The sequence below is a fragment of the Lissotriton vulgaris genome, chromosome 2_1 (assembly GCF_964263255.1).
Source record: "Lissotriton vulgaris chromosome 2_1, aLisVul1.2, whole genome shotgun sequence".
Lineage (NCBI taxonomy): Eukaryota > Metazoa > Chordata > Amphibia > Caudata > Salamandridae > Lissotriton > Lissotriton vulgaris.
The window spans coordinates 1,845,452,853-1,845,524,941 of NC_141687.1; the positions used below are offsets into that span (position 1 = coordinate 1,845,452,853).

At 44.4% G+C, this 72,089-nt stretch overlaps 1 protein-coding gene across 2 annotated transcripts; it reads left to right on the plus strand.

Moving 5' to 3' along the window:
- The first annotated feature begins 1,686 nt into the window (after positions 1-1,686).
- On the plus strand, positions 1,687-56,711 carry C2_1H15orf61 (chromosome 2_1 C15orf61 homolog). 2 transcript variants are annotated; one of them, XM_086958010.1, is made up of 3 exons: positions 1,687-1,772; positions 13,994-14,329; positions 55,175-56,709. In XM_086958010.1, exons 2-3 carry the CDS (start codon positions 13,996-13,998, stop codon positions 55,300-55,302), a joined length of 462 nt encoding a protein of 153 aa, XP_086814136.1. In that variant the 5' UTR covers positions 1,687-1,772; positions 13,994-13,995; the 3' UTR covers positions 55,303-56,709. The 2 variants fall into 2 exon arrangements, with proteins under 2 accessions (XP_086814136.1, XP_086814137.1); XM_086958011.1 differs by having other exon boundaries at positions 1,769-1,890; positions 55,175-56,711.
- The last annotated feature ends 15,378 nt before the right edge of the window (positions 56,712-72,089 follow it).

The window sequence follows — 72,089 nt, forward strand, 5'->3', positions numbered from 1 at the left end:
AGGGAGGAGCAGCTGGGTGGCGGGAGCGAGGCGGCGAATGGGGATGCAGGGGGGTCCGGGGGCGGGCCGCAGGGAGCAGCGGCGGGAAAAAACGAGCAGCAAGGAGGCAGCGGGCAACCAGGGAGAGCAGGCGGCAGCGGCGTGGGGGCGACCTAACCTGTAGACAGGGTCAGGGTCAGATGTTCTGTCCCCACTCGTCGCCTCAAATAGATTTATTCCTGCCTTTCACTTTCACTCTATCTATCTATCATCCTCACTCTATCTATTGCCCTCACTCTATCTATCTATCGCCCTCACTCTATCTATCTATCGTCCTCACTCTATCGCCCTCACTCTATCTGTCTATCACCCTCACTCTATCGCCCCTCACTCTATCTATCGCCCCTCACTCTATCTATCGCCCTCACTCTATCTATCTATCGCCCTCACTCTATCTATCTATTGACCTCACTCTATCTATCGCCATCACTATATCTATCGCCCTCACTTATCTATCGCCCTCACTCTATCTCTCTATCCATCTATCGCCCTCACTCTATTTCCCTCCCTCACTCTATCTATCGCCCTCACTCTATCTATCGCCCTCACTCTATCTATCGCCCTCACTCTATCTATCGCCCTCACTCTATCTATCTATCGCCCTCACTGTATTTATCGCCCTCGCTCTATCTATTTATCGCCCTCACTCTATCTATCTATCTATCGCCCTCTATCTGTCGCACTCACTCTATCGCATCACCACTGCATCACTCAGCACCACCACAGAATCACTCAGGGGCACCACAACATCACTCAGGGTCACCACAACATCAATATGAGCTACCACAGCATCACTGAACGCCACAGCATCACTCGTCGCCACCACATCACTCAGCGCCACTACAGCATCAATCTGTGCAACCATTCAACAACAACTGGTTCAAATATGTTCTCTCAATGTTTCAAGCTTTATTCCAAATGTCACAAAAAGATGTTAATATTTCACTTCTGTTCTTGAATTTTCCTCACAATAAAATACACTGAACATAATCTTCACACAAGTTATTTACAAAAGTTAAAGCTATTGCCTTCATAAATTACAATAACTTTTATTTAAGTATTCATTATTTAAAAAAAATTAAAATCCATTGTTATTTGTAATATCAATATATCTAAGTCACGTTAATACACCACATACTGCATTACAAATGCCATAGGTGTCACATATGCGAAAGTTAAAACTATTGGCTTTGTAAATGACAAAGCTATTAATTTCGCTATTTTCAAAACCAATGCATAAATAAAATATTTGTCATTTACAATACCAATAGCTCAAACTTCCCTAATGCGACCTATTGCATTGCAAATGCTTGTTTTGTATGTGATTCTCTGTGTATGGATAAGAAAAGCACTTTTAAGTCTGCTGCTTTGTAGGCTGCTCTGCTCTGCCTAACTAAGCCAGGTTAATTTTATAGTTTACAGTCATTGCCAAGCGCTTGCTGTCCTGATTGGACGCTATCCAGCACTCGGCTTCTCACCGCTCCGTGGGTTGGTCTATGCAATTGTCAATTAGGTTGTTTTACCCTGCCGTTTGATTGGCAAATGGAGGATAGTTTGCCCGCCTTTTCGTGCTGTCGGTTACTATATCCTTGCGTTCTGATTGGCTGGCCTGATCCCCATGCTTCTATTAGCTGTCGGATAGTTCCTTCCTGTCTTCCAATTGGTTGTGAGGTGCGGTGCTTCTACCACAGAAGAAATCTGTTTTCGGAGTAAAAGATGCATTTACTCTGAAGGTTAGTGGGGGCTGGTGTGAGGAGATGTAGCTTAACGGCCACTCGGCCAGAGTTGCCGACGTTTATACTGGGTAATCTGACTCGAGACCCTGCTTTAGATCAAAATCCGTTGATGCTGGTAAACACTCTTCCTGTCGTAAAACCTGAATCTGACCTCGTGTTTTGTAATCTGGTGCTGGTGTAAAGCGTTCGAATGTCCTTGGACCAAGTTGGGGGGGGGGGGGGGGGATAATGTCTCTGTGTGTGTATGTAAGTGTCTGTGTGTATATGTATATATATTACCTACTGGCGATAGCCAGTAGGTATATATAGTTAGGATTTTTTTCCTATGAGACTTTTGAAAATTCTATGTCTAATAACTTTGGCGTTTGTGGACGGAATCGGCTGAAATTTTCAGGAAAATGGCACATTTTGTTTCTGAGCAGCTCCTGAAAATTTGGGGGGGGTTCGTCAAGGGGGGGCCGAGAAAAAAGGGGGGTCCCAAAACGCGTTTTTCCCATGTTAATTTCCATAGGGCGGTTGGACTCACTTTTAGCCCGAACGGCTGAATGGATTTCCACGAAACTTGGCAAAATTGTAGGGACTGTTAGCCCGATGTGCCTTTGCTAGGTCGCAATATATGTGCTTCAGTGGATTTTGAGAAATTAACGTTTAAATCAAGATATATATCTGTAACAGCGCTCCGGGCAGCGCTCCGGTTCGCGAACTTTTCGCGTATCGGAACTTTGCAAAGCGAAGCTGATTGGCTCTCCGGTGTCTGTCAACATTCTAAACAGTCCGGTGCGGCCGCCATCTTGTCTCTCGGTAGGATCGAGAGACAAGAGGAGGCCAAAACAAAGGGGGAAATGAAGGAAAGGGGGCAAGGTAGACCCCTCCTGACCCCCTGGGATTGATGAGGGGGATATTATAGAGCCACGCCGGGCCCAAAAAAAAAAAAAAAAACATCCGATTTTTTCGCCGTAGAGACGCGTCTTGGTTCGCGAACCGGGCAGCTAACCGGGCAGCTAACCGGGAAGCTAACCGTCAGTGTAACCAAAAAAAAAAAAAAAATCCGATTTTTTCGCCGTAGAGACGCGTCTTGGTTCGCGAACCGGGCAGCTAACCGGGCAGCTAACCGGGAAGCTAACCGGCAGTGTAACCCAAAAAAAAAATCAGATTTTTTCGCCGTAGAGACGCGTCTTGGTACGCGAACCGGGCAGCTAACCGGGCAGCTAACCGGGAAGCTAACCGGCAGTGTAACGGGAGTCTGAGGAGTAGCTGATTGGCTGTCAATATTGTAAACAGTCCGGAGCGGCCGCCATCTTGTCTCTCGGTAGGATCGAGAGACAAGAGGAGGCCAAAACAAAGGGGGAAATGAAGGAAAGAGGGCAAGGTAGACCCCTTCTGACCCCCTAGGATTTATGAGGGGGATATTATAAAACCACGTGGGGCCAAAAAAAAACAAACAAAAAAATCCGATTTTTTCGCCGTAGAGACGCGTCTTGGTACGCGAACTGGGCAGCTAACCGGGCAGCTACCGGGAAGCTACCGGGAAGCTAATCGGCAGTGTAACGGGAGTCTGAGGAGAAGCTGATTGGCTGTTATCATTGTAAACAGTCTGGAGCGGCCGCCATCTTGTCTCTCTGTGGGATCGAGAGACAAGAGGTGGGAAAAAAAAAGGTGTAAATGAATGAAAGGGGTAAGGCAGACCCCTCCTGAACCCCTAGGATTGATGAGGGGGCTATTAAAGTTCCCTGGGGGGTGAAAAAAAAAAATTTGCGATTTTCGCGGTAAAGGTGCTTCCTGGTACGTTAACCGGGCAGCTAACCGGCAGCGTAACGGGAGTCCGACATATTGTGTTTTTTGAACGTTTGTGATATGTGCACGTGTGGATTTTGTCTAATTAAGGTTAAAAAATATATATATATCTTTAAGCGTGTTCTGGCGCGCTTACGTTTTGGGTTTGGTTTGCGCTGCAGAGACGATACGTCACGGTTATGCGATGCATCATGAGGCGTCTCACGGGCTACGTGATACGTCACTTAATAAAGAATATATTTTACAGCTATAGATATTAGCTTTTAAAAAACCAATGAAATTCACAGAAAAAACCATAGGTTATAGACCATATATAGTTAGGAATTTGCATTTACAAAACCTTGAAAATTCACTGAAAAAACCATAGGTTATAGACCATATATAGTTAGGGATTAGCATTTAAAAAACCTTATTTTATTTGCACAAAACCATTGAAATTCCATATATAGTTAGTTGCACTAACTATATATCGCGGACCCGCAATCCACTGCTAATGATGTCACATATTACATCATTCATGACATGGTCAGTGACATCACTGATGACATCACTGATGACAACACCCAGTGACTGTATGTTTCTGTAAAGTTAAAATATGTCTTACATATTGAAGAATGAGTGGATGTATAAGTGTCTGGATGAAGGATTTAGTAGGTGCATGACTGACTGTATGAGAGAATGATTAAATGTGTCTCACTGAGTGCATGGGTTAGTGATTAAAGTGTCTTAATTTGGCAATCAATATTTATGTTCTTCTGTAAACTGCTGCATGTTTAAATCAGTAGCTATATCAGTAACTATATGGGTTATTGAATGGTTGCCCAAGTATTTGTATGGGAGACTGAGTGTGTGTGTGGGTGGCTGGGAGGTGTATAACTCTGTGCATAGATGTGTGAGCGGTTGATTCCCTAGGTGTATGGGTTCAAAAGTGCATGTAGAAACAGCTGTATGGACAGTTGACTGTGTGCATGAGTATATTGGTGAGTGAATGGATATCTCAGTTCTACATGTCAAAGTAAGTACATATGTAAAGCACACTCCATGTGAGAGTTGACATATATAAATAACTGAACATAAGAGTCAGTGAATGTGAGAGTGGCTGTATGAATCATTGTGAACTTGTATCAAGGATTGTATAAGAGAGTAAATATGTGTTAGTATATGTTTGAATAAGTAAGGTGTGTATAACTGTATAGTTAAGGAAATGGAGATGTGATTGATTCTTTGCATGACTGAATAGGTGTGTGAGTAACTCCATGGATGTGTGACAGTCTGTGAGTGCCTGTTTACACTGAGTGTATCAAAGGTTATATTAGAGTCTGAAGATGTATTATCACATAAATGATATCATCAGTGATGTAATCAGTAATGTCAAATGAGATGTCAGTGATGTCATCAGTGATGTCATTTGAGATGTCATCAGTGATGTCATCAGTGATGTCATTTGAGATGTCATCAGTGATGTCATCAGTGATGTCACTGACCATGTCATGAATGATGTAATATGTGACATCATTAGCAGTGGATTGCGGGTCCGCGATATATAGTTAGTGCAACTAACTATATATGGAATTTCAATGGTTTTGTGCAAATAAAATAAGGTTTTTTAAATGCTAATCCCTAACTATATATGGTCTATAACCTATGGTTTTTTCAGTGAATATATATATATATATATACACACACACACACCACCACGTGTGTATACACTGCAAAAAGAACGAGGCACAACAAACTCGAGGCTTGTGGACTTAATGGGATGTGGTTGCAATGAGGTCAGCTTGGCGATGATGGCCAAACAACATTCTAGTGTTTTATTTTATTGCTATCAGTCAGGCGCGCAACACCCATTGGGCTGAACGGGCTTCAGCCCCCCCCGTCGTCATCTTCAGCCCGGGCTGCCAAGGTTCAGATGACAGCCCGACACACTTTCCTGATTTACAATGATGTAAAATAATGAAAGTATGAAAACCGTTTCTCCACTTTCATTTGTATTGAAGGCTCCACTTTTATTCTCGGATGCTTTAGTATCCGAGATTGTGATTTAATGACCCCTTCTAAGAGGCCCAGAACCAGCCCGAGCCAGCCGCCTCTGAGGTTTCAGTGACCCTCCCTGCCCCCTACCTTTTGTTTTCTTTAAGAGGGGTGCCACGAGGTGATTTCCTTGCCTGAAGCAGGGATTTCACCTAAGCACGTTTGATGTGCGTTGCAGCATGGAGTGTGAAGATGTGCACAGCAGGGAGATATGACGCCAGCAGGAATTCCTTTACAAAGGAAAAGCGTCACCTGCACTGGCCATCCCTTTGCCCCTGCTGTGCACATCTTCGCACTCTCTGCTCCAAGAGTCCTGCTGTGTGAGCTTGTGTTTCATGGCTCACCTCTCAAGTGAGGCCCCGCCTGCCCTGCGCATTTTGGACACAGTTTGTCGAGGGACACCTCAACTGATTTTTTTTCTCAGGAGCTGTCCTCACTTGTATCCAGTCTGTACTTGGAGCGTTGCTCAACCCGCAGATCTGCACGAGGAGAGGAGACACACTGCAATGGTAAATGTTAGAGGGGTGTGTTAAGAGCACCACACTCGCGTCCTGTGGGTCCTGTACGGGCATTCTTCATGTGACCCGCCGCTGTGCGCAAAGTACATCCCAGGTTTACGAGCATTATCAGTTTCCCGACTGAACACAGTGAATAGGGGCGCACGATAGTGCTGCTCATTCATCCTATGGCCCCTTCATTGGTTGGAAGTGATTGTTGGGGTGGAGAGTAGCTGTGAATGTGCAAAAGCACGGATATAGCACCTAGTGGGTTTTGGCACTGGTGACAGTGCTCGTGCTGGCTATGAAAGCGGCACATTGAGGTAGGGTGCATGGAAGCACCTACAGTTGGTACCTGGGGTTGCACTGTCGCCAGATGCTGACAACAGGGGCCAACTTCTAATAGGAAGGCGCTACCAGCTGAGCAGAAAGCAACTCTAATTTAATGCTTGACTGGTCCGTTCTATAATCAATCCGATTTTATTATTTTTAACAAACCTTGCCACTGGAGGGCGTTGCTTGGTTGGAAATAACATGTTGGGCCGTGGTACCCCACAATGTTTGTGCATCGAGGGATGTAGGTGCTTGGATTCGGTTTCTGCACTCCTGGGTGGGCTGTAGGGTCACATGGTGAAGTGAGAGCAGAGTTCCTGCGTTGAGAATGATGGCTGTGAAGTTGTGCGACACCTGGTGTGTCCTCACCTTACACAAAAAGTGTAATGGAGGTGGTGGCCAGGAGCGCGTGCTAGGCCTCAGTTCAGCTGTGTGGGCTTGGGGCAGTGATGCCTCAGATACCTGCCCCCATGTCTGCTGAGTGGGCTGGACAGTGGTACTATGGAAGGGTGGTACTTGCAAGTGATGCAGTTGCAAAGCAGATCGTAGCCTCATTTTCAGCAAGTGGCCTTGAGGCGGTGGTGCCCCTGGCATGTTCTTGCAAGAGATGAGATGCTTATGTGAAGCATTACAAGCCCCCTTATCTGCTGAGTGGCCCGACCAGTGGCGCCACAGGTGTGGGGGGGTGGGGGGGGGGGGGGGTCCCTGGGATGTTGTTTGAAGCATATGGGGCCCATTTCTAATACATCCAGTCAAGGGGTAGGTTGACCTTATTAAAGTAGTCCACAGTACTGTAACAACACATGATGGCCAAATATATCTACCATGTCCTTGGTTTGGATTGGTGGTATGTGTATTGTAATCAGGTTCGTAAGTTTATTTGTGGATTTTTTGTATATTTTCACGTTTTTCTTCGATTTACCCTCTATCTAAATAAAGACCGATAATACCTGCAAATCTTAAACATTCACTGTGCAGTAATTTAATTGTTACATCATCATAATACACAATTTAGGAACATAAAAATAAATAAAACAATTTTTGTTGCACGCACTGCATTGCATTTGGTGATGCAGTGCGCGCAACAAAATTCGTTTTCTTTATTTTTATGTTTACTTACCTGTATTTGGCTGTATTCCATAGTTTACTACCCCCACCCTGCCCCTTTCCACCCAGGTCACCGCTCGGCAGCACTCCCACCACTGACCGCTCCACTGACCGCTACTGGTTCTTTGTAAGAATTTCCTCCATCTGAAGCCAGGCCCAATTTGTTAAGCTGATATATAACACCAGGTTTGTTCGCAGGCCATAAGACTAGACTCATTACTTTTTCTTAGTTTCATTTCATATTTTGTTTACTAGACAATTTGGCTTGGTTGTGGTCTCATTTTGTTATTTTCTTCATTCTTTAGTATTATTTGGCCATTTGTTAAACATGTACGCCTGGAGCCTCTTGGTGCTATAGATATGAAACTGATTACTGGAATTACAGTGTGAAAATACAGGTTTTTTTGCTTTTTCCTTTATTTCAGGCGGGATAGTGGTCTGTAATGGTACGGAATAATCTAACACCTTACACAAACACACAAGTACAACACCATTTGAAAGTCTTAGTTTATTAAATGCAACTTTATTCTACATAGATTCCCTTCCTTATGCATTTAGATACCTTTCATGTACTTACATATCTTTATATTGATTACTTTGCACTACCCTAGATCTCACCATATATCTCTCGCAATATATTCCCTACCTCCACTCGGACTCATCTCAAACCTCTCTCTACTACCCTCTCCAATGCACTGCCCTATTTCTAACCCTACACCTCTATCAGTATATTCTCTACCTACACTCTTTCATTCATCCTAAACCCAATACTCTTCTCTCCTCTACCCCTCCTTCCATCATCTCATACCTCTTTTACTATTCAGATCTCCCAAACAAGCCTTTCAAAACCCTTCCCTCTGACTCTTCCATCTTCATCCCAAACCCCTTCCTACTGCTATGAACTCCCCAAAAAACACATTCTAGACCCTTCCTTTTTCCATCCCTCAACTATTCATTTTCAATACAAATAAAAGACTAAGATTTCCACCACTAAGATTAATTTCATATTTCCCTATATCAGTCCCCACTAATTCTGTTTGGGTTCCAGAGTAGCGTGCTACCCACCAAAAAGCGGTTCAACACCTCATATGGGGTAGTAAGTGCTATATAAATGCAAACCTTTTCCCTCTTCTATCCCTGCGCTATCCTTCTCAATCCAAATAATAGACTAACATGCCCAGTGCTCAAATTACTTTCATATTTCATTATACTAATTCACCACTGATCCTCTATGGGTCCTAGAGTAGCGTGCTACTCACCGAAAAAGCGCTTTATCGCCTCATCAGGGTTAGTGAGCGCTATATAAATGCAATTATAATAGGAGCTGCGCCAGCCGAAGAGGTGAGGGCTGGAACTTTGTGACAGGGATGCAATTACCAAGTTCTGTGTTTTTGCAGTATCAACAGCCTGGCAATTGACCTGTCTTTTGGAGAACAGCAAATGTAATATGATATTATCAAAATGTAAATGCTTTATTATTTCTCATGCACCCTCTGAATTCCAGCATGGTGATGATGGGGATGCTGTTGCACAGCATCCCACCCGCCACTACTTCCACTGCCTCTACATGAAAGCACCATGCTTTAATTGTGAACAGTCTAGGTTTTTCAGGGAGTAGCATGTTGTTCTGGGCTCTTTTGACCCAGTTTCATGGGCATTCCATTAGAAAAAAGGGTGTGATTTTAACCATCTACATAATATTGTTGTAAGAAAAGTTAATGTATTTGAGTGACACTTTATTGCAAGATGAACACATCCCTTGTCTGTTATATAAATGGTTCACATTACCCTCTGTTCTCCAATTGAATTCTCATAAAACTGATTGTTGTCTAGTTTCGAATGCAGAATTTGCCATTTCTTTTTCTTAGCTTGGCCTGAGCATTACCCGATCCTGATTGTCTGCCATTTTAGCCCCGCCCCCATTGATTAACATGTTAACCACGCCCCTTTGTATGTCATGTTAGCCCCCCCCGAACTTAGGACCTAGTTGCGCCCCTGCTATCAGTCATTGCAATCCACTGCTTTCGTCTAGTTGCTTGGGGCGAACGAAAATTGAACACTCACAGGATGATTTGAGTTCGTAATTGAAAGTCCAGGGCCCGAACGTTTTGCACTTGCGTGATAAGGCGTCTTCTGGTGACCTTTAGATGAATGGTGGATAGGGTACTTAACAGGTGGGCGGTGTCGCAGTAGTAAAAGTAGGACTGTCGCCTTAGTTCCTGTCCAGCACCACAGGAAGTTACGGCGAAGAGATGGAGGTAACAAGGCACTCTTGGAACGGCTGGCAGAGAAAAAGCAATGGCTTTTGACTGCGATCTAGCGCTCCACACCACCACACATTACCCCGCACCACACACACATTACCCCGCACCACACACACACATTTATTCTCAGTTGTCACTCATGAGTCTCGCACATTAGACTTTCAAGTGAGCCCTATCGTATGACATTCATCTGGTCCTGGCATTTTAGCAACGTTAAAAAACAACCATTAGAAATGCGAAGGGTCTTGCATTTATTTGAGTTAGAGATATTGGCTCTGTAAATGAGTGTCGTTTACCCTTGTGTTATGGAGTGAATGTATGTGTTTTGGGTGGAACTCTGTTGAGTTGGATTTGAAATGTTAGTTGTGGAATTGTGTGGCGTGGCATGGCATTGTGTGATGTGTAGTGTAAATATGTAGCATGGTATAAAGGGGAATTATGTGTATAGTAATTATGTTATTTAGAGTACAGAGCTGTAAAGTTGTGTAGAGTATAATGGCATAGAGTGGTGCTGCGTATATTGCAGTGAAATGGAGTGCAGTAGAGTGGAGTGGCATAGATTGTGAAAGAGTCGCTTAGAGTACTGTAGTATAGAGTGGCATGGCGTACAGTAGATTGTTTTAGTGTAGAGTGAAGTAGTATAGAGTAGAGTGATAAGAGTAGAGTGGATTGGCATTGAGTGCAGTGCCATATAGTGCAGTTTTGCAGAGTAGTGTAGCATGAAGTGGCATAGAATGGAGTGGTGTAAAGTACAATGGAATTGCTTATACTGGAGTTGTGTAGAGTGTAGTGGTAAAGAGTGAAGTTGTGTATAATAGAGTGGGATGGAGTGCAATAGCATAAAGTAGAGTGGAGTAGAGTAGAGAGGCATAGAGTGGAGTGGTGCATGTTGGAGTGCAGAGGTGTAGAATAGAGTGGTGTAGAGTGCAGTGGTGCACAGTAGATTAGAGTAGCATGATGTGTATTGGCGTAGAGTGTAGTGGCATAGGGTGAATTGGCATAGAGTGCAGTAGAGTGGAATGGTGCAGAGTACAGTGCAGTACAGCATGTCGTGGTGTAGGGTAGAGTGGCATAGAGTTCAGTGGTGTTGAGTAGAGTGGCTTAGAGTGCAGTGACATAGTGTATTGTTTCTGCAGCAGTGACTTAACCATTGGGGTAAGAGCATAGTTTAAAGACAATTCGGAGTAGAATATTAGCGAATTCATAATAGGACATGAGTGTCAGGAGGTAGAACGAGTGACTTATTTGAAGCAACGGACAGATATTACTCCATTATCCTGCCCTGCCCGTCAAGTTGGATGATGTAAAAGGTCCATTACCATGAAGACAGAAGAACAAATGGACATTTCTTTATATTTGTGCACGGCGAGTAAACAATACAGGCAATCAGAAAAACAAAAAACTGAAATTACAAAATGACAATAACATTGTAAAAACGTGGAGTTAAAAGTTTAACCTTTTTGTCACTTGAAAAAGTCAATTAGATTTCACATCTGATTAGACAAATCTAAAATTGCAAGTTAATTGTGCTGTGAACCTGCTGTATTTTCTTTCACGCTGTGCCAAGTGATGGTGAAGGCTTCTCTGCCCAGGAAAAAATGAAAATTTTCCTGAGTTTTACAGAGGGTGAAAATAACCAGAAACAAACTATTTCAAGAGGCCATTAAATAAAGCCGACCTACGTGTAAAGGAAGTCCTGCAATGTTCTTAAACATATGCTTAAAATTACAACTACAACTGTGCTGAAAGCCATGCATTCAACATACTTGACCGTAGTGAGTACCTTAAAGATGATGCATGAAGAGCCAAAAAGAAGCAATACCAACAGGTCTGAAAATCCTTTTATTGATGTATCTGTCTGACTATGCTCCCGCATGTACCTTCCCCACCCCAATTGTTATTTACTCACATGTTGCACCCTTCGTCTGTAAAGCGCTCTGATATCTGCAAAGATCTTGTTCGCGCTATATAAAACTTTCAAAATAAATTACTCCGTAGTAGTTCTGCAGCAACAAAAGGAACTTCATATTGAATAAGTCGCACTAAACACTATGAAGGTTTACACAGACCTTTTTCAAGGATTCGTTAACAGCACAGAGGAGATTCCGTACAGTAAAAAAACACTTTGCGCTTGATAGGCAAGAACTCATCCCAGGCGTCATCTTGTGCTGATATGTAATTTCCCTGTAAACAAGTGCTTTAACATGTCATTGAGCTTTCAGAAGTGTGATATACATGGTAGCCATATTCAAAAGGGGTGAAAGTAGTCTGTCTTCTCTCTTCATTTGCGCTATCATAGTGATGACAAAGAGATAGAGGCCAAACAAAGGAGCCATCTTAGCTTAGTGCATTGACTGAGCTGACCTATTGATTTGCTTCTACGCAGCAAATGTCTCCTGGTCGTTGATTTGTAGCGGGTTAAACAACAATTTTAAATGCCACGATATTGCGTTGCTGTAAATTGTAGAAATCAACATGAATCTAAATGTCTGAATCGACAGAGGAGGACTGATGTAATAAATTGCACTAAACACTGAAGGTTTACGAGTCTCGACATTGGCTCTCCCTGTGCCTAAGGGATTTCCCAAGAGTCACAGAATGTAAAGGCGACACAAAGGGACCTAAAATATAAGCTTCAAAAAAGCACGGATCCCGGAAAAAAAAAGCATGGTATGCCGCGCTTTAACTTTAAATGTTTGAAGATAAAGCGCAGCGTGCCGCGATTGATAAAAAAGTAAATGAATTTAAAACAAATGTGATGGCCACCTGCTTTTTTAAAATCTATTTACTTTTGCACCAATGGTGGCATGCCGGGCTTTAGCTTAAGATGTTTAAAGCTAAAGCGCAGCCTGCCACAATTGTAACAAATGTAAATAAATAGAAAAAAAGGCAGGTGGCAGCTTTTTTTCCTATTTATTTACTTTTGTAGCCATTTCATCATGCCACGCTTTAGCTTGAAATGTTTAAAGCTAAAGCGTGGCGTGCCTCAATTGCCACAAAAATAAATAAATGGAAAACAAATACGACGCCGCCTGCATTTTTTACTATTTATGTACTCTTGAAGCAATCGTGGCACGCCCGCTTTAGCTTTAAATGTGTGAAGTAAAAAAAAGAAATTGTCAATTTAACAGTAAAACACACTTTAAACATATAACCTCGTCTGCGGCATCATGGATTGTAGAAGTGGGATAACATGTTGTGCCTGGTAAAGCAACTACAAACCAGGGCGGGTTACAAAAGCCGGACAGCATTTTGTGCCTGTTTCAGCAAGACATTAATTAACTAAATAGTGCTCACTATCTGTTAATGAAACCTAGAGAGTAAGGACACATGTAAGAGGGGCTGTCCTCATGGAAGGTAACAGAAGAGAGGTAGTAAGGAGGGACTACTAAGCCTTTTCACAAATCAAAAGCCACCATTTACAAAGGACAGTAATAGGAACAATTGCAAAGATGGGTGGAGCTTAAAGTCGATACCTGAATACAGAATGTCTTGTGGAGACAGTGCAAGCACTGCCTAGGCAAGACCTAAACAAAACAACAATTTCCATAACTCGGTATGCCAATGGTGAAAACAACTGACTGAGGATGTCAGGTTTGACATGTCTACTTCTCAGCTATTGTAAGGTTCTCTCTAACTGACATTGCCTCTCTTTTGACTCGGCTAAGAGGAGTGGCTGGTCTTCCCTTTAATGCAACTAAAGGGCCTTCATAATGGGATTTTATAAGTAAACGAAACAAAGTGACACCATGCACTTCCTACAGCGGGACCACAGACGAAATAGGAATCATAGATTCCAGCCAACTGCAAAGAAAAGAAAAACAAAAAATGTAAAAAGTAACAAAGTATCACTAAAAGATGTCTCAGGAGTTCGAGTGTTAGCTATGAGTTTTGTGAGATCTTAGACTGTTGGTCATCACTTGTAATGTCACCAAGTTCCTCAGTACAGTAATTTTAACGGGCAACCATGAGAACATAAGTCTACTTAGGACTGTATGATGTCGGCTCACACAAAGGAGTGTTGCATAATGGCATTTCATAGATTATTAATATTAGCATAGGATATATTTGTAAAATGTGTGTGGTTGAAGTGCACATTCTCCAGAGCGACTCCTTGCTTCTAGTGTGTGATTGTTTTTAGTTCTGCGGATGTCCTGGTCCCTGAAATCAGTCTTTTATTCTTTTCCAGTGATGACGTTCCTGAGAAAGGCCCACAAACTCTGCTTGCAGGTTATCCTCTTCCGAGGCCACGCCATCGGGCCTAGGCCAAAGGCATCAGAAGTGCTTACCCAGCACCTGATTCAGCGGAAACTACCTTACTGGACCTCCTTCTGTGTCAAGTACAGCTCTGTGTGTAACGACCAGTTTGGCCTCTCCTACTTCAACTGGGAAGTGCAGGGGGCCAACTACCACATCCTAAGGACCGGCTGTTTCCCCTTTGTTAAATACCACTGCTCCAAGGCGCCGTGGCAAGATCTGCGACTAGCGAACCAGCTCTTCACTGCTCTTAAACTTCTCAACCTTGGTGAGTAAGAAGCTCACCTGAGATGGATGACAACCCCAGGGCTTCAGGGTTTGCAGGGCCCCAAGGTTTGCAGGGCCCCACAGTCGGCCACAGGGACATTTCACTGCTTTGGGTGTACTGATGCAGGACCACCCCGGGCACAAACTTGTTGCAGGGCAGTGGTGTAACCAAGTGATGCCCCCCTTCCTCCCTGTAAAATGTGAAGAGGTTACAGAGTCTCCCTTATCTCGCTAATACTCATTAGCCATGGGCTGAAGGGTTGCCCCCCACCCCTGCACTCTAGGGGTTTGTTGCACCCCTGGTGCTGCGAGGCCAGACTCAGCAGATTGCCTTGTAGTGGGCTTACCGAGATGAGCATACTACAGTGACCATCCTTATCTTGGAAACATAGAGGCCAGATAAAATCGGAAATTGACGCAGATTTTGCTCTAGGGTAGGCACAGTAAGTTGGGAAGACCCCAGCCACGGAAAGTGCTTTGAGTGCACTGAGGTAGGACAGTAGGCACGCATTGTGGCGTGCATGCAGTGAGGGTTCCTGCTGTCCTACCTGGGATGGCCCCAGAAACACCATGCTTTTTTTTGCTCCAAGGCAGGCAGACCCTTTGGGTGGCAATTGACATGTACACCCAGGACACAACTTTCCTGTCCAGGAATTTACCATCACAAATTATTTTGAGGTTTGTTAAGCCAGTTGGGTCACTTTAGCATGAATTAAAACTTCCCCTTTACGAATGTACTGGTTTGGTAGATGAAAAGACAGACTCAAAACACAGTGTCTAGGTTATATGGAGTCATCTGGTAGTGACACCTGGATAGTCACAGTGTGGTAAGACCTACAAAATGAAGAATTAGCTTTAATAAATGGAGCCCACACACCAGGGTGTAGGCAGCTCAACAAGTACATCGCCACAGATAGAATAAGAACGTGATTTGAACAGCCAAAAGATGGGTTTCAAAATGTAAATCTTCGAATACAGGAAAGAGTTCATTCTTACAAAGCAGTACAAGTTAAAGGTATTACCCGAAGTACTACACGCAGCTCGGCTCATACTGTTGCTGGAAATCTCCACAGACAGATCATTCTAGTCCTTTACATTCCCTTTTCCGAGTGAGTTACCATTACCCCATGAGTTGTTTGTTTTAGTTTCCAGTAGAACCCTAAGCTATCAATGGGCAACAGGAGGGGGCCAAGATACACAGATAATATAGTATTACCAGATGAGCCTGTCACTGGGATTCCCTGTCCTCAATCCTGGACCTTGACTTAACAATTCTGTGTATTCAGTAAGAAGGGGTCATGCTTTGTTCATTTGAACCAATTGTAGTGAGCCTGGGCGTAAAAAGAAAGCCCAGGGCTAGAATAATTGTGCCATGGGGATATGGAGTCATCCGAAAATAAGAAGACCCGGATTTCTTTTTTATTAAAGGTGAAACTGCCCATGTCCCCAACATTAATTTGGTAATCCCAGATCTATTGTGATCTCCAACTTTTGCCCGCGCAGTAATATTTCTTTTGTCCAGCTGTTTTCTTTAATCGTTTTAAACTGAAACGTTTTATTCGGAACTTAAACCATGCATTCAGGCCTAGTGGCTAGAAGATATGCCACATTACATGTGATTTGTTCTTCTCTTCTGGATCAAAAAACACTGCAGGCTAGAGGTAGTTCAGGAAAGACCGTGAACAGCGATAATGGTTCCTATATGTGTTGTAGATCTCCTAATCTTTATTTATCGTGTTTAAACAAACACGAATGTGGAGATTTACCTAACTCCTTGTAGGAACAGTTGTAAAATTGGGTTGTCAGGGTCTGTTTTATTGAAGTGTTAAGCTGCGAAGAACTCTGTCATGTCCAGGGAAATCCAATTAGGAGTCCCTGACTGAGGCTTCTAGTGTCTCTGCCTTGTGAAACTTGGGTTGTTAAGTTCATAGCACATAAGTCCACATACTGATCAGAAATTGAGGTAGCTCAATTCCTTCAGTTTGCAACAGCCCATCCATGTGTCTTCGGCTCTCCTCTTGAGGAGCTGTGGTCTTGCCTGGTGTCAGAAACCATTTGGGGGCCAAAGGCCATATGGGTATTGGGCCTTATGTGGATATTGGGATCTTTTAGCATTTATGTCCCAGGACCTGGCATACTATTGCACCACCAAACTAGCTGCCGAGTTCACTCTATCTGCTCATGAGTTTCAGGGTAGCATGGGCAGGTAGTCAAAAGCTTCTCAGGGACATAGTGTGGGGGTTACAACAGATACAATAAATGTTGCTTACTCTATTAAAGAAAAAGAGAAGTACTTTTATTCCACACCAAAATGTAATGCTTCTCAAAGTAAGGTCAATAAAGCACAGGGTTTTAATACTGGTGCTACAGGATTATAGTCTTTAGTGACCAGGTGATAGGAAACAGAGACAACCTTTTCTGGTTCTGTACCTGTAGGTTAGTTCAATTGTGTTCCACTACTAAAAAGCTTTGTCAGGGTTGCAATGCAAAATGAGCAAACTACCCATTCAGTTTGGTGGTAGAGGCATAGCTTATGTTCGAGTTCATGGTTAGTGTACTTCACTTACCGGGTGCTCTGATATCTTTAGCCTAAGGGCCACAGGCAACAGCAGCCTGAGCGGTCCTGCTTGCACTTCACAGCAGCGGTGTAGGCAAACTGACAAGCCTGCTTTTCCTGGTGTCGGTCTAAGAGTGCAGAGGCTCCAGCAAAGTAACCGCTTATGCCCATTATGTCACACTACCCCAAACAGGGATCCCCTGTCTTTTGTCTGACCACTGTTTCAGCTAGTGGCAGAGTCACCACAAAGCAGTATGCTCCTGACGGCAGGCTACAACGTTTTGCTTACAGTGATTTTCGGACTATGCAGACATGCAATGCTTGTTCAGGAAACTTAGTGATAGCTGGGAGACTGACTCCTAAACTTGGGTTGCCACCAGTTACACTCCATTTATTCCGTCTTCTCTGACCTATACTTTGCCGCTGGCAAAGCTGCTGGGCGTCTGCTCGGGCAGTCATCTCCTTGCAGGGTAATGTACTCCTTCCCTTTTCTCAGCAGGTTTGGCAGGCTCCCAGGCACCTGGCAGACCTTCAGCTCTTCTAGCAAGATGACACACTGTTTCATGTGATGTCTCCCCACTTATGGGAACCTCTCCTCAAAAGTGCCTTTTCTTTTTGCAGACCAGATACAGTCTTTGTTGAAGGTGATGGTGTGTGTTTTGAGTTACAAAAAACGATATGGTTGGTGGATTCCAATGCTAATTCTCAAGCGTCTTCCCGTAGAAAGTGATGTAGTTTCGAGTCACAAGAACTTGGAGCACATGCTCTTGATAGTGGAAAAATAGGTGTGAGGACTAGAGAAACACCGTAGGAGCCTTCAGTAGTTGGGGTCAGACTGGCATGTAGGGGAATCTGGCAATAACTGAAGGACTGGGCTCATAAATCAGTGTATTGTTTGTTTTTTGGCTGTTTATGGGCCTGTTTTATGAACTAGTGGGCTGGTTTTTACTGCCGATTCCTCTGATATTACCACAATTATTGCCGTAAGCATGAATGCGTGCAGTCTTCCATACCTTGCAAAATACTTCTACAGCTTGTCTTCACAAGTTTTAAAACCGCCCTTATTTGCAAAAGTGCCCGTTCTTTTAGCTATCTCATTTGCTAATGGGGGCAATTTTAATTTGGTGTCAGCCTATTTTCTATCCCCAACTGACCCAACGGGAGTTTGATATCCTCTTCCTATGGACTACTGGTTGTTTAATGCTTATGGGTCCACGTCCTTCCCGTAGTGTCCGGTTCAAAGTAAAGGGGTGGCAGTAAATGGCAACCTGGAGAACCCGAGGACTGGGAAACAGAGGGGTCCATATGACTCTGTGAGGAAGACAGTAGAATATTACGAGGGGACAAACTGGGGAAGTACACCAGCCAGGTAAGTTCAGAGCGTAACTGTTATGGTGAGACAGCTGATAGAGGAGCACGCAATGCAAACAAGGTAGACACTGGAGGAGGGAAGGGATCTTTCCCACATTCTTCTGAAGTTTTCCTCTGATTGGTCTCTTATTGACCTTGACCAGGAAAGCTTGCCTGGTGCCTTGGTTGCCAAGCCGCCACTGACCGACCATCCAAATCCCCCAGTGTCTCTTCTCCCTATTCTTTCTCCAACTCCTTTCCTTGTTGATCTTGTGCTTCCGAAGACCTCTGATCCTTATCGTACCCTCCCATCCCAGTCCCCCATCGCTCCCTCATCTTATGTGAGAGGTTCTGCTGGAGGTTTGTATGAAACTGCCTTACTAGTAAAGGTGGATACAAAAGGACACTAGTTCCCGTTAGCTGCCCCTCCGTCATAATGCTTCCAGGTAATCGGGTACTGTAATGCCCATGTCTACATCAGAAGCCTAAGAGCACCTCATCCTCTAATTCAGGGTGACCTGCAGATATTATAAGAGGCGGCTTAGCATTTCCGGACCCCTTTTCTTTCTTAACTGGAACACTGGATCTCACTGAACAATGGGTGAACCTTCCAGCAATCATGTAGTTTCAACTTTCGTGCACCCCTTCACGCTAGACTTTCCACTTGAGAAAGCCCCACAAAACGTGTAGAAATCTTGGAGCATGTGCCAGGGATTACTAGATTTGCTGTGAATGACCACACTAAATCACCTCTCATGTACACAGGAGCAGGAATTCTATCTGTCAGCAAATTTCCTATAGGTATTCCTAGCCCAAAGAGGTTTTGTACAGCTGACATGTGACTAAACCCTACAAATGGTTTTGCACGCCTCGATAAATCTACTCGCCCATTCTTTATGACGAGTACGATTTTATCAGGAGCTGTTTTTACAGGTTCCTGGGCCGTTCTGCCACGAGAGCACGAGCTGGTGTTCTGTTTATTCAGAAACTGAAAGAGCAAAACAGACACCTTTTGAATCGTTTTATTTTGTCACATTTGTTGTGCGTTCAAAGACAGAGGTCAAATGTCAGTCTATGTCTTCTTACAAATTGCTGCTTACTTTATCTTGGAGATGGTTGTTTACTTTTCTTTCTCTACCTGTAAAGTTACAGGAGTATGTAAAGTGAACACTCTGACAATCCTTATGAAACTAAAGGCTGTAGAACGTCAGTTTTTTTCTAACACACTTTTACATAGCTGGTAAATGAATAGTACAACTATTTTAAAATCTATCGGCAATTAGGAAAGCACATTTTTAATAAAAATGTTAATAGGACCAAACAATAATCAGAACACTTTACTTTGCAGTGCAAATGATAAATATTTGCAGAACCCCAATTTCGAAACATTGTTTGTACACCGTATAGTTTTATCAGTAAACTGCCAAACACTAGAAAATGTTGTGGCTGTTTCAATGGAAAATGTGCTGACTGTAAATGACAGTGCGCTACCACATCATGCCGTAGTCATATATTTATTAAAAGTGAGAGATTTTAAACATGAACTGAGAAACATTCCCGCCTGCCCCGTTGACATTGCTGTCAGTGAACTAAGAGACAATTCAAGGGTCATGGGTACCCTATACGTGGGCTCCGATTTGTATTATACATATAGTAAGAGTTTAGTCTATTAAATTAAAGAAAATAATTTTTTGTAAAGCAGGCATGCTGAACGCACATATTTGAAGGAGCTCTCATGTGATAATAAAGACAAAGGCGGCTCGGTAAAATAAGAGATTTTTCCAGGATCGGACAATTTGAGACAAGTTTATGGGCCAAGAGCTAATCAAGTAGATTTTGAAAGCCACTAGATTTACAGGTCTGGTAACATTTTAATTAATTTCGGAGGCCTGTTTTGTACTTGGGACATATTTATAGGATCAAAACAGCAAGGTCAAACTTATAGATTATAACCTTATGTGCAAAGAGGTGATAAGCCCAGGGAACTATGCAGTGAATTGTTATAGGTAAACTCTGCCACTTTAACTGTTCATCTTGACGATCAGTAAGAAAACAATGCACATACCATTCTATTGTCTGGTTCAGTCTTTCCATCACATCATCAGTCTTGGGTTGGTAACTTGTGGACAGCTAATAGTTCACAACTCCTGCAAAATGTATTAAAAAACACGATGTAACTGTTGTACCTTTATGACGACTATTTCAGGCAATCCATATAGTCTATTCCCTTTACAAAAAGTCTAGTAAGTTTTATACCTGTGGACAGTCTCTTGATCAGAATCAAGTGGGATAATTTGGAAAAATAATCCACCACTACCCATAATACTCCATACTTCTCTGATTCTGATAGCTCCACAACAACATCCATTACAATTCTGGACCACAGTTGCTTTGGAGTTGGAAGTACATATCTATGGGTGGGTGATATATTTTGAGAACAAATGACATACAGTCCTGTACAGTTGTTTTCATTTTGAGCGACCAAATTAATCCTCTAACCAGTTAAGTGCTTTTCTTGCTTATTGGAATTATGGATTATCTCGACAGCTGAAAATTTTCTTTTCTGTAACACAGTTTCCAAAATGTAAATCTTCTGATCCTGGCATAAATCATCCTGTAGTCTGGTCCTTCTGGATGGAGTTTCTTGTAACCAGGTGTCCTATTCAATCTTACCTTGAACTTGAGGAATTTAGTGGAGCATATCTTGACCTGAAATTCTTTTCTCTTTTTGTACAGCTAGTATAGAGGTTGTGCTTTCCTAATCCATAACTTCTTCCCTTTGTTGAGATAAAACATTTGGCATGGTCGGTGATGACCGTGAAATCATGAGAAAAAGTAGGACCACCTAGCATATCTATTCATGAATTTGAGAAAGCTGAGATTCTTGTGGTCAGTTGACACTTGCACAGGAAAGTCTGAACCCTCCTGATGATAGTGCCATTGAGAAAAGGCTTCTTTGATGGACACTAATTCTTGATCATAAATCATATAATTCTTTTCTACTGCTGACAGTGATTGAGAATAATAGGCCGCTGAATGGATGTCCCAAGACTTTAATCTTCTTGTAAGAGAATGGCTCTAATTGCAAAAGCTGAAGCTTCCATTTCCACAAAAATAGAACCTGGATGTCATGGAGTCATTGAATTAGAGCTGAAATACAGAGCTCTCTTAATTTTATGAAGACATGATCTTGTTCCCAGTTCCACAAGAAGAGGTGACCTTTCTTATTTAGATCAGTTTCACTATCTGGGAAAAGTTTTCTATGAGTTGCCTATAAAAGTTAGCAAAACCCAGAAACTTTTGTATCTGTTTCACTGTGGTCGGTACCGGCGAATCAAGTACAGCCTTCACTTTACTGGTACCCATCTGAATACCTTTGTCTGAAATTATGAATCCAAGAAAAAAAGCTGTTTGGCTTCAATATTTACGTTTCCGCCTTTGCACACAATATATACGAAAGCAAGATAGAATCTCTCTAATATGTTCTCAGTGTGTTCCTAGAGTCTTTGAGAATACCAATATGTCATCCAAATAGATCAATAAATGTGAATAAAAAGTCTCAAAATACTTCATTGATGAAATGGTGCAGGCGCAATGCGTAATCCAAATCGCATTTCTAAGTACACATAGTGACCATACTTTGTATTATAGGCGGTTTTCCATTCATTCCATTCCTTATTTCTGACCAAATTGTAGACACCTGTTAGCTCTAGTCTTGAAAAGATTTTGGCATCTTTGACGTTGTCCAACAGACTGAAGTAAGAGGTAAAGAATGTCTGTTTCTGATGGTAATTTCATTTAGTTCGCAATAGTCCATACAAAGACGATAATGTCCATCGATTTGGAAATGAAGATTACAGGGGCTCCTGCTCATGATATAGAGTGCCAAATGTATCTCTCTGCTAGATTTTCTTCAAAACAGGCGTTTATAAACCACATCTTCCTTCTGTGTAGGAGGATAAATGCTGCCACGTGGAATCTTGTTTTATAGTTGAAAATCTATCATATATATGAGATGTATATGATGGGGATCAAGTTCGTTCATTCACTGCCTTTACAACAAAACACATCACCAAATTCCTCATATGCAGGTGGGATGGAACTTTCTTCCTTGGTGCATCTGAAGTGGCAAAGCAGGTTGGTGTTTGGTTTGATATGGGTGTTGAAGTCAATTGTTTTCTTTAGAATTTTTTTTTTTCATATTTATGAAAGGATTATATCTTCTTAGGTAGATTGTTCCAAGTAATATAAGAAACTAGGTAGCAATAACTTCCAAAGTGATTGACTCAACTTGTCATATCTCGAAAACCATTACAATAGTTTCTGTTTTCAATTGCACTTCACCTGAGGAAAGAATCTGTCAATCTGTTCCACAAATAGCTTCTGAGACAGTTTTGGCAACAAGAGAGAATTCATACTTTTTACAAAAGTCTTGATCAATAAAACATCCAGATGCTCCACAATCATTCACAGCCTTCACTGCAATAGGACCTGGTGGCATTTATTTATTTATTTATTTATTTATTTTGAAAGTTTTATATAGCGCGAACAAGATCTTTGCAGATATCAGAGCGCTTTACAGACGAAGGGTGCAACATGTGAGTAAATAACAATTGGGGTGGGGAAGGTACATGCGGGAGCATAGTCAGACAGATACATCAATAAAAGGATTTTCAGACCTGTTGGTATTGCTTCTTTTTGGCTCTTCATGCATCATCTTTAAGGAACTGGTAATTACGATATGAACGTGAAGCTTGGTTCTATTCGTGTCAGACACAAAAGATGATGGTACGCTCACCTAGGGTGTACTTATGAAGGGTGAGCAACCCTGTTTCCGAATAGCTAGAAACAGCTACAAACAAAATGTCCCTTCTTCCTGCAGTACAAATACAGCCATTTCTTTTATCTTAATCTTTCGTCCTTCGTCAAAGGTTTTCCTGTGGAGCCGATCGACATAGGTTCATCACTGGACTTTTATGTCTGCACTTCAGTTTTGGGAGCTGGATACACTTACTTTCTCATTGTGGTCGATCTTTTTGTTGAGCTTCTATCTGGAGAATTTGGACATAAGGGCTTCAAAAGGTAGCAGGGCAGTTCACGACCAAAGCATCTTTAATTTCCTTGTGCAGTCTTTAATAAAAGGCAGCTGCCACAGGTTCGTCAGTCCATCTTTGCTTATCCAAAGTTGTTGGAAATGGCTGATTTAGTCCATCAATTTCCAACTCACTTGGTGAAGTATAAGCAACCGCGTGTGAGCATATTGCTCTGTATATCTTTTATCGAATACCTTTGCAAAATGCTCCAGGAATTGTTGCTGATTTTTTTAACCTTGGGCTATTATTGAAGAATTGGCGCAAGTTAAGGCTTCTTTGGTCAAATGTGAAAGTGTGAACTCCACTTTAGAGGTACCCATAAGAAACGGTTGTAACCGGGTTATGAAATACAATCTGAATTGCAACATGAAAGTTTGATATCTACAAGGATTGCCATCTAATTTTTCTGGAGGAGCCAATTTTGTTCTGGACATAATAAGGCTAATTTATTAGCATGAATGGCAACAGAGGCCCGCTGGGATCTGAATTAAAATTCACGCTACTGGGTGTGGGCGTTTTCTTGTTGAGCCCAAATTGATTTATCGCATTTAGCAAAAAGCTCTTTCTCGTCTAGCAATATCAACATCTTGCTGAACCTTAGAAATGGCCTCTGTAAGTGTCTCAATGGGATTGTGCTCAAAATCCATTTTTTGGGTCCTTGCAAACTGTGAGATTTGAGCGGCAAAAGGATACTTTTGTTGAATTCTGATGCTAGTACCCAAGATTCCACCTGTAAAGAGTGACTTGGTTGTGAGTGACAAGAGCTTGGATCATAAGCTCTTGAGTGGGAGGAAAACTAGGGGCAAGAGCTAAGGGTTATAGAAACACCATAGGTATATTCAGTGGTTTATTACCAGCTTTGTATGGATTAATGGTTCTTAAGACCAACACTTATGGATGCACATTCTCCCCGTACCGTCGAGTTCGAAGTATGTTTCAAGGTGACACAGCGAGGAAACCAGACAAATATTATGAGAAGAGGCACTGGAGAAAGACATAACTGGTATCTTGAGTAAGTTGATGGAGGAGCAAGCAAGCCGAACAAGTTAGATACTGTGAGGGGAAGACAAGTGGGTGTTTACCCCTGCAGTAGGTGGCCCTTGCATCACTCTAATCTAGCGCATGCGCAGAGGCACATTGGGCTCTCCTTGAAAGTGCAAGGACCAGGACCTGTCCTGTTATCTAGAGGGGCACACCAAGCATGTCCCCCTAGAAGGCAGTGGACTACTGTCCATGCCCTGGGTGCATCACATTAGGCAGTGGTGACGGTGTACCAGGCTTTGAATCTATAGCGCGACCAGACCCTTTTCTCGTGTCAGTATGAGTACAGTTTATTTACCCCACATGTGTAAATTTCTGCTACATTTGTAATCCAGGACCTTGCACTGACATCATGTGTCTGTGACAATGTAAGACTATCACATGTATGGTAGTAGGACTCTGTGCTTCGAGAGTCTGAATACCGGGTCCATTTTGGATGCCTCTGGTTGAGCATGGCTTGAGAATGATGCCAACTTCCCCCAGAAAGTGGATATCGGTGGTCTTCAATCCTGTGTTTGAAATATGCAGACACTGACGTGAGGAGGAAGGAGGTAGGGCTATCTTTAGACATTCCTTGATGGCCTTGTTTGCAAAGGACTGCTTTGGTGGAGGTGAGGGGTGGGTCTGCAGTTTCTGTTGTTCAAGGCCAGGATTGTTGCAGGGAGGGCCTTTCATTTGTCTCTGATTATTGCTTCAGGAAGGCGAGGTGCAGGGACCCGACACCTGATTGTGTTCATGTTCTGGGTAATGCTGCATGGAATGAGCTCCATTGCTACTGCACAAAGGCTGTGTCTGGAGAGCAGCATAAACACTACATTTTCCAAAATGGGTTCTGAAACCATAGACAATTGATCCATACCCCCTGTCTTGACATGTGTATGAAAGTGTCATCCAAAGGAACGGACAGCTCTACAAAGCACTATAAGAACATTGTGTCCATTGTAGTCGCTCTGAATTTGCAAGCCGGTACAGCCATTGTTGCCAGAGGAGAGACCCACATTTCTGATGAAATGGAGCCTAGTCCACCTATTCAGCCACAGCGACCAATCGCAGCTGACGAATCGGCTTCGAAGCTACAACTGCACATGGCCGAGAGGGCTGCAACTGCCAGACACATCAAGCCTCACACAACCTGTCATGGCATCCTTCAGAGATTCCTATTCTGAAGGGAAGCTGCCTGTAATTCCCTGCAGCCAGGAGCTGTCACTGGAAAAGGCGAGGTCGTCAGCGGCACCAGCCACAGCACACGATGTGCACCATTAACAAGCAAGGGAAAGCAGGGCTTGCTAATGAGGGACTAAATGTGCCCCTAGAAATTTGGCATGAGGACTTGAGAAGTTTTGCCTAACTTAATACCTGGGATGGAAACTATTGAACTGAGTTGCACATCTAGCCAGTCGGGCTAAAAGTGAAGTAATCTTCCTCTACCAAAAAAATTCCATGAAAAAAATACTTTCTTTTTACATGAAAGAGAAGCACTGTGCTGTACATTAAATTATCGTGTCTGTTGGTTGATTATCGAGTTCTGGGCTCTTGGCCCCCCGCACTCCCTTCCTGACAAGCTTGTGACTGCTCACCCTTGCCACACTGAAGTTATCTGTGGAAACATTGAAGACCATCACGGAAAAGGTTGTCCTTAGTCCAGTTTGCACATCCATCGTAGACAGACACAAGTGGAAAACTACCTCAACCATCACAGCTGGGGCCCTGTAGCCACTGTCTGCAATGTAGCCTTCTGAATGGTGCCTGACTGCTGTATGCCTTTTTTAAATATACATATTCTTCAGTATTTCGGATGTCGCTCTGTCTATGGATCTTTACATAATTACCATCTTCCATCAGTATGCAAAGCACTATGGTTGACCCGTACAAGGCCTCAGGTTGTGCATCTGAGGACCCCACTGAATAGTTTGCCCTCCTTTTAATTGTGAACTGTTTATTTTCCGAGAAGGAAGCAGCTTGAGGTCTCGAGATATTGTTAAATGGATGCAGGGTTCACGTTATTTTATTTATTTATTTATTCAATTTTTATGGCGCAACAGCTACCCTGAGGGTTTCCCGGCGCCTTGGATCAAAACATTCCATAGGGTCATAGATTCATTGTATCATTCTTGGTTGAAAAGCCATGCCTTGACACCTTTCCTAAATTTCATATAGTTAGGTTCAAGGCACAGATTAAGTGGGATTGAGTTCCATAGTGCTGGCGCCAAGTAACCAAAGGAGCGTCCTCCTAGTCTTGCTCGCCTGAATCTAGGAACATCAAATCTCTCCTGATGGATAGATTGGAGGTTCCGGGTCAGGATGTATTTATGGACCAGTTTGCACAGATAAGCTGGTGCTTCTCCTATGTTTATTTTGTACATGAAACATAGCGCCTTAAATTTAACTCTGTTGCCCATCTTGAGCCAATGTAAATTACGTAGATGTTCCGATACATGTGCTCGCCTCGGTAGATGGAGAAGTATCCTGGCTGCCGCATTTTGCACGACCTGAAGTCGGCGTATAATTTCCTTTTTGGCCCCCCAGAACAAGATGTTACCGTAGTCCAGCCTTGCCCCAATCCATGCTTGCACTTCAGTTCTCTGTGCCCCTTCCGGGAGTTGCCACAAGATTTTTCTCAACCATTTGAGAATGGCGAAGCAGACTGATGCTGTTTTAGTGACCTGGGTACGCATTGTCAATTTGTCCTCTATTATTACTCCTAAATTATGAGCTGACGTGACTGCTCTCGGGAGAGGCCCCATTTCAGTAGGCCAATGAACTGGACCCCAAAGATCTTTCTGGTCCCCGAATATGAGCAGTTCGGTTTTGTCTCCATTCAGTTTAAATTTTTTGGAGTGCATCCATTGCGCCATGCTCTGTAATCCGGAGTGAAGGGAAGAGGGAGTCTTTTTATCGGTTGATGACAAGGAGAACACCAGTTGTGTATCGTCCGCGTATGAAAAGATTGTCCGACCAAATCTGTCCGCTATGCACGCAAGAGGGGCAATATAAATATTAAATAACAGGGGGCTCAGGATTGACCCTTGAGGAACTCCATGTGGGGAAGTTAAGATCTCGGAGGAGTTATTTTTGGAAAATACCTGGTAATACCTGTCAGCTAAGAAATGTTCTAGCCACCTCAGTGCTGTACCCTTTATCCCTATTCCCTCTAGGGTTTCTAGTAGTGTTTCATGGAATATAGTGTCAAATGCGGCACTCAAATCTAAAAGAATGAGTGCTGCCGTGCCCCCATTGTCTAACGTTAGACGGATCGCTTCTGTGACTCCCAGTAGGGTGGATTCGGTCGAATGCCTTCTCGGAATCATTCATCTGAATCATCTGAATTATTGCTCAGCAACTGCATGGATTCAACTCACTATGTGCAAGATGTGGACTTAAGCCATTGTTAGTTGCATACCAAGCAAGAGTTTTCCCTATTGCTATGCTAGGAGTGCCTCTCCGAATAACAAGTCATTTACAGGGGTTGGAAGTACTAAAAGGCATATCGTTGTGGAAACGTTTGAGCCTGGGTCACTCAACCCTTGTGGTCTTTATGAGACTAGAAGAGGGCTGCCAGTCTATCTCGGCATATGCTTCATACTATACTCTTGTACTAGCTCAGTGAAAAATTGGGGAAGAGTGCTATTCTTACGAAATATATTTTATTTCAGCATCTGGAAAGCTTAAACCCTCACAGTATCAAAAAAGATTTTCCTATCTTTTTTGATACTGTGTATACCCAGTCCTTTCTGGTTCTCTGGGAAACTCTCTTTTTTGAAAGGTGTTAAACCCTAACAGTGCATGAGGATCAATCCCCCAGCTATGTTTTTAAAGGAATTGAATATCTTGGTGTTAGTTTTGTGGAAGAGACCACTTCCTATGATTTTATAAATACATATGTGTGGGAATTATAGTCTGGAAATTGGTTTGCATAAAATTCACAACTCAGTCTCTTGTTTCATATGAGCAGCTTATCCGAAGCTCTTTTGATCTGAAGAAAATTATTAAAGAGCTGGGCACTATTGCCAGGGAATACTTATGAATATCTGGTATGTTTTTGGAAGTGTATGCAGTGGTTGAGGAATGTAGGGCCAATGTTGTGTAAGGCTTTGTATGTGTGTGTGAGGAGTTTGGAGAGTGCTCTTTTGTGAATTGGGAAGCAATGTGGGGTGATGGGAGTGCAGGGTGGAAGGTTTAGGGTGAGTCTGGCTGCTGAGATTTCTATGGTCTGGAGTCTTTTTAGTCGGTTGAGTGTTGATTCCAGCATACAGTGTGTTGCTGTGATCCAACTTGCTGGTGATGAGGGCTTGGGTGACCGTTCTGCAAGTAGTGGGGAGCCAATTGAAGATATTCTTGAGTATGTATAGTGTGTGGAAGCAGTAGATTGAGACTGCATTCACTTGGCCAGTCATAGTGAGTTAGTTATCAATTACTAGTCTGACGTTCTTTGCATGAATTGCCAGGAGGGGCGTGGGTCCAACCTCAGCAGATCACCTGGTGGAATCCTAGAGTGAGGTGTTTTTGCCAAAGATTACTACTTCCATCTTGTCTGTGTTCAGCTCGTGGAGGTTGATTTTCAACCATCTGCTGACATCAGTCACACAGGCAGAGACATTGGTCCAGGTATTAGGGGTCTTGTAGAGGGAGAGTATGAGTTGGGTGTCCTCCGTTTATGATAAGATGTTGATTCCATGGGCACGGTTGATGCTGGTGATTGGGGTCAAGTAGGCTTTGAAAAAAGTGAGGCAGAACGAGGATCCTTGTGGAACTTCTTGGCTGAGGTTAACTGCGTCCAAGGTGAAGGGAAACTGGCTGACCCACTGGATGCAGCCTATTGGGAAAGAGCAAATAAAGCGAAGTGGAGAACCTTGGATGTTGGCTGTGTGCAGTCGTTGGGTAAATATTGGGTGGGAAGTTGTGATTCATGATCATTTGGATGTTGTCTGTGACGGCGTTGAGGGCGGTCTTTTTACTGTGGTTGGACCTGAATCTGATTAAGTGGTGTCAAGGAGGTGGTTGTCAGTGAGGTGGGGGCGTAGACATTTGTTTATCATCTTTTTCATGACTGTTTTGCTGGGGAGGGCAGCAGAGTTGCAGAGGATTCAAGTTGCAGAGGATTTCTTGAGGAGGGGGAGTCCTGTGGCATGATTTCAGGCATCTGGGGCAGGTGGCTGTGATGATTAAGTCATTCAGGGTGAAGGCTGTTCTGATTGGGTCCAGTCCTTTGATGAAGAAGTGATGAGGGCAGGGATCCAAGGGTGCTCCGGAGTGTATGTACAGTACGGTTGTTGCGATTTCTTGAGTGGTAATGGTGGGCCAGGTAATTAGGGTGGTCCTGTGGCTGTTGTTGGAGACGGGCAGAAGGGCTATGAGGGTTGAAGTGTCTGGTTGGGGCTCAAAGTTTTTGTAGCTGCTGGTGGCCCTGGTGCTGAAGAATAGTGACAACCGGGTGCAGAGTTCCTGAGATGGGGTTACACTGCTGGAGCTTTCTACCGCAGAGTTGAAGTCTTTCACCATGTCAAAGATTTCCTTGTCGCTGTTGATGCTGCTTTCCATGCAGTTGGTGAGCGCAGATCATCTGGTTGCTCTGGTTTGCTGATCGTCGTGTCTGAGAGCGGATTTGTAGGTGCTTTTTGTTGGTGTTTTTCTGACTTTGTCTCCATCTGAATTCAGGTTGTTTGCAGAGGTGTTTGGTGAGCCTGAGCTTTTCCATGTACCAACTTGCTTGCAAACTGGTTCTTGTGGCTTTGTTGGTTTTGTGAGGAGCCAGGGTCCTGCGCAAGCGGTGATCCAGGTGTTGAAGGTAGAGATGGAATCAGGGAGGTTGTTCGTGTATTGAGGCCGGTGGTGTAGGAGTTTGGAAAATCAGGATGCTCCTGAGATCTTAGTCCAGTCCAGTCCAGTCCCATTGTGAAGATTTGGTGTTGGTGTTTCTGCAGTGGTGTGGGAGGGATATGCTGCAGTTGTTGAGGGTGTGGGTGAGACCAGATGATCGATGTGGGATGGTCTACAATGATGTTGATGACGCTCGTGAACCTGGGATCCGGTAGGTGTCCAGCAGCGTGTGTAGGATCTTCCATTCACTGGGTGAGTCTGAGGTTGGAGTTAGTGTGTAGTCAGTGAGAATGGTAAATGAGGGTGTCGCTCGGGATGTAGTTGGAAATGAGGAGTTTGAAGGTCAAGTGTTCCATGTTGCTGGGAGTGCTTGCCAATGTTTTGGGCATTGGATGAATTCTTTGAAGTTGATAGTGATTCCTCCTCCAGGTCTGTTTGTTTTTTCCTGTTTTGCGATTTTGTATCCAGGAGGGATTGCTGTGGTAATGATTGGGGCCGATGAGGGAGTCAGTCAGGTTTCGGTCAGGAAGAGCAGGTTCCAAATTTGAGTGACTTGTTCAGTGAGGGAGGGAGTGTTGAGGAGTGTGCACGACAGGAGGGGTGTGGTGTAGTGGGGGTCAGGTGCGTGTGGTCGAGGGGATAAATCAGGCCTTCAGGAGACTTGCGGCCCCCATTACTGAAATAGCCTCAGACATAGGCCTCCACCCAGCATGCCATGGTACAAGCGTTCTAAAACTACTACTCAACGCTATATCGAGCACCACCAGCCCCACCCCCCTGTAGGGTATGTGAGTTCTTGACTTCCCTGCCGTTACCGAACATCAGTAATATTGACCACAAAGAACTCAATTGCTTAATTACAGTGGCTGAGGTGAAAAAGGCAATCCATGACTTGACGAGCAACAAAATGGAAGGACTAGACGGTCTCCCTTTAAAGTACTGTGACCATTTCTTCACCCACCTAGCCTCGAAGCTGGTAGATATGTACAACGGGGCACCTATTACAGGAGAACCACCAGCATCCATCCCTATGAGAGTCCCTCATATCTCCCTACTTAAGTCAGACATAGACTCCTATCCTCCGATCATTGCTATCCTGTGTGCTGACAATAAAATACTGGTGAAGATTCTCACAGACCATTATGTCCAACTCCTATCAAATATCATATATCCCAACCAAAACAGGTATGTACAGGGCTGCAGCATGTCAAAGAACCTCAGGAGGCTGTTCCAGATGATGGATAAGGCCTTGTTGCACTTTCCCTGTGCCGCATGTTTGATACGCTACCCTCCAGGGGTTTAAGGCGGCCGCAGGGTAAACTGGTAAAATTTTGCATCTTTCACCTATGTCGCAATGGACCCCTACAAGATATCCAGCTCGAAGCTGTTCAACTGGCCTGGGCGGATAAAATGGTTTGTTTCTTAGGCAGCCACTAATACCACTCACAGCAAGATCTGTTCGAGAGCAGCTTGAAGCAATCACTCATGCCTCCAAAGTCCGAAATTTGGTTCTGGAAACGCCTACCCCTTGCCTTCAGGGGCAAAATAGCCTTCAGGGGCAAAATAGCCCTCTCTAAAATGGTAGTCCTTCATCGACTACTGTACTATTTTGTCAATGTGCCAGTCTATCCACCCAGACAATTGTTCCGGTAACTAGATTCAATACTAGGGGAAACTACTTTGGGATGACTAACAGCATTGAATAGCTCTAAGCAAATTGCAATTACCGGTGGGCCAAGGCAGACTGGGTGCTCCCTCATTCGAACTATACTACCTGGCGGCTCAAGTTAATGGGTGTTCCCAGTACATAGGACGGACCCCTAGCCCCTTACATTTCTTGCAAGTTCCTACTCCACACTGTTAAACTGCATCGTTCTTGGTCCTTACATGTCTTGGTGGCCCGGAAGTGCCCTGGACGGATCTTTCAATTGTTATGCCATGTGCCACTGTTTGCTCCACAGCCCCTCTTCAAGGACTCCTGAGATTTCCTGGGTTCTTTACGTTCAAAGACCTTATTCCCTGGCATGCTCAGTCCATAAAGACTGTGGGTAGTTTGTTCCAAGACTACCAGCTACTCACATTTGAACTGTATGTAAATGTATGTATGTAAATGTATAGGCATTTATATAGCGCACTACTTACCCGTAGGGTCCCAAGGCGCTTCGACCGCTGCGAAACCCTTCCTGGCTTCCCTGAGAGATGGTCCCTTAATGGGTATCTCCAGGGTGAGACCAGGCATCCCCGGCGGTCTGGTGGGGCCGTTAGTGAAGATGAGGCAAGCTAATGCCCAGAGTTGCCGAGTGTGATCGCTGATCAGAGTGGGCACCGAGGCGAGAGAATTATCGAGTCCGCTGACCCTGGTCCAGAAACCTGCCGCGTCGGGAATTGAACCCTGGTCCCGGGCCGTCCTCTGCTCTCGGGTCTGCCGCCCCTAACCAGTGAGCCACACTACTGCGTCAAGACTACATGCCCCCAGGCCAGTTCCTTATACATGGGCAATTGCTGGCAGCATGCCGGCTCATGGTGGACGCAGAGCCTTTTACCCATGCTGTTATACACACCATGGAACTGGACACCATCTAATCCCTAACTTTATAAGGCCACTAAAGAGCACGTGGGGATCTCCCTGGCACCCCTTCCTAAAATGTGGGAGGATGACAATGAACGTCCCTTACATGAAATGGAACAAGGCTCTAGAATCCCCACAAAGTGTCCCTTGTAACACGCCCTTTTTAAAATACTCAATACTTGGTAATTCACAGAGCCAATCTCACCTTCCAGACTGAACCGCATATTCCCTCAGTCTCCAGCAGCCAATCTCCAACACGTTATGGTACGCCCCACCATAGCCCACTATTGGACAGCAGTGCATGATGCCCTGGGTGCCGTTAAGGAACTACCTACACTGAACGCATGGGCAGCGACTGCCCTAAGAATTAACAGATGAGGGAGGAACCACAAAGTGCATGCACATTTGCAAACATGGCCCTTCTGCTGGGCAAGCGGACTCTCACACTGCACAGGAGGCCCACCCAGCCCCCAGTAGTCTCACAATAGCACAGGGCGCTGCTCTGATGCATAGAATCAGAGAGCACCACTCTACATTAGGAGAAAGCTTGTCTGCTCCGTAAACTAACCATAGCTCCAGCATGGGACTCTATGCATACACAGTTTCAGCAATTTATTTATTTGCAAAGTTTTATCTACCGCTGGCTAGACCCGGCGGTATCAGAGAGCTTTACATGAGGATCAGCGAGTTACAGGTTACATAATTACACCAAGTAAAGGAGCCAAGTATAGACATAGGAGAAAAACATGAGACTACACAATAATATGAGGTAATAGCGCACAGCATAGCCAAGACACAAGTCTAATGGGGAATGGAAGGTATAGGGGGACTGGTAAACAGGGTTAAGGAATGCTGATAGTCAGGCAGACCAGCAAGGGGGAAAAGTACTTCAGGGGGAACAAAGCAGTCAAAGTGAAAGAAAGACAAACCGACCTGAGTATCGGTGAAAGTATACGAAGGGAGGGGTGCAGGAGACCATAGGGGGGGGGGGGGCGGGGTGGATTAGAAGAAAAGGTCAATCTGGCAAACAAGGAGCAGACCAGTAGCAAAGAGGATAGGTCGAAGCCGCCATTATGGAGGACACACAGAAGCCAATAGCATTATCCCAAAATGGCAGGATATACAAAATCAAACAAAAAAAGGTAGCTGGTTTCACTGTTCCATGCAAGGCTGAAGAAGGGGAGGCAGCCAAAGAATCATGGAGGGAGGAGACAGGGGAGGGAAGGAAACACAACGGGGAGACGAGGAAAACAATGTCTGATATCCGGCTGGGTAGTTGACGGCCAAGGGGGTGAACCAGAGCCAAACTCCTCTTTAGCTGCATAGGACAGCTCCACCTGGCAGGTTGCTATGACTCCTCTTTAAGTACTGCCAGTTATGGTTTCCGCCCAGGGGGCATCATCATAATTCCATCAAAAAGCACTGGTCCTAGTGTTGTTGGGAAGCGCTGTCCGCCTCGTCCTCCAGCTCGCCCCCAGGTCACGAGTGGTGAGAGAAGAGGTGGAAGGAACAGTTTCAAAGACTGCAGATGCATCATGGGAGTGATCCAGCGCCACTAGAAATTCTGTCTCAACTACACTACCAAACACCACAAAACTCACCATTATTAATAAACTCTCACAAGGTCCATAAGAAACCGAGACAGATATTTTGGCAACTGAATCATGTGGCCTAATTAATCAAACCTATCTAAAAATGATATACACTTTATACAACTGCCGTTCATCATCATTATAACCATGGTAAAATAACGGAAACATTTAATTAAGCCACACAGGTCGATAGATTAACTGATGGTAACAACTTAAATAATCAAGGCCAGCTTGACATTTTTTATCTTTTATTTTTCAAAAGAAAGAGCATTTTAGTAAGAAACTTTATTTAATAGCATTAACTTTAGCAGTTTTATTAATAAGGCACATTGATCATGGCAATTCAAAATAATCAGAAGCATGAATATTAATTAAACAATTTCATTCCCTAAATCTATTTCCCTAACTGACAACCTAAAGGAGAAAATATAAAGTCCTTAGCCCTGTTAATGCTTACATGAAAGAAAAGTCCATCAGCATGTCATCGTCTCATGGGAATCAGGAAGTGCGGACACGAGCTCTTGTCAAGGGGCCAGTTTTATACCTTTTCTAACTAACTATGTATCTAAATTCTAAAAGACACCAAAAATTCAGCTTCGCAATTGGCTGAGCCATGTCAGTCCACCAACGTGTCACTTGTTCGTGACCAAGTCCGGGGCACATCATAAGCCACTATTGTTCATAGAATCCATCCTTCCAACTTCCTTAAGTTTGCAACAATAAACTAGGCAATAGGACATTTGACATCCTGAACTTGGCAAGCAAAGCAGGCTCACTGTCCTTGGCGCAATCCAAGAACCATGAAATCTCGACCGACAATAGTCCTGCACATTATTCTTTTTGTCAAGCAGGAAACATTCTTTGCACGAGAGCAAAAGCTTCACTCTGGTCAAGTCTCGTCCTTAGCAGCTCTGCCAGTCAGCCATCTTACAAGGAAGGCCCACTCGATAACTAATATTTAAACAAACACAAGACAGTAATTAATTTGAGAATTGAGACCCATTCTGTTTCCCACCCACCATTGCTAAAGTTAACCCATTAGTTTATGTTATCTAGCAAAAAGCACACTTATGCAGCGAGAATATCTACCATTCTCCTTTTTTCACGAACATGTGCAAAGATAAAAAGACACAACATAGACAGAAGCACATTTAAAATAAGTACATGCTATTAATTAAAACAGCCGCATTAATGTTGACAAGGACATAAGACAAAGTTAGTAAATTATTTTTAAAACAAACTTGCAGATGCAACATAAAGCAGATAATATTAGTCCCACATATTTTCGCTCACATTTTATTCTAGGTTGGTTAATGAAAACCATGCACAAACACATTAATATAATTATTAGTTATGGAAGTGTGACTTCACGAGTCAGAATAAAATTATTTCTGAAACTCGCTCCATCAACTCCCTCATCTGGTGATTTTAAAATCACCAAACAATACCCAAAATTTAGCAAATTTAAACCAAATTTAGAGACCTCACATTTGAACACTCGCTGTGTTGGTTTCCCTAAACCCCTGTCTCAACTGTTTGTCTGATAGTCTCATATTGTACTCTCCGAAGCTCTTCTAATTCTATCTCCTTCTCCTGTTCCTTTCTAAGTTTGTATATCCTTCTCTTTTCCTGCACATGCCTCTTTCTTTTGTGAATCATGCAACTAATTTTTAACATAAGTATCACCATGACTATGATTATTACAGGAAAAAGTATTTTGCCAATGATTGAACTGCCAATTTCTTGAAACCAATCTTTAATTGCCTCAATCCTTTTACCCAAGCGTTCAGAAAAATTCTCATCTTCTAGGGGTTCGATTTCTGAATGAAATTCTGTAATGTTTTTAATAAGCGTTTCTATATTCTGGCTCTTATCTGGGATATAAGTACAGCAATGATGGACATGTAAAATCCCACAGACTCCTCCCTCTTTTGCAAGAGGAATGTCTAAAGCAAGACGATTCTGCATAACCATGCTCCTAGTGGCAACAAGTTCTGTGTTGACTAATTAGAAACCACTTGCTGTGTCCGTCGACAATCTATCTACAATTGTGGAAACCTTTCTGATTTTGATTGCATTCAGGGTTATTCCTACCATAGGAATGATTGCGCCAAAAATGTCTCCCATGATTTCTGAGAAACCTTCCCTCTTGAACCTGTTCAGGTGTTTACCACATTCAAAAGAGCCCTTTGCATTTCTGTCAACATGAAAAATCTGTGGAAAAACTAATCCAAGATAGCACGTCCCATACCAAAGGTCTGGGAGGCTAAAGTACGCTTTGTTACCACAAACATAATAAATTCCAGGAAAAATTGGGTCTTTTCCACCTTTAAATCCCCATCCCCTGTGATAGGGTATGTATCCTCACACTGACTAGCACCCACAAAAAGATTATCATATAGTGTATTATCTCTCCTGATGCAAAATTTACCACTAACTGGTTCATCTATATGTATAGCAGCATTAGTATTAACACCATTGAGCTTCTCATCCTCCAGCTGCCAAAACTTGGATTTAGCATGTTTCAGCATCTCATTCTTTTTATAAATTGCTCTCCTCAACCATGTTTAGGAAAGTTTTCTCTTCAGCTCTCATCTTGCATGTTAAATTGTTTACGTATGCATATTCGTAAGTTAGCTCATTCGTCACCAAAAAGAATTCCCTCATCTGTTTAGCAGGTCTAACTTTGTTTAACCCCTTCCATGCTCATGATGGAACGGTTCCGTCATTAGCGTCGGTTGGCCTTGCTTATGACGGAACCGTTCCGTCATGGTTCCATAGCCCCAATGGAACTTTCAGCACAGCGCAAAAATTTGCGCCGCGCTGAAGGGGTTAAACTATTTACAACTTTTAAGTTAGCAAAGATTTCGTCATAGTCAGAGTAAAAGTACTCCAGACGACCTGTTTGATAGAACAAACTAGCTATAACACTGCATGTGATTCCATAAGTAAGGGGTAGCATATTATATGTGACCCCCTCTGAAACAGAAGCAGGAAGCTTCACGCAAACGTAACAATCCTTCACATTCATGACTCTTACGTATTCCGACAAGAGTCTGGAAAAAGAATTGCTAGAAAAATCACCAACAGATCTATCTTGATGAATCTCTGGTTTATGCTCAAAAACTCTGTTAGTTTTGCCAACATGTTTATCTTGTTTAGTCTCTACTCTACTTGTCATGTTTGCCTTAAATTTCTCCTTATCAGTTCCAAAAGGGAAAATAATAGCTAAGATTAACCAAACCAAGATTAATAGAATCACACAAATAGAAGACATTTTGCAACATCTTCTTAGAATAGAACACCTTGAAGTGTCAGAACTAGGCATTTTTAGAAAAATGAAAAAACAAATTTAAAATTGTAAATAATGTAAGTAAATAAGTACTAATACCTCCCCTTTTTAATTTTTTTTTTTTTTAGTAACCCTCTAACAGCTTTTCTTCGACCTTGCGTCACATGAATGTGTTTCTCCAGCTAACACAATTTCTTCGACCTTGTGTCACCTAACACAATTTCTTCAGCCTTATGCCAAAATTAAAACCTCCGCTTAAAAAGAAAACAACTTCAATCATTGTTACTGGCTTCTTCTAAATCCTCCTGACTGCTTCTGCCAACATCCACTACTGGTGGAATTATAATGTAAGCCCACTCTGGGGACTTGTATTTTTGATTGGGCCTAATCACTCTTTTTGTTTTACTACTAATTACTTCTATTTTCTTTCCTGTCTGATTTTTATTATCAGAATCACCTTTCTGGCTTGGTATCTTGTTGATCTGTTCCTTTGATCTGTTCACTAATTTGAATTTTAAGTTTTCTTTTGGCCAAATATCTCCTTTTCTTAAGATTTTCTTCTTTGGCACAGATTCGTTACATTCAGCTTTCCAAGCTCTTTTTCTGAATTTTCTTATTTCAGACTCTTCATCACTCTCATCTGAATCAGTTTCTGAGACTTCAAATCTATATCTAGGAACTTCTTTACTCTGCAGCTTCACTCCGTTAGGAACATCATCCTTGTAGCTGGTACTCGGCAATTCTTCCTCTTCTTCAGGAATTACTTTTAACTTCCCAGTTTCAGGATTCTTGTTCCTGCTTTCAATCTGCTTTTCAATACTCTCCTGGACTTGATTATCTTCTTGCTCAGTTTCTTTTTCTGCTTTAGATTCTTCTTTTTCTGCTTTAGATTCTTCTTTTTCTGCTTCTTTCTCTAGCAGATTTTCATTGTCTTCTGGATCTAGAGTCACAATTGCCAGATCTTTTTCATTCAATGCCTGATTTGCACCTGAATCTTCCAGATGTCGACTAGAAGGTCGATCTTCAGAATCTGGATCTTCAGGTTCTCCTTCAGAGTCTGAATCAGTTGTTGTGTCACTTTCCTCGTCAGGATTATCAGGAGGTGGTACACGAATGGAATGACTCGCATGAACCCACCTTTTCAGACCTCTGCATTTAACAGCATTTGTTGTGACAAGTATCACCTGTCTTGCTCTTTGCCACCTGGGTACTAAACAGTTTCTTCTTCGGTGAATTTTCGATCTGACCCAGTCTCCTGGTAACAGATCATGAGCTTGCTCCTTTTCTTTTGAAATCACATCTGTTCCCACCTGATGGAATACAGAAGTCACTACATCAGACAGGTTTTTGCAATACTCTATAATTGCACTTTCATTAATACTTAATAGTTTGCCAACTGGAACAAATGCTTGCCTCATAACTCTGCCCATAAGGATTTCATGAGGACTAAGGCCTGTCTTTTTGTCAGGAGTACTTCTCAAAGACATCAGAACAAGTGGAAGGGCATCTGTCCACTTTATTCCTGTAGCCAGACACATTTTGGAAATTCTGTTTTTGATCGTGCCATTAATCTGTTCTACAACACCTGATGCTTCTGGTCTGTATGCACAGTGTAGCTTCTCTTTAATGTTCAGGGCTTCACAAATCAATTGTAACAATCTGTTTTCAAAATGCGTTCCGCGGTCACTTTCAATAGTGACTGGAAAACCATATCTAGGTATGATCTCCCTCAAAAGTAATTTTGCCACACTGAGTCATTGTGACGAGTTGGGAATGCTTCCACCCATCTTGAAAACAGACAAACAATCACAAGTACATACCCAAGCTTATTGTGTGGTGGCATGTCAATGAAATCCATTTGCAACCTGGTAAAAGGACCAGCCTCCCGTCCTATGGTTCCCAAGCTCACAACAGTTTTTCTATTTGGATTCATTTGTTGGCAGGTCAAACATCTCTGGCAAAGTGATTCTGCAATAATCCTGAATTTTGGACTAAACCAAGTCTCCCTAAATAACCTAATCATGGAGTCTCTTCCCAAATGCCCTGGACCATGGTACATCCGTGCCATGTCAGCAATCATGCAATTTGGCATTACTGGTCTGTCATCTTTGTAAACCCAAACCCCATCTTCTTCTCGCTGTCTGCACTCTGCTTTTTGCCACGTATTTTTATCTTCATCATCTGCTTCATCTTGTAGCTCTTTTACTCCCTGCCATGTTTCAACTACAGATATTAGCATGAGAGAGTTCAAAATGTGACTGTTGTCTTTCCCGATTGATTGAATAATTGTTTTTCACGCAGTACTTGGCAATCTCATCTGCGTAAGCATTACCTTTGGTAATATAGTCATCGCCCTTTTTATGTGCTGCACATTTCATGACAGCAATTTTTTCTGGTAACTGAATGCCATCAATCAATCTTTTGATCAATTTTGCATTCCTGATTGGTGTTTTCCGCAGAAGTTAGATCACCTCTTTGAGACCAGAGCTGGCATAGTCATGGACTACACCATATCCATACTGACTATCAGTCACTATGGTAATCTTTTTTTCCTTTTGCTCTTTTGCCTGCTCGAATTAAAGCAATTAATTCTGCCACTTGAGCTGAACGAATTCCTCCAAGAGGGGAACCCTAAACAACATCTGAGACTGTACAGACTGAATATGCTGCTCTCAGAATGCCCTCTTCTGTTCTTAAACAGGAACCATCAACAAAGTAAACAAAATCAGATTCTGGCTAGGGAACATATTTTATGTCTTGCCTGGGCTTAGTGCAATAATCTAAAACATCCAAGCTCTCATGATCAATGTCTGCTTCATTTTTGACTTCAGTAATAATACCATCAGGCAATAATGTGGCAGGGTTTAAATTCACACATCTTGCAATAGAGACATTATCTGATCCCAGAATTGTTTTCTCATATTTTGTTAACCTGTTACTCGTTAAGTGCTGAGTTTTGCTTCTGGTAAGAAGAATTTCAACTGAATGAGTTACATATACTTTTACAGGAAACCCCATTATGATTCCTTCACTTTGCTCAAGGCTTACACTTGTTGCAGCCACTGCTTTTAAGCAACCTGGCAATGCTTTTGTAACGGGATCCAAAACTGCTGAGAAATAAGCAATTGGCTTTCTCAGTTTTCCATGTCTTTGAATTAGAACTGACAATGCACAACCTTCCCTTTCACTGCAGTACAGCTAAAATTCTTTGTCGTAGTCTGGCATTCCTAAAGCTGGAGCTTCACACAGACTTCTTTTTAGCTGCTCAAATGCTTCTTACTCAGTTTTTGTCAGTGTAATCTGATCTTTTATGTCTGCTTTTGTCTGTCTCTGTAGTGGTTTCGCAATTACCGAAAATCCACTAATCCATTGACGACAATAACCAACCATTCCCAGAAACATTCTGACCTGTCTTTGTGTTGTCGGAGGTTGTATTGCTCGAATCATTTTAATCCTCTCAACTGTCACTTGTCTGATTCCTTTTGCAATTCTGTGACCAAGATATTTTACTTCTTGTTTGCAAAACTGTAATTTTGCAGGTGACACTTTATGTCCCTCATCTGCCAATCGATTCAAAAGGGTAATAGTGTCAGTCACACAATTTTCTCGTGTTTTAGCAGCTACCAGAAGGTCGTCAATATACTGGACTAATATTGATTTTCCAGGCAAATCTAAATCTTCCAGGGATTTCTTTAACAACTGATTAAAAATAGATGGACTTTCAGTATACCCCTGTGGGATACGACACCATGCTAAGATGCGATCCTGGAACCTGAACGCAAAAATTTGTTGGCTCTCTGGATGCAATGGAACTGTAAAGAAGGCGTTACAAAGGTCAATGACTGTATACCATTCTGCATCATGCGGAATCTGATAGAGAATTACCGCAGGGTTCGGGACAACTGGACAACATAGAACAACTATCTGGTTAATTTTTCTCGGGTCCTGAACAATTCTGTAAGTTCCGTTTGGCTTTTTGATCCCCATAATCGGTGAATTACATGGGCTGCTCTCAATCACTTTTAATACACCTTGTTTTATGAATTTCTCAATCACAGGAATGACTCCCTCAATGGTTTCAGCTTTCATTTTATACTGAGGAATGTTTGGGAAATCTACTCCTTGTTTAACAGTAATTTTCACTGGATCTGCATGTTTCATTAAACCCATTTCATCTCCAGTTAAATCCCAAATTTTCGGATTGACTGGCACTTTGAGCTCTTCAGGCAAATTATTTTTGTCAAAAGCAGGAAATAATTTACTATCCTCTTCAAACATCAACATTGTTAATTTGTAAAGACCATCTTCTTCTAATGTTTGGAGCTCAATACCATCCGGTGAGCAATATATTTTACAGTTCATCTTGCACAATATATCTCTTCCTAACAAATTTACAGGACTACTGTCACAAACTACAAATCTGTGTTTGTCTTTGAAATTCCCTATCTCTACATTAACTGGTTCAGTTAAGTTCGTTTTAATTTGCTGATTTGCAACACCTTCTACTTGAATGGTCTCACCAGAGAGAGGAAGATTTTCTATTTCCACTGATCTAACAGTAGAACGGGTAGCACCTGTGTCCACAAGAAAAATGACATCTACATCATTTACTTTACCATTTACAAATGGACCAGCTTGATCTACCTCGAGTGGCTCCAAGCTTACACTCTTCTTCCTCTCTCAGGCACCGTCATGCGTAATCTTCGGAAGAATCACTTGCTTCATTATCTTTCAACCAAAATTGTTGAGCAACATTTGACACATTTATTTTTGGCAATCTGTTTACCTGATCTCCTCCGCAGGAACCTGTTTCAGGGGTGTACCTCTGACCATTCACACAGTTGGGAAAAGGTGCTTGTGGAATCTGCTCTGCTGATTCACTACCTGTCGCTGTAGCTGTCGCTGCTGACTTAATTCGTTTAACTGCTGCTGTAGCTGCTGCTGCTGATTTATCTCACTCTGCATCTGTGGACTCAATGATGTATTTTTAAAATTTCTGGGCGGATTTTTACACGCTCGCTTCCAGTGTCCAATTTCGCCGCAATTAAAACATGGGAGCTTTTGCTTGAGCTCTTCAATATTCACATTCAATTTTGGTTTGTTAAAATTGTTTCTAAATTTGCCTTGATTCTGTTGCATATTTTTATTTTCTAAGGCTATCTGCTGCTGTTCAGCTACCTTCACCTGTGCCCACATTGCTTTTTCCTTGAGCTTTTTCTGCTTCGCATCAATCTCATCACTGCAATATTTTGCTTTCCTCAGGATGTCATCAACTGAAAGTGATTGCCAACCCACAATTCAGTTTCTAATCATTTCACTTATTTCAGGTCTCAGGCCATAAACAAATCTATAAATGAAGTGGCTCATGTCCTTTTCACTTAACTTTTCATAGCCACTGTATTGTTTAAATACCAGCAGTAACCTTTCATAAAATGAATGTACTGACTCTTTTGGTTCTTGGTTTGTTCTGTCAATTTGAACCCAATCTACTTCTTTCGGGGGAATTTTGTTTTTTAACCAATAAATTACTTTATTATATAATTCCATGACATCTTTAGATGGGGCACCTGTTATTGTGTCTCGAACATGTTCTTCTTTAGGCCAACTCACAGAAATTTTTACATTCTGTCCAAAGATCTGATGGGACAACAATGTCAAAGAATCCATCCAGATCAATCCACAGAACTTTTGAGACTTTGATAAATCTGTCTACCTGACGATACCATTCTACTGGCTTTTCTCTCAGCCGAGGAAAATCATTTGTGAACAGCAGAATGTCCTGTCTTGTCCAAGGGACATGCACATACCCTCCACCAGCTATTTCCCTCCTAGGAAATTCAGAAACTGTCTCTCCTCTGTCTCTTTTGTCCTGCTCCTTATTCTTTGACCATTTCATTCTCCATTTACCTAATTCACCTAATCTTTTCAGGAAAATTATTAATTCTTTAATATGGGTTATTCTTCCTGTAGTATTCGGGTTATCTATATCTTTTTCAGAAAAATCCACTCTGTAATGTTTTTGCAAATGTTTGTTTGCTTAAATCAATTTCTAATTCAGCAGCTATTTCTTCTAACTGATCATACCTGTTTTTCGTTTTCCATTAAATACTCTTACATATAAAAAGCAATTCATCATCCTGATACAATCTTAAATTGTCAGTACCAATTGTGCCAATTATTAATTCCTTCAAATCAGCTTTCAATTTTGCAACATCAAGCTTTTTGAATTCAGGAGCTTGCGTGGACAGTGCATTTTGTGTTAAATCTATATTATTCAAGCTCTTTTCTGAAGAATCAGAATCTGCAACAGATGGTGTCTGACTACCTGACAAACTTTGATTAAAAGTTAAATCTGGCATCATTGATTTTTCTCTGTGAATTTCTGTTAATTCCGAATAAAATTTTTCAGCCACTTTCTGAATTTCTGCATTTAACGGGACAGTCAGAGCTGAGTGTCTGTTTTCTCTCTGATCAAAAACTGGTACAACAGGACCGATTGTTACTGGTACTGTCACTGCTTCCATGCTTTTATTTAATTGCTGAATTAATTCTTCTTTTGGTCTATTATAATTCGAAATTTCTGGTATCTCAGCTAGTCTTTCTGGGTTTCTCGGGAAATCATTTCTCTGTTCTGGAATTTGAGGATAATTTCGGTTTTCTCTTGGTGTACTAGAATTGTTTCTTGACCCTACCCTTTCAGGTAATTTTGAAAATCTGGGCGAACCTTTATCAGCTTCCCTAGGAGGTGCACTTGAAAAAGTTCCTGAAGAAACTCTTGGGGTAGACTGTGAATCTGCTTGATAAGGTGGCGGTTTGCGTTTGGTTGAATACATTTCTTCTAAAACTGCATCATCTAATTCTTCATCAAGATTATTTTTCTTTTGGGTACAATTTTGACCTGGTGTTTCAGTAGTCATTATTCTCACTGGGTACAGACCATCATACATGTCTGCTTTTCTCCAGCGTCTCACTTTATCTTCATGTGTTTCTGTATTTACATTTAATTTTGGGTTTCTAGCTAAACCTCTGGTTTCTCGATCAAGTTCCATCATTTCAACCTCCCATTCAACTAAAGCTTCAAATTGTGTAGGTCTAGGCTTTGGCATAAGAGCCATCATTTTTTCTCTCAAGTTTCTTAAAACTTTCATATTAAAGAATCCATCTTCCGGCCACGCTAATACACCATCATTTTTGGTATATTGCATCCAATTTTCAAACCAAATGACAGTATGATAACCAAATTCGCCTTCCATATATGCTGCAGGTGTCTTATACTTATGAAGTAATTTTCCACCACGCGTTTCAATTTTCTTGTCGAGGTTAAATATATTTTTTATTTTCTGAAACCATGAAGGCTTCTTTTCCTCTTTTCCGTACCAATAACTCATGTTTTTTAAGCAAAACTGTTTATTTCGAAAAGATCGTAAATATTTTCTTGATGTTCCGCTACTCTAGCCAATCCATGTGCGAAAGTCACCAACAAGCCAATCAGGTTAAGACACGTCACTACCTTGCTCAACCAATAGAAATACTGTTTTCAGAAATGACCAATCAACCATCAGCTCGTTTCAGTCACGTGAACCAATCAGTGCGCTTGCTGTGACGTATGCTAACTAATCACAGTGCGAACCCAGTGACGTACACTGCCGCTGCAGCGAAGCTGCACGTATCACTCCGTAAACTCACCCCTCCATCACAAAATATTTTCACGGCACCATTTTAACAATACTTTTCAATGAATTTCAGTTAGTAACTACAGAAAAACAAACCATTTGTCTGTTTTGCTAAGTAAAGTGATAGTTTTTACAGTCATTCAGAAATTCTTTCGCATGAAATAGACAGCGCTATTTTCACAAAATCATTTACGCATTCAAACGGAAAACCTAATCATACATACATGAAATCTTGGCAGGACTTTAACCAACCATAGAAATCCTGAATCGCCAGTAAGACTAGACGACGCTGCCTTACCCTTCACTCAAGCTTGGATAAATCTATTACTCTTTTTACAGAAAGTTTTAAAACGGGCTCCAAGTCCCTATACTCAAAGCTACAATTTCATAGACAATCCTCACTATGCATTTACCCAAATACACCTAAGGTCCCTAAACTTGTGTTGTACGTCCGCAACACTAGTGATATATCAATACTACTATTTTGAAAAAGAACAAATGCACTGTGTAACTTCACCTGTCACACTACTCCTTTGCCGGCTAAACCAGGAATTTTCACACTGCAGGAAAAAACCTTTTGACTGCATGTAACAAGAGAACAAACTTAACATGTTTTAGACATTGATCCTATGTAACTACCATGTAGCATGTTCGTTACCATAGTAACCGTAACTCTGCTACCAGAGAAATTGATCCAGCGCCACTAAAGAAATTCTGTCTCAACTACACTACCCAACACCACAAAACTCACCATTATTAATAAACTCTCACAAGGCCCATAAGAAACCGAGACAGATATTTTGGCAACTGAATCATGTGGCCTAATTAATCAAACCTATCTAAACATTATATACACTTTATACAACTGCAGTTTATCATCATTATAACCATGGTAAAATAACGGAAACATTTAATTAAGCCACCCAGGTCGATAGATTAACTGATGGCAACAACTTAAATAATCAAGGCCAGCTTGACATTTTAAATCTTTTATTTTTCAAAGAAAGAGCATTTTAATAAGAAACTTTATTTAATAGCATTAACTTTAGCAGTTTTATTAATAAGGCACATTGATCATGGCAATTCAAAATAATCAGTAGCATGAATATTAATTAAACGATTTTCATTCCCTAAATCTATTTCCCTAACTGACAACCTAAAGGAGAAAATATAAAGTCATTAGCCCTGTTAATGCTTATATGAAAGAAAAGTCCATCAGCATGTCATCGTCTCATGGGAATCAGAAAGTGCGGACACGAGCTCTTGTCAAGGGGCCAGTTTTATACCTTTTCTAACTAACTATGTATCTAAATTCTAAAAGACACCAAAAATTCAGCTTCACAATTGGCTGAGCCATGTCAGTCCACCAACGTGTCACTTGTTCGTGACCAAGTCCGGGGCACATCATAAACCCCTATTGTTCATAGAATCCATCCTTCCAACTTCCTTAAGTTTGCAACAATAAACTAGGCAATAGGACGTTTGACATCCTGAACTTGGCAAGCAAAGCAGGCTCACTGTCCTTGGCGCAATCCAAGAACCATGAAATCTCGACCGACAATAGTCCTGCACATTATTCTTTTTGTCTTAGCAGGAAACATTCTTTGCACGTGAGCAAAAGCTTCAGTGGCGGCCGGTGACATTTGAAAGTGGTAGGGCGTTAATACTGCACTGTGGCGAGCGCAGCGCAGCGAGTGAGACCGAACCACCTATGGGGGGTCGGGGCTTCTCCCACGAGAACATTTTGAAAAAAGTGGGCAACTGGTGCATTCTCAAGCACATTTGAGAAAGAGAGGTGGCTTGGCGAATACATCTCTGGGAGTACCAGACAAGTCTCTTTACACTTGCACAGATACATCTCTCTCCCTGCATTCATATAGGCACAGTCACCCTGCACTCATAGACCCATTACTCACCCTTCCCTGACACATCACTAAGCCAGAATTCACCCATCCACATCACTCACCCTGGCCTCACACAGGCACCCTGCTCACCCTGCACTCACACGGACATCACTAACCCTGGACTCACACAGGCAAACTGCTCACCCTGCACTCACACAGACATCACTCACCCTGGCCTCACACAGGCACCCTGCTAACCCTGCACTCACATGGACATCACTAACCCTGGACTCACACAGGCAAACTGCTCACCCTGCACTCTCACAGACATCACTCACCCTGGACTCACACAGACATCACATACCCTGGGCTCACACAGGCACACTGTTCACCCTGCACTCTCACAGACATCACTCACCCTGGACTCACACAGGCACACTGCTCAACCTGGACTCACACAGACATCACTCACCCTGGACTCACACAGGCAAACTGCTCAACCTGCACTCTCACAGACAACACTCCGCCTGGACTCACACAGGCACACTGCTCAACCTGCACTCTCACAGACATCACTCACCCTGGACTCACACAGGCACACTGCTCAACCTGCACTCACACAGACATCACTCACCCTGGACTCACACAGGCACACTGCTCAACCTGCACTCTCACATACATCACTCACCCTGGACTCGCACAGGCACACTCCTCAACCTGCACTCACACAGACATCACTCACCCTGGACTCGCACAGGCACACTCCTCAACCTGCACTCTCACAGACAACACTCACCCTGGACTCACACAGCCACACTGCTCAAACTGCACTCACACAGACATCACTCACCCTGGACTCAAACAGGCACACTGCTCAACCTGCACTCTCACAGACAACACTCACCCTGGACTCACACAGGTACACTGCTCAAACTGCACTCACACAGACATCACTCACCCTGGACTCACACAGGCACACTGCTCAACCTGCACTCACACAGACATCACTCACCCTGGACTCACGCAGGCACACTGCTCAACCTGCACTCTCACAGACAACACTCACCCTGGACTCACACAGGCACACTGCTCAACCTGCACTCTCACAGACAACACTCACCCTGGACTCACACAGGCACACTGCTCAACCTGCACTCTCACAGACAACACTCACCCTGGACACACACAGGCACACTGCTCAAACTGCACTCACACAGACATCACTCACCCAGGCTAATTCTAAAATGTGGGAACTCATTTTAGAGATGTTTATAAATAGTCACAAATTTGCATTTCCGTTTTCCCTTATGGACTTTGTACAATTTCTGTGGAAAAATATGCCCTGTGGCAGAGACTCAAAGTACTGGAATGTCAAATTTGCTGCCTTGTACGGTCAAGCCACCTGCTAGTCGAGTGGTGTTTCTTTAAACTCATGTGTAAGTAAGGATACATTAAAATTGCTTGAGATTAGGCTGCATTTCAATAAACTGATGTGATAATGCTGTGTCCCATAAAGCAAGTAAAAGATTCGTAATTGAGTGCTATGCTGCGACTTGAATGGATGGTGACACTTCACAAAATTATAAAAAACAAAAGCTTAATCTATAAAACTTCGACACAGGCACAGCAGTACTATAATTATTAAAACATATAATATTCATGTCGTACTTCCCTCTAGGGTTAAGGGCTGTTGTTGTAAATATCCCACTAAAGAGAATCGGGGGGAGGGGACAAAAACAAATGAGTCATTTCCCGACATTTCATATAGGATCCTACTACCTCTTCTCTCTCTGTATAAATAATTATTGCGTGCTCACTCACCTTGAACACGTCCTTTCCCCACTCCAGTCACAACATTTATTGACAGTCGGGAGCCGGAGGTCACAGTTTTGTCTGGAGCACCGGTGATTATGTGCTGCTGCTACCACCTGTGAGTGCTGGGGCAAGCTGGGAGCGTCTCCGAGAAAGCGAAGGAGGGTGGGTGGAACAGTCAGGAGCCTAGAGGCCCAGGATGGTGAGGACTGAAGAATGGCTACAGGCACGCAGACTGGAATACCAGAGGCCTGCCATGTGAGAGAGTGCGCGCAGGCCACCAAACACATTGCAGCATGTCCCCGTCTAATGAGGGGGATTTCTCCCTTCTCCCTCCACCCGCTCCACTTGCATGCCTTCGACACTGCGGCAAATCACGTCTTCGGTGCTGAGCGGACTACACCACAATACTTCAAGGCACCCAGAGAGATGACTGAGGCACCTACAGAGCTCTGGGACAAGTAATGGGCAGAACCCAATGAACACTGCGAAGTGACCTGGGTGACACAGGAGTTTGAGCTCAGTTACACTGCACCACTTCAGGCAACAAGACAATCTGCAAGACAGAAGACCACGTCATCGGGGTGAAGACAATCTGCGTGTGGCCCTGCACAGGAGGATAAGTGTGAAGGTAGTCCGATTTAACTGGGGGAACACCGACAGCTCGCATGGGGTATTGGAGTGCCTGCAGGCAGGCGTTGATGAAATAACCCAGCAAAAGAAACACCCCAGAAGACCCACCTGAACATTACTTTTACCCACTGCACACCATGATGGGAGGAAAAGGTGTACGTTACGAGAGATGTTCCTACGTAAAAGTCAGGGTGAGGGAGGGATGTAATTAGTAAATGCTCACAGAGTGACTCACAGTATCCGGCTACCGGTGTTGATGTCCCCAGTATCTTCAGCCCGTCCAAAGGCAGCAGGTCGGCTGGGTCATTGTAATTGTGCATGAACTGCACCAACTTCTTTATCCTCCTCCTCTGTTGCTACTTGCTCCCTGATCTCGGCCTCCTTCCTCCCCGAGTCCGACAGCATGCCCGGCTGCCCGAGTAGAACATCTGGGTGGCAGACCCCAGGGGGGCATAGACTTACAGCGTGCCGCTCTCTCATCCATTGTCTAAGCTTTCCTTAACAGCTCCTGCGACCCGCCCGCATTATAAAGTAGGAGACTAGGTCGGAATCGGATCTCACCCAGCTGGCAGCTCTACCGGTACGTACTACTCAGAGAGTTTAGGCGGGGCCGCGGGGAGTACAGTTTGGCTTTTTTTTTTTTTTTTGTTAACTTCAGTGCCACATCGTGACTTGCCGTGCCCTGTCGCTCATCCTGGTGGTGGCATCCTCAGACTATTCTGGTGGTCTTGCAGGGCAGCTTTCATGAGCTGCTCACTGATTGACACTCGCAGGCGCAGCAATCTTCCGAGCATCGCTGACGGTGTGGGACACCCAGCGCTGGAGATGCGGCCGCAGCGCTCCTCGTGCCTGTGGTGGGCCTAGTTTAAATTCTAGGGCTCGCGCGCGGCAGTAACTCAGCCAATCCTGGCGCAGCATAACATCGCCACTGCGCCAGGATTGGTTTACGAGCAGGGCTTATACTGCCCATAATGAGACCCGGCTCCCCGGGTCTCTGCCTGTGTTCCTGCTACAGGAGGAGGAGGAGGGAAGGGGCTACTGCGTGTGTGCGCATGCATGGGCAAGTAAAAAAAAATGACTTGTCCTAAATGCGCACACACTGCTGCCCTCCCTGACACGCTGCTATCTGCCAGCCTGCCACTCACTGCCACAGGCCCGCCCCCACCCTTCCGCCATCGCGATGAGGTCACTACAGTTAGTGACTCACACTCCGGAAATAATTCATTATGACTGTCGGCGCTGGCCGCGCTGCGCTCGTAATTCTAATTTTTGGAATGCCCTGTGCAGTGTCAGTGACGTGACGGTCGTCCAGGGGCCATGGCTAGTGGGGCAACGCCCCAACGCCCCCAATGGACGAACCGCCACTGAAAAGCTTCACTCTGGTCAAGTCTTGTCCTTAGCAGCTCTGCCAGTCAGCCATCTTACGAGGAAGGCCCACTCGATAACTAATATTTAAACAAACACAAGACAGTAATTAATTTGAGAATTGAGACCCATTTTGTTTCCCACCCACCATTGCTAAAGTTATCCCATTAGGTTATGTTGTCTAGCAAAAAGCACACTTATGCAGGGAGAATATCTACCATTCTCCTTTTAAGCCAGCAGGAATTTTCACAAACCTGTGCAAAGATAAAAAGACACAACATAGACAGAAGCACATATAAAATAAGCACATGCTATTAATTAAAACAGCCGCATTAATGTTGACAAGGACATAAGACAAAGTTAGTACATTATTTTTAAAACAAACTTGCAGATGCAACATAAAGCAGGTAATATTAGTCCCACGTGTTTTCGCTCACATTTTATTCTAGCATGGTTAATGAAAACCATGCACAAACACATTAATATAATTAAAAGTTATGGAAGTGTGACTTCACAAGTCAGAATAAAATTATTTCTGAAACTCGCTCCATCAGGAGGTTGCCATATTGTAAATAGCATTCAAGTGCACCACACGTGCAGCACACAAGTTTGTAATATTTGATTACTACAGCTCCCAGGAGATTCGCACAATTAGCGATGGTCTCCTGTGGTATAGTTGCGTTGGCCCTCCGCGAGTGGTCTCACTTCTAGGGATCGTAAGTGTCCTCCATATTAGAGACAGGAAACAGTCAGACGATGATGCGGCAGTTGTATTGTATTAAGGCGCTTCAAACTGTATTTCACTCTGAAAGTGATAGCCCTTGATTAGTGATCTTGCTTTTATAGTGCTTTAGAGATAGAATTACGTTGCACCTTTTTAGTGGCCTCACTTTGAAAGATCTATTTAGTTATCATCCGCCATTTTAGGGTCGGGCAAAGACGCGTCGTTTGAGTTGTATAAAGAATTCACCACTCTACAAATGACTCCTGACCTTACTTGTAAGGACACCGCCGATAATCTGTAGGCTGCGGCTTCCGACTTAAAAACATTGGTATCTCGCGTGGAGAGGTCGGTAGGAGCCATATATACTTGATGTCCCTCCCTCTTAAACCCCAAGGCTTTACATATACTTTACCTTACATTAGGCTCGCAGCCCCACTTGCGCACATGCCTTGCGCAGCAATCAGTCTCCCTACTTTCCTACAAGCGGCAGCTTATAGGAGCCACGCAAAAACCATGGGTGTTACCGTGCTAGGAAGCCCTCCACCTACCCATGTTCTCCCTGCGGTCACCCTTTCAGTCCTTGCTCGTACTGACGCTCAGATGTCGCCCACCCACCTTTTTCTCCCTTTCTTTATTTCTCTCTCATCCCTCCTGCCCTATCACCCAGAAGTTCACACATCTTACTACTTAGCACAGGGGCCTGAGACATACCGGACATGGCTACTTAGCGCATGAATAATATTACCATATGCTGTATTTTACAGCAGGCTTCGCCTACTTTTCTCAACATGTATTTTCGAAGGTTGATGCAGTTACTTTGAAAGGAAAGAGAGAGCAGTCCCATCGAACAACTCCTGTCACTTGTTAATTGTTCTATACTTATGCCTGTGATTATCACCCAGCTGTAACAAAAAAAAAACTCAAAAAGAGTTTGAAAAAAGAGGACACGAGGTCCTGGCCCTGGGCTAAGGTGTGTCACGTGCGGAGGAGCTTGCCTTTGGCATTCCAGTGGCACGCCCGCTGTGGGTCCATGCTGCAGCCTCCGTTAAGTGAATTCCACTCATCACTGCCGCATGTATATACACAAATGATGCTCGACATTTAGGAAAGGATCTCCTTAAACAGGCTACTACTGTCCTACACACAACCTCTGGGTAATATTTGACCCCTTCCCTTTACGGTGAAGATATCTGAATTGTGACTTAAGGATGCTAAAAAAGTTCGTTCAATGATGGCTTGGGTATATGTGTGCCCTATTTATACCTCTGCTGAAGTAGTGGTTGGAGATCAGAAGGTTTTGAGGAGATGGGGGAGAGCATAACTGGCATCAACTGCAACAAAGACATTTGTGTGTTTTTTAATGTGGTCCTAGTCTATGGTTTTTTGTGGTGGGGTAACAATGTCCTCCTGCTTATTCCCTTTCTCATCCTCAACCATCTCATGCTCCTCTTCTTTGTGTGCATTGTTAACTGCCAGAGGAACATTCATTATTCCCCCTGTGATTGTCCACTGTGCTCCACTTGTAGATTGTGCAGCACCATTGTCGGGCTCAGTGTTCCGAGTTCCACTTATGAGGAAGATGAAAAAAATTGAAATGCATAAAATAAAGATTTATTCAGTGCTTTTACAGACACGGTTAACAAAACAATTTAGAAATTTTAACCAATTTAAGTAACACAAGAAATATTTATGTGCTACCCTTACAATGCAAGCCTAAAGATAAAATAAATTAAGAGATAACATCACTGCAATTAAGTAAATATGAACATGGTTTGCTTTAGGGATCTTGGACAGTATTCATTCACCTAACTTGCCACTTACAAATAGAAAGATAGGTTTGACTCTGACAGAAAAGAACCTATTGTGTAAATTCCAGTCTCTACCGTGTGTCTGCTGTGCTTAGCCAGTCTGGTTTTTGGTGCAACTTTCGTAGCAGAAGTAGAGGTAGGGGGCTAGTCGCATCTCCGTCTCTTAAGAGTGGATTAAAATAAAAAGTGTATTAGTAAAATAGTGTTAAAACAATGAATATATATAAATTAGAGCTGAGAAAACAGTGTTGCCCTGCCACATTTGGAAGTACTCCTGCCCCAATTGTAGCAACTAATTTACTTGTAGTGGTGACTGTATGAGAGAAGGAAGAATACAAGTAAATTAATCTAAACATCGGAGTAAAAAGGTGTGTGTCAGACGTAGTGTGTGCGGGATAGATATATAGATATGTGTGAGTATATATAAATATATAATATCTGCAAAACAGTGTTTGGTTGGGAGGACAGACATAAGTGAGTGGTTGTAGGATACATTTTAGGGCTAGAGTGGAGCGTGTAGTTCTTATCTGGCTTAACATCTGGTTTGTCTGCAACAGGCAACCCATATAACAGGCAAGGGTGCATCATGGAGAGGATAGACTTTGATGGTGGTGAGACAGCGTGTATCAAGGTGCTCATCCAGAAATAGATTTTCCGAGCTGAATCCTGGAGAACTTCTTTCACATGCCATTTCTTCTTAAAGCCCCCGTGGTGCATTCCTCCTCCCCTTGTGCTTAAACAGAGCTTGTGACATGCCACAAGGCTGTCTTGTGACATGCCACAAGGGGGTCGAAGAGCCAGGTCTTGAGTAGTCTCCTGAAGGTCTGTGGGTCTTCTGTCTGACGTAGGAGGAGGGGGAGGCAGTTCCATGTCTTGGCAGTGCGGTGGGAGAAGGACCTGCCCCCGGAAGTGGCTCTCTGGATGCGTGGGACGTCGGCCAGTGAGAGGTCGGCGGAGCGGAGTTTCCTGTTGGGTACGTAGAATGATAGTCGGTTGTTGAGGTATTCTGGGCCGGTATTGTGGAGTGCTTTGTGTGCGTGGGTCAGGAGTTTGAAGGTGATTCTTCTGTCGACGGGGAGCCAGTGCAGGTCTCTCAGGTGGGGGTGATGTGGTCTCGACGGGAGACGTCGAGGATCAGGCGCGCAGAAGCGTTTTGGATTCTTTGAAATCTGCTAATGAGCTTGGACGGGGCTCCGGAGTAGAGGGCGTTGCCGTAGACGAGTCTGCTGCTAATGAGGGCGTGGGTGACGGTTTTATGTGTCTGTGACCTTCTGATGTCGGCCTCATAAATGTCATTTGCAAAGTGTGTCACAATAACCTAAGCAGCAGAATACCTCGGCTTGCTTTGCAGATGATTCTAGAATGAGGTTTTTAATTCACCAAGAGCTGACAGACCCAGTATCTGATAATATCTATGGGAGCACATCTTTTTTGTGCTTTCGCCCGATGTACTTGAACATCTTCTCATACTCATTTTCACTTCAATACAAGCTAAAGCTCAGCAACAAAAACAAGAAAAGAGGACAACTTTGGTGTTTGCGTGCATCAAAACTCTACCCATGTAAGCCACAACCCCAGAAGTCATACACAAATGCAAAAACAACACTGTACTGTGTAATTGCGGTAATGTATTTATATATACATATGTATAATATACTTTTTTTTTTTTTTTACAGGCATTCCAACTTTACTGTATGGGATCAGCTCCTGGTTCTTTGCTAGAATCACAGAGACGGTCCATACCAACAGTGGCTCAGTCACCATTTACTTTGCTTACAAAGAGAATGAAGAGGCCATGTTCTGAAAATAGATTTCTGCGCAGACGTCTTGTAGAGAGTTAGAGAACTCATTTCCGCTCTCTTGGAAAGAGCGAGAGCACGTGATCCTGTGTTTTAGGTTCTTGCGTGTTTTATTTCAGTTCACCAATGTCTTGTATGTGTGTTGTTTTGTGAAACTCACTCTTATTGTTTGTTGAAACAGAATATTTATTTTTAAATGAAAAGCTAAAGTGGAACAAAACTGTTATCCTGTTTCTTTCCTCTTCCTGTCCCATTTGCGTCCTGTCAGATTAAAATGTCCTCAGTTGCACCTTCAGAGAAAAGCACTGTTGCAGCCCATGGCTAGCATTGAGCCTCACGTTCCTCAGAGTCTCAGCAGAGACCCTATTAGAAGCTTTCAGAAAAGGCACACTTAGCTGGGTAGAAGCATTAAGTAGAGTTCCTAGGATTCATCTGATGAGCATCCACGGAGCCCTCAAAGTGTGAAGTAGACATAATGAAGAGTCCTTTTAAAGCAGTATAAAAGCCCGAGGAGCAGCACCAGAAAAGCACATGAGGAACAACCGAAAAGCCATGGTGAAGCCCTCAAGAAAATATATGGAATCCAAGTGATGTCCCTGAGAAGTATTTGGAGAACTCATGAGAATCCTTCAGCAGTTCCTAAAACGCCTCTTAAAATACTTGATAAACTACTGAGAATACCTTCATCAGCCTCTGTAAAAACCCCAGAGCAGGCCCTAAGAAACCTCTGAATCTTCTGCAGAGACCATCTGAGCCCATGGGAATCACGTAGGAGCAACACGAATCTGCATAGCCTAAGAACAGCAATCAGAAAGTGTTTAAGAAGCACATGGGAGCACTAAGAAACCCACGAATGGCTCCAAAAGGGAGATTGTTCTTGACGACATTGCAGGAGAAATTGAAATTTTTTTGTCTCCCACTTGCACATATGTACAAAGACATTTTTGAAAAGTGAAGTGGAACAATCTGTCATTTGTATCTGCATAGAGAAAATATGGATAATATCTTCTTTTGCAGTGTTGGATGTATCTGTGCCAAGGCCCTTGAACGGCTAGTGCTCGAAATTTCATGGAACTAGCTATAGACTTGTTTTAATTAACAAGAAAGAGAAATTGAAAAGTCTTTTAGAACCAAAAGAAAGAATACCCAACTCACAAACCATCAGGGCTAAACAGCAAAGTTATAAAATGCACACAACACCTTTACTCTCTATGAACGAGAAAGTAATAGAGTAATTAATCTATGACATTGTGTCAATCCTAGCTAATAATCTATATTGTATAGAACAGTAAATATCATAAACCGGAAAAAACACTTTGTGTGTTTTTAAAAAAAATATTCAACAAAAGAACAAAACAAATACATAAGGTTCTGAAAGGCTGACAAAGGTCAAAAAAGTCGTTTTATTGACAACTAAACACAACATTTTTGAGGCAGACCAGCAACTGAACCAGAAAGACTGTTAAGGAAAATCATATCAGAGCCTTCATGAGGAAATAAAAAAGAAAATAGAACTCAATTATCTGTCCCTTTTGGGGGGTTTTGTGGGGCATGGAGGAAGCGTGTTGCAGACAAGGGCGTATTAGGCCACAACTGTGGTGGGGGAGTTTGTTTGCATGTGACACTCAGGGCAGGGAGGGTAATCAGTCCAAGGCTTCAAGGGAGAAAGTGTGGGGGACAAGAGCTCTGTACATACCAGTCAGTCACAAGACACAATATAAAAGAAAGTACAATCATCTCACAGTAGAACTAAATACTACACACTTCATTCGGAATGCAATTACAAGGGTTGCATCCTAAGTAAGGATTATCAGTGAAACAGTTGTTCACTGTGGGCTTATTTAAATAATTTTTCTTGCATTGTGTGATCATTTATTTGTCAGTAAGGTAGCATATGTGCTAATAAATGTATTTAAACGAATCTGTTTCTGATTGGTTGGACACTATGGTCTAAGGATTGAACGTGTATTTTTGGGCAAATTATGTATACACATATTGCTGAAATTATGATTTAAATAAGTCTGCAGGGAAGCATTATTTTCTGTTTCGCTACAACCTTCACTTGTTCTTAATAAGTGTACTGGTTGCCATTGTGTTGCATTGCTAACATTCTCAGCAGGCACTGAACCCCCCTGCCATTATTTTATCTCTTCGCTAGAGGAGATATCTGATGGCTCCAGTCCCCAGTGTACTGTAGGCATAGGTATTGATGAGGCACAGGTGCAGATTATTTTCCTGGAACAGAGTGGGGTGGTTTGGACACTTTTCTTTCTCCAGATGGGGGCTGTGGATCTACTGTCTGTTGCTGCATAACTGACTTGGGTTGGCTCTTCATCAAAAATCATTTTCTGACTGTTCCTCAAAAACAGCCTTTATACAAAGTGATGGCTGACACAGCAGGTAACAATTGTTCTGGCTCCAAGCTGGATTCCGAAACAGGGGCCCAATGAAGTGTGAGATCTTTGCACATGACTGCCATCAACCTCTCGAGTAGAAGATGAATGGGTAGGCCCTGCCTAGAAACGTTCTTACTTTGAACAGAAGAAACTGCAGCTCCACCCCTCACCTACTACTTACCAGCTGGAGGTGCTGAAGAAAAACTAATCGGCAGTCTTTTCCTAACAAAGTTGCTATTGAATTTCGAAGGGAAGCCCTGCATTCATTCTCTTCACTTCAGTGCCTTGTTCTCTGCCCACCAGCTGCAGAAATGTGTGCAGTATACTTTCTCTATCTAGGAAATCTGTACTTATTTTCCATATTGTACCATTCTAATTTGGAGGTACCCAAGATTTATACCATTGGCCAGAGTGCTCAAACTTACTTCTTACGATCGTACATGCACTACATTCACCCACGGGATGTCACTGCAAGGTTCTTTGGCTTCACATAATAGTAGAACTTTTCACAAGATGGATAAGTAGACTACACTCGCTGACACAGTGAAAAGATATGTTCACATTAAAGAGTCGTAAAATATGGTACTCTTCTTTCACCACTATATTTTTCTAACCCGTCGCATTTAGATTAGACCTATGACTATTATGAAGGCACACTTGTTGTTCCCCTTCTAGGACTCAGAAAAGGTTCTTGACTTTGCATTAACAGGGATGGGTCTTTGATCCATTATCATGGCTCTAGGACCAAAGAGAAAGTAGGGAGGCCAATTTCACATTCAGTCTGGCAATCAAGGAAGTGGTACTTTCCCCTATAACATGTAGGGGACATTTTCCTCCCAACAGACAATTACAAATATGGCTAGAACTTTTGGAGGGCTACAATTTGAGATATCTGCTCACTAAACCCTAAATGACTGCTTTTTATCTTGTATATAAAATATGCAAAAAAGAATCGTCAAGTGAATTTGATTCAGAGTACATTGACTTTCATAATCCCACGATAGAAACACGACCTCCCTAAACAATCCTTATCCTACACAAGCTTGACATCATACCAAGGGGCATCACTATAAATTAGTATCCCAAGGGGCATCACTATAAATTAGTATCCCTAGATACTAATGTAACACAAACCATAATCACTTGTGCAGACTAAATATATCACATACACCAAAACATTGACTGAACTCATTGATTTTACTTTAATAACATTTTCAAATCTGACCAATATCCTTACAGACTAATGGGACCAAAATGAGCACCAGCTGTGCTGCTTCATATACGCACCTCTTAACATGATGGTAAAAGAAGACACAGGCGAATTGCAATACGCTTCCTCATTCAAAAAACTAGTTATTACATTTGTGCTGGGATCTGCAGAGAAGACAGTACTACGGAGTCACCTGAAACTACCTGAGTTGAAAAAAGGATAAAGTGTGTCACATGCTCTTGGCACAAAGTTACACCGATGGTGAGAATCCTGGCACCTAGCCCTTCTGGCGCTTCTGTGCTCGCTGAACCCAGAGGGTTGTTGCCGAGTACTGAGAAGGGCAACAATGGGACTCCAGAGTGCTGCACGTTGTGTCGGGTGTCTGGCTTCTTCTTCGTAGTTTAACTGACTACATGAATTCTTGGAATGCTGCGGAACCAGATCGTATGTATAGCCATTTCCAAGATGGTGGTCTGTCCACAGCAGGATGTTGGAGTTTCCCAATCCAGGATGTTGTGTTGCAACATTTCTTCCTGTGAGATCAGTTCCTGTTTGAAACCCTACACCCTTTAATCGACTCATAAATCAACTTTATTTTGGTTCAGTTGAAACATAAAAGTGCACAATACAAAACAATATATATATATATAGTGAACGAACATGATAAATACAAGTATCAGTTCATGACAGTAAAAAATAAATAATAGTACAGCATCAGTTGTCAAATCAATTGCTGCAATTCTCAGATAAAACCGATCGAACAAAAACCTCAGAAGAAGTCCCTAAAAGAAACTCATTAGGGGTCCGCCATGTTTCCCTGGATTAACTAAGCAGGAGAGCCGACGTGTTGAGGACAATCAATACAACAATAAAAGTACAGCAATCAAAATACTGAGATCCGTTAAAAAAAACAAAAAACAACTATAATTCCTAAAACATCACATAAAAACAGTAGCTCCATGCTTAATGGCAAGTTCAATATATGTAGCAGCACAGAAACCGATCTTGACTGTGGGTAAAGTTTGCAGGTAGGTAAAAGCGGCTCTACATAATGAATATTGGCCTCCCTAAAAATAGGCAACACATACCGTTTCCTCAACAGTGAGTAAAATTTGCAGAGTAAAATAAACAAAGTAGTTTGTGGGGATTGGTTGTCACAAGGAAGTTGTGAAAAATACATGCTTTGTGATGGAAAAGCAACAAGAAAGTGCACCGTGTATAGCCTGAGTCTCATCAACAAAAATTTGTGGTGTAGATTGCCCACCCATACTAAATATGGTGAAATGCTTACAACCGGACAAATCCCCATATAAGTCTGGACCGTTGGTTTGTCTACAGCACTCCACATTCTATTCCCCAGGCATCCCTCTAAAAACGCATTCTTCAGAGTTCTATTAGAGCTGGATAGTGCAGTGCTAGTTTAGGTAAACAAAAACCATGCTGCAACATAAGGCATATTATCAGGAACTGCGTTAAAATTATCGCTGGTTTTAGCGGCAGAAAACTGCTGCTAAAGCGGTGATAATGGGCTTGATGATATGCCCTGGAGAATTTCAATAGAAGCCCATATTTACACCAAAGAATTTACTTCTATTGGAATTCTCAAGGGCATAATATCAAGCCCATTATCGCAGCTTTAGCTGCAGTTTTCTGCCGCTAAACCGGCGATAATTTTTAACGCCGTTCTTGATAATGTGCCCTTAAGTTCTTTATATACGTCAACCATTGAATGCTCAAACAGCGGTCAAGTGTTAGGCAGTCTGCAAGCAAAGCCCTACTGGAGGATGTCTGGTTTCTGGTTCAAGTTCTAAGCTACAAGAGTAGGGGTTGGATTTCAATGAGATCACTAATATAACCAAACCCTACCTCAGTGTGGCAAACAAAGGCACTAGTGCTTCAGGGTACAGCCAACGGTCTCTTGATAAAGCTGTTCTCAATTTTTTCAAGAGCCCCCTGATCTTTAATGCCCCACAGCCCAGCCCCCTATGAGGCAATAGCACAGCATTTGGCTTGTAGACTGTCAAGAGTTCCTTTATCGGGTTCTGACCAAGTGTTTGGGCACAATTGAGGACGGCCTCCACTGAAGTAGAGAAGGCAACAGCTCTGCTGGTTTTCAGAGGTCCCCAACGAAAGACTTGTATCAAGGGGGATACCAAGACAGGTAAAAGTAGGGACAGAACTAATCTTCTTTCTGGTCACTACAAAGGAGCAATTATCCTTATTCTTTCCCCCAAAAACCATTATGTGGGTCTTGTTTTGGTTGACCATAAGATCTAGCCTGACCATAAACTAGAACATGACGTTCAGCAGACGTTGTAGGCCATTTGCAGTCCAAGCAATTAGGACAGAGACTCTAGAAAGGCACAACACAGGTTTGGGAGTAGGAGAGCTGGTAGTGAGATGTTTGTCACTGTAACAGCACCGGACACAATCCCTGACTAAATTATCAATATCTTGGTCCATACTAGGCAACCAAAAGTCATTTCTGATCCTACGCTTTTTGGCGCTCATACATACCCAAGTGACAAGAGTGAGCGGTCTCCATTATTCTCACTCTAAAAATGTAAGGAGGAATAAGTTTGCTATCTCTAACCAAAAAATCATGCTCAATAGAAAGTTCATCAGCGATTTTACAGTATGGTTGTAAATCAATGGGAAGAGATCTTTCCTTGTGCCAACCTTTAATGAAAAATTCCATAACTTATCTCAAGATGTTGTCATTGGTGAGGGCATCTTGCCAAAGTGACATGTCAGGGCAAATGACAGTGTCATCAACCTTAACAATGATACATTCTTCAATATCATCTGGAATGTCAGGGTAAGAATGGGAAACGTCCACAGGAAGCCTGGACAAAAAATGTACACCACAAAAAAAAATGCCTCTGGGCTCGAGATACAGAACAAGGAGACAGTACCTTGATGAACTGAGGGCAGGATGAACAAAAACTTGCCAGGAAAATTCTGCTTGCTTCAGCTCGCTCTAAATGGAGAATCAGCTCGCCCCATGGCAGCTTGCTCTAAGTCCCAAGATCGTCGCCAAATGAAAAGAAGAGAAGCTTTATTTGGCAAGACTTGTAAACAGGTCAAAGAGAGGACATCGTAACGTGCAAACTAGTAATATGCAGAACACCACAGGAAGTTTACAATATAGAGATCGACCCCAATGTCCATCATGATATCCCACAATTTAGACCTGTTTACAGAGTCAAAAGCAGAACTCAAATACATAAAAGCCAAATAGAACTTGCCATACTTGGCCAGAGTCTGTTTGGCAATTAACAGATATAGATTTAAGGACTGCTGGTCTGTACCAAGACCGGTACAGAAGCCAAATTGGAGATCCGAGAGAATGCTCTGTTTCTCGGCCCAAAGCTGCAAACGATCCAGTAATATTAGTCCCATAATCTTCACTGTGGAATTAATCATTGTAATGGGACGATAGCAGTGGGGGTCATTTTTCGATCCCTTTTTTAAAAATAGGAACAATGGTTGCATAGGACCAGTTCTTAAGAGGGCCAGTTACTAAGGCAGCATTAAGGACGTTTGTCAGTAAAGGGGCACACAGTGCGATATTAGCTTTAAGCATATCAGAGCGAAGACCGTCTGGACCAGCGGCATGGCTAACCTGACACCTAAGAAAATATTGTTGAAACCCATGCGTAAACACAATTATACTCTTCACTGTGTTCATGAAATTCATACATCAATACGCACATGGTACTTTACAAACAAATGCTTATAAACAACCCATCTTTTTTACAGTCATTCAATATTCATTGTGATGCCCGATGCATTTCGGGACATGAGAAGTCCCTTCCTCAGGGTAAAATCTGAAAGTGTAAAACACAATAGTTACTACTTTTTTTCATTTCCTTTGGGGCTCCAAAAACACATAAGTGCTCATTATTTTTTTTTTATTTTTTTTGGAAAACCTTTATTTGTAGAAAAAAGTACACCGCTATTCAGCCATACATCCCGGAGGCCAGGCAGCATTGAGGTAGCAGGTAAGGTTGTGTACAATACTGTACACAGAAGCAATCAGGTTTAATTTTCAACAGCATCAAACTTAGAATAAATAAACCAAGAATAAAAGAGCCTCAAAAAAGGCTAAGAGAAAGAGGTGTGCGCTAGGCACGAAAGAGAGTCAAAGAGAGAAATGAGTGGCTGAGGACAGTACAGAGGTAGCGGAGTCGCGCAGCAGGAGGGGGTCGAGGGCCGCACACCCAAGACAGCACACAGGAACAGTAACAACAATAAGGCATGTGGGGGGGTAACACACCAGGATAACCCATCTGGAATTGCGGGAGGGGGTTCTACGGGGAAAGTTGGACTTCAGAGTCAATTTCTATTGGGGGGCCACAAATGTCACCTCTATAGGAGTTCCAGGCTCCCCACACAGACCTCCACATTTTAGGCTTGCCCCTGGCCACGTACACCGTCTTTTCACGCAGCATGCACCAGTCCATGTTGGTTTCCCATAAACTGAGGGAGGGAGGAGCAGGCGCACCCCATTTCTGGGCGATGTCCCTCTTGGCCACCATATTACCCAGGGTGATCCAACGGGTCTGGGCTACACTGTAGTCATTCGGACACCAAACATTGAGGAGGCATCGCCGGGCCTCAGCCGGTAGGGCCACTCCAGTCACTTCTTCCATCACCTCATGCACTCGCGTCCAATACCGGGCAACCCCAGGACACTCCCATATGATGTGCAGGAAAGTAGCAAGCATACCACAACCCCTACGACACAGGCCGTCCGTGGAAAGTCCCATATGTATGAGTCTAGGGCCAGTGACATACACCCTGTGTAGTATTTTCAACTGAACGAGGCGGAGTCGTGCTGATATGGCCACCTCCCTAGGGGAGGAGACCGCTGATTGCCACTCCTCGTCGTCCATCTCTATACCATCATTCACCCAGTGCAACCTCAATCGTTCAAGCAAATCCACTCTCACATTGATGAGTTTTTTGTACGTCAGGGAGATAGCGCTGTCCGGCATGTAGCCGTCCAGCACCCGATCCTCCAGGGGTGATGACTCAGGGATCGCATCTCCATCCGATATGTGAGAGGAGAGGGCATGACTAAGCTGGGCGTGTCGGAAGTATTCCGTCGACGCCAGCTGGAACTCAGACTGTAGCATTGCAAACGACTTGATCCTCCCCCTCGCTATCATGTCCCCGACCCTAGATATACCAATGGTGTCCCACCGGTCAAAACCCTTAGTTTTCCACAGCTGTCCCAGCATGTCCGAGTCATATAGGGGGGTGGCCAAGGTAATCCTATCTTTCCAGCACAGGGTGTCAGTGACCACGCGCCATATATGCACCATAGTTCTTGTGGGGCACGTCAGCTTCCGGTCCAAGGACCTGGAGTATAAGGCTCTATAATAGTTCCCGTCGTTCACGAGCCACCGATCCATGGCGTAGCCCGGGCTGGCCGCTGGGCCATAGAGGCCGTGGTTGATGGCCACAAGCTGGGACGCCCAGTAGTAGCGTCGCATATCCGGCAGGGCGATACCCCCGTCGTAGCACGGGATGGTCAGCTTGAGCAACGAGATTCGTGGCCTCCCATCCCACAACAGTGCTCGCTGCAGGGATTCGATCTCTCCAAAGTATTTGGCCGGGACCGGATCCTGGGTGTTTTGCAAAGCGTAGAGGAAGCGAGGTAGCGCCATCATTTTGAATAAAGCGGCTCTGCCCATTAGGGAGATCGGTAGTTTCTTCCATCCCTCAACATCCCTGCGTAAACGCGCCAGCGGTGGTAGAAGGTTGTGTGAGTATCGGGCTCGGGGGTCGCGCGACACGTAAATGCCCAGGTATCGAAAGCCCTGCTGGGCTATCTGTATTGAGCACCCACGGGGGAGGCGCGGAGTGTCCCCTCACAACGTGTACAGTGAGGATTTAGACCAGTTGATCACCAAGCCGGAATGCGTCCCGAAGGTACCCAGTAGGTCAAAAACCACAATAAGCGAGCGGCAAGGAGAGGTGAGATACAAGAGGATGTCGTCCGCGTAAAGCGACACTCGGTCCTCAAAGCCAGGTGACCACGTAATCCCGGAAACACCAGGGTGTGTCCTGATCCAGGCCGCCAGGGGTTCCAGTGCCAGGGCGAACAGGAGCGGCGAGAGCGGACAACCTTGCCTGGTGCCCCTGTGCAGTGCAAAGGAGGCCGACAGCCGACCATTGACGGCCACGTTAGCCAACGGTGCAGAATACAGCAGCCGGACCCATCCGATGTAAGCGGGCCCGAACCCCAACTTGGCTAGGACTGCCCACAGGTAATTCCACTCCAGCGAGTCGAAAGCCATAGTGGCGTCAAGAGAGGCGAGAACTGCAGGTTCACGAAGCAGGTGAGCACGTGCCATGACCGCGTGAAGCCGCCTCAAGTTGAGCGCCGTGTTCCGGTGCGGTATGAAGCCGGACTGGTCTGGGTGAACCAAGTCCGCAATCACACCCACCAGCCGGTTGGCCAACAATTTGGCCAGGATCTTGGGTTCGGCGTTCAGAAGTGAGATGGGTCTATAGGACCGGCACAGATCACGCGGTTTTCCTTCCTTGTGGATCACCACAATAGTGGCGAGTCTCTGGTCGAGGGGGAGTTCCCCCGTCTCGCGGGCTTCAAGGAACATATTGAGCAATGGTGTAGCCAGCGCGTCGGCCTTGAGTTTATAAAGCTCGACCGGGATACCGTTGGGCCCCGGCGCTTTGCCGGAGCGCAGTGAGCGGATCGCCAGGGCCACCTCGTCCACAGACAGGGCTCGATCCATGTCTTCTCGGTCAAGATCCGAGAGGCAGGGAAGGTCGATGTCCTCCAGAAAGGAGGCAGAGACAGACTCTGGGAGAGGAGTCGCGGAGGTATATACCCCTTCGAAGTACTCAGCGAAGGACCCAACTATAGCCGCCGGGTCCGTCAGAGATAAACCATCCTCACCCACCAGCTCTGGGACCACCCGGGACGCCAGCTCCCGTCTATCTAGCCACGCCAAGAGCTCGCCCGCCTTATCACCCGAGTCGTATATCCTGCCCTGCTGTTCCCTGCTCAAGGCCTTCGCTGCGTCAGTGGTGGTCGCCCGGAGTTCGGATTGTTTAAGGGAGAGAGCGTGAATTAAATCGGGAGACGGGTCCAGCTCCAGTTGGGCGCTCAGGTCAGCGAGATCGGATTCCAGCCGCATCACGTCCCTATCCCGGCGGCGGCGAGCCTCCGCAATCAAGGAGAAGGCCTCGCCACGAAGCACAGTTTTAAAGGCCTCCCAAAGGGAGACAGCGGAGTCAACGGAACCAGTATTTTCGGCGAAGTACCGGTCCATAGCTTTAGTCAGGAGGGCCCTGGTCTTCGGATCGCGAAAGTACCACGGGTTAATGGGAGCCACTCGCGAAGACGCGGGTATTTGGAAATCAAAAGAGACCCAGACCGGGGAGTGATCTGAAATGCCCCTAGCTAAGAGACGCGCGGTGGACACAGACTGCGCCTGGGCAGCCGGGGTGAGGACGTAGTCTATTCTAGAGAGGCTACCGTGGGCACCCGAGAGGAAAGTGTACTGCCGTTGGGTAGGATGTAACAATCGCCAGCAATCTACCATCCCCATGGAGCTAAAAAAATCGGGCAGCCAAGACTGGGAAGGGCGGAGATCCCTGGATGGAAAGCGGTCCAAGTCCCCGGCGACTACAGAGTTGAAGTCCCCGCCCACCAGCAACAAGCCCTCAGGGAGACCTAAAATGGCGCCTCCCAAGTCCCTGAAAGTAGTCTCTTGCAGCCCCGGGGGAACATAAACCGAAACCAAAACTAGCGTACGGCCCTCCCACTTGCCCACCAACGCCACGTATCTGCCTCTGTCGTCAGCAAGTACAGACTCCACCTCCAACGGGAGGGACGTGCGCACCATGATGCCCACCCCTCTGGAACCCGAGGAGAACCCTGAATGTGCCACCATTTTGTATCCACGTCTATTCAAGGCCTTACAGGCATGCCCCACCAAGTGGGTCTCTTGTAGAAAAACCACATCAGGCGAGCAGCGCTTGAGCATCTGCAACACAACACCCCTCTTAATACGGTCCCCCAACCCGTTCACATTCCAGCTCAACAAATTAAGAGATTTACCCCCCATCATCAAGGACGATCCGCGCCCCCTCCCCCACCCACAACGGCGCCCGCAGTAATAACATTTCAGTCCAGTAGTTCCTCAGCCGGAACAGAGAGTAAAACAAAGAAAGAGTACGAAAAAACACACCCCAACTACCCACCACCCTGCACCCCTGCATTAGACTATAATCCACCCCAACTAGCAGTGTGCCTGTCGCCCCTTAACTAACCTACAAGAAGCCCACAGAGGAGAAAGGAGGCATCCTATCCCCCCCCCGGCATCCCCCATATTAAGTACAAAACGAGTCAAAATAACTGCAGCAATGTCAAAAGCGAAGCCCCTCACGGCGACCCAGCTCTCGGGAGGCAAAGAACCAAACAATCATTCCTGTGCTTCCGCGCCTCCGGTGGTCTCCTCCGTCTGGTCGGTCGGCTCGTGTCGCTCCTGGGGCAGGGTATCAAGCCAGTGACCCACCTCATCCGGGAAGTCAAAGAAGAAGGTCCGGTGGTCACGCTCGATGCGAAGCTTGGCAGGATAGAGCATGGAGTAACGCAGGCCCATTTCCCTCAGTCTCCGCTTCACCCCCGTAAAGCTCTGGCGCTTTTTCTGAACAGCCTGAGTAAAATCCGGGAAGAAGTTCACATCAGAGTTCTGGAAGCGGAGAGGGCCCGCGGTCCTCGATGCTTGCAGGATAGCGTCTCTGTCCCTGTAGTTGAACAGCCTCGCGATGATGGGGCGAGGGGGGGCACCCGATTTCGGCGGCCCACCCGGGATTCTGTGGGCCCGTTCCACCGAAAAGAACTTACTCAGGCCCCCCGGTGCCAAGTTCTTAACCACCAGTTCTTCCACAAAGAGCTCTGTCGAGTCCTCCTCGGCCTTTTCCGGTACTCCGGTGATGCGAACGTTTTGGCGCCACGCGCGACCCTCGAATTCGTCCAGTCGTCGCGCCAACATTCCATTAGCCATTTTCAGGTCGCGCACCTCCAACTGTATATCAGACACATCAGTGACCAGACTGGAAGTCTTGAGGTCCAGCGATTTCACCCGGTCATTCGTTTTCCCGAGGTCGGTCCTGATGAGGTTTAACTCAATCTTCAGGGAGTCAACCTTGCTGGACAGTTCCTCGCGGAGTGTGTGCATCTCCGTCTTCACCCCCGTTATCGCTCCCATGACGTCCCGAAGTGTTATCTCGGAGTCGTCCGGTGATTCATCCCTTCCCGAGTCTTTAGTACGACCCGCCAGTACCGGTGATCCCTTAGACTGGGAGAATCGCTCCGGAATGGTGGACTGGGACTGGGACGGTTTCCTGTTGAGCCGCTGAGATTTGCCTGCGTCCGAGCCACCCTTGCCCGCCATATTGGCACACTCGGGACAGGGGGACAACAGGGGCGAGAGGGCCCAGTATAGTATGCCCAATGCACACGACGATAGCTCCAAAGTCCTGTGTTGAGGCCGCGCAGCAAGGTGCTCCAGGATCAGACGCACCTTTCGGGAGGACGAAGCGTAGGCAGGGAGATACCATGTGGAGACACTGTTGCACCCCACCACGGTCGCCAGCGATGCGGGCGGAGCCTCCGGGAACCGTCGAGCTAACTGAGTCTAGGAATGTCCGATTTTCATTCCGAAAGCGGGTGCCGCCTCAGGACCGGCTTAGCAACCAATTCCCACAATCGTGGGACAGGATGGTTCACAGGATTATTGCGGAGGATCGGGAGGTCTTCGGAGCTCCGAGCTCACGCGGCCATCTTGGTTGGCAGCGAAGCTCCTCCTCATAAGTGCTCATTATTATATGCAAAATAGGTCTCGTACTGACCTGCGTCCATGATGATCTATCCGCGATGGTCTATTTAGTCAAAGCTAACACCCAGTGTTTGTGTGTATGTAATGTAGTCCAGGCCGCCATACCTGTATCTGCATCTGTTTGCCTCTAACATCAAGCATTCCTGTGTGACAACTGCACTAGGCCAATACCTATGGTAAATAAATACCGCTAGTGAAGAAACCAATGATATGCTGATAATCCTGCGTGACAACACAAGCCTATGCTGTGTGGACATTGCGGGGACCCTACTCAGAAAACCCCCCCTCGCGCCCCCGCACGTCAGGATAGTGGGGAACCTGGGCCACGGTAGGGCGAAAACGAGTGAAGAAGCTTCTCTTCGTGCCTAGGTCTGACGTTTAACGGCCCAGCTCTCAGATGGACGGGAGAATTGGGGACATCCCGGAGTGAATGAGGCGGCCGCACAGCAGATTTAATGGTGGTGTGGTGGTAGCTGTTTCCCCCCGCCTTATGTGACACCCCCCCGCCTTATGTGACACCATCCCAGGGACTGACCCGAATCAGAAGCATTGGGACTGATGGATCCGCTTGGTGGCTGGCACGAGGCCCTGGTGGGGATAGCCTCGGCACGTCTGGTATAGCGGTTGGAGGAGCTGCGGTGGTACCCGAGAGCGGATCGCCCTGGCTGGGAAGAGGGAGATCGAAGTGGTCAGGAAACCAACGCAATTGAGAAAAGCCACTTCCTTGTGGACCCGAGGACGGTGACTGGTGGAGTCGCTCCCCTGGCCAGCAGCGGTGACTGGCAATTTTGGCTCCCATTCTGCACCCGATGGGCCGAGGGGTCACCCTGCAGTGCTGTTGATCACCCAGGAGCACGGAAGCAGCGTGGGGTAACTGGTGCATATATCTCAACCCCCGGAGAACACGGCTGGAGGCATCTAGCTCTCGATATCTGTGCTGGAGACCTGCTTTTGGGGCTAGAACATGGAGAAGCCACGACAGAAAGCGGGGGTAGCACCATCTGACAAGGTTGAGTACTCACTTGAGAGCCAGGAACAGGGCTCAACCGGAAGTCCGGCCACGGGGCTGCAGCAACAGCAGATGGACCAGATCCTCAAAGCTATATCGGACACGAAAGAAGCACTACGCCATGATATAGCACCGGTGTCGACGAGCCTAGGGTTATTGCGGGCAAATCATGGTAAGCTGGCTGATCGCGTCAAAAGCACAGAACTTGCGCTGGAAAAGCTGGAACCCGCCCAAAAGGCGACAGATGCATCGGTGGGTGACCTATTGCGCAGAGTACAGCAGTTGTAGAAGAGGGTCGAAGATGCAGAAGGGTGCAACAGGCGCAATAACATACGGGTGGTGGGCCTACCCGAAAAAGTTGAAGGGGACTGTATGGTCTCCTATCTAGAAGCATGGCTGCATGATGTGGTCGTCCCCGAGGGTTTGACGCAGTTCTATACGTTGGAACGGGCCCACTGTGTACCGGCCCGCCCACCAGTTCTGGGTTGGGCCGTCCCCCCCCGACCAGTGGTCGCACGTCTGTTGCACTTTAAGGACCGCAACATTATATTACAGAATGCCCTGACGTCTGGCCCATATCGAGTTGACAATGCCTCAGTCTCCCTTTACCCTGATTATTCCCAGGAGGTCCAACGAAGCCGCTTTTCATTTCTAGCTGTCAAAAGGGCCCTTCGCGAGGAGGGTATACAGTATTCTCTTTTATTTCCGGCGTGCTTGAAGGTGATGGTGGACGAGAATGCGACCTTCTCCGACACGCCAGAGGACGCGTGGCACTGGCTTGAAAAGTATCGTGCGGGAACGGACGGGGCTGGAAGATGGGAAAAGACGGCCGAGACCCAGCCGAAACCTTGTAGGGGCCGTCATAATAGGAAACGCATGATGGACAAACAGTCACTATCGACTTCACAGACGGAACTGGAGAGACAAGCTGCCCTACAGGCGGTTTCGTCATTTCTGGAGCTGCGAATACGGCTTCGCTGGTGGTTTCAGGGTCCCAGCAGGGGTCGGACGAGGTGGTGTCGGAGGGTTCTGAGGAGGACTTTGGAAACCTACCTCAGGTTACCCCAGGAACTGCAGATTTCCTAATGGACGAGTGACTAGGCTTGACTCCAGTTTGTATACAGTAAGGGGGTGTGCATCTAGCGTTGTCTTATACCAATGAGGGGTGTGGGTGTGGCCTTGCTGGGGATGGCGGGAGGCTTGATTTCCTGCCGGATGGGGAGGGTGGGTGGGGAAGGGGGATCCATAAGAGGAGGGGCTCGCCTGGGGGGGACACTGCCAGAGGGAGGGGCATTCCGAGTAAGAGGCTCAACCTACACACAGAGACAGTGAGATTGTTGTTCAGCTCAGTTTGGTGTAGGGTCACCTCCTCTACCTCACATTAACTGTGAGACTCTGGTAGCTACCAGAGTATTCCCATTAGTAGGGATTGGGTTTGGATGGGTAACTATGGTTTGCGCCTGTTCTGGGGAAGGGTGGGATGAGGGTTAGTTGGGGATGTTCTGAACTTCGGGGGTTTATCAGTGTGCCCGTTAGGCTGTATTGGGTTGTGCTCTGTTGTATGCTCTCCTATGGCGACCCGACTTGAGCTAAAATGTATCACCTGGAATGTGCGAGGTCTGAACTCCATGAGGAAACGTTACAAAGTGCATGCATATTTAGACCGCAGTGGAATCCAGGTGGCCTTCTTACAGGAAACGCACATTGGTCAGGCTGAGGGGCGGGCGCTGCAGAGGAGATGGAGGGGACAGTTCTTTTATACCACTTATTCTGCGTCTGCCAGGGGGACCTTAATTTGGGTGCGATCAGGGGTTCCCTTCCAACCCATGAACACGGTGGTAGATTCAGAGGGGAGGTTTGTGGCGGTATTGGGTCGCCTGGACGGAAGAGATGTAACATTTTGCAGTGTATACGCCCCAAACTCGGAACAAACCACATTCTTTTCGCGGCTTTCTGGGAGGTTGGCGTCATTCTTAGCAGGCACTGTGTTTATGGGGGGTGGGGGGATTTTAATTCCGTTACGGGTGTGGAGTTGGATCGTTCTCGTCCCCCATTGGCCCAATCAGTGGTACACAGAATGGCTATGGTGAGGCGGGAATGGCAGGAAGCATGGGGCCTTACGGATGCCTTGCGGGCGCATCACCCCACAGACAGAAACTACTCGTTCTATTCGGTACTGCATGATTTACATGTACGACTTGATAGCATTTTATGCACCTCGGGGGCCCAGGAACTCACGCACTATAGCGAGTATCTGGCAAGGACACTCTCGGACCACAACCCTTGTTTGGTGACA

What these genes read in the sequence shown, in the direction of transcription:
- C2_1H15orf61 (XM_086958010.1), top strand. Translation starts at nt 13,996, where the DNA reads ATGACGTTCCTGAGAAAGGCCCACAAACTCTGCTTGCAGGTTATCCTC. An exon ending in TCTTAAACTTCTCAACCTTG is followed by an intron (nt 14,330 to 55,174) that starts GTGAGTAAGAAG and finishes TTTTTTTTACAG; the next exon opens with GCATTCCAACTTTACTGTAT.